Source organism: Benincasa hispida, chromosome 8 (genome assembly GCF_027475165.1).
Source record: "Benincasa hispida cultivar pf3 chromosome 8, pf3_genome.v1.1, whole genome shotgun sequence".
Taxonomy (NCBI): Eukaryota; Viridiplantae; Streptophyta; class Magnoliopsida; order Cucurbitales; family Cucurbitaceae; genus Benincasa; species Benincasa hispida.
In genome coordinates this window covers 26,188,955-26,249,902 of record NC_143485.1, presented here as the reverse complement: position 1 = coordinate 26,249,902, position 60,948 = coordinate 26,188,955, and the positions used below count along the sequence as shown (strand labels likewise).

Here is a 60,948-nt window from a genome sequence, read left to right as displayed (position 1 = left end):
AAATTTTGAGGACAATTTTTAGAAACCTCTCTTCTTCACTTGAAAGATTATAGAACGAAAGGGAGGTTAACATTAGCATTACAGAACATTCTTCCACTTGTTAATTAATTACACGCTCGAAGAAGAACTGCAATTGCACTTGCATCTGGACATGCACTCCTTCCAGGTTGCCAAGCTCCCCCACGCGCCGCCGCAATCGCACCGTTTAACGCACCTCGACCTTGAACCACCACAACGCAGGGGTGTTCCAGCTCCATCTTGTCCCTGATGTAGTCGCCGCACATCTTGCCGTCCGCCGGGCAAGCCTCCATCAACCAGACGGCAGTCATCAGCATCAGCACCGCCGCGATTAGTAGTGATCTAGCCATGAATTTCTTGGTTTACTCAATTCTTTGTAATGTCTTATTGCCATAATTACCTGAACAAGTTTCGAATTTAAAATTTAAACAAATGTAACCAGAGGAGTGCCCCTTTATTTATCTCATTTCACATTTTGTGATCGTCTCCCTATATTAAATTATATTTATAGACACAAGGAAAATTTTTTTTTTTTTTTTGGTAACTGCAAAGTTGTTTTTCTTTTCATTTTTGTAACGTCCATGAAGTGGAGTACAACATTTGTGGGGTGGGTTAATAGTATTCATTGATTGAAAATTTAAATAAATATTTATTTGTGAATTGAATCCTTGTATGGTACCATCATGTGTGAATTCAATGTAGTTTACATTATGGCATCAAAGATAAATTAGTAGTCATTTTCCGTTTCTGAGAGATTTATTTTTATTTTTAATTTAATTTAATACAATTCAATTTTAGTAAGAAATTGAATTATACACAAATGTTTGATATATATTGGATACACAAATGTTTCAAGGTATAATATTTCAATTCAAATTGAAAGTTTTCAAACAAAAAAAAAAAACTATATGAAACTTTTTTAATTGCAAAAACCAAATTGAAACTGAGTTCAAATCTTAAACTTATAAGTTCCACTACATCATAAATGAATCTAAATAATTCTTTTTAAAAAATAAAAAAATGGTTTAATAAAAAATATTAGAAAAATATTATACTTATATTTGTACGATAATGGAGTGGTAAAAACTATGCAGATCATCAACTCAACAAGTTTCGAATTGCCCAGTGGTAAAGTAAAAAAAACCTTCATAATGGTATCAAACAATAAAAAAAAATCAGAATTCATTCAAAACTACTAAGTTGAAGTTATGCCTACACATCACTCACATCTCTGCAAATACAAATACTCTGAACACAGAAAAGTTATCCCATTGCATGGAAAAATTTAGAATGATGAAAATTACAGCCCTAATATTATCATTATGTTACAGAAACTGAAAAGTAGTTTAGGCAACAAAATTTCACCTACTTTTCTGAAAGGAGAGTGTAGCTAAAAACAGTCTAGACCTTTTCAGTTCAAGTTTCCAAGGTATGTTCAATGTGACAATTGATTCTACAATTAAACAAAGAGATTAGTAGTAGGAAGCTTCCATTATATCACGGATTTCAAAGCTTTATCTACTCTCATCTCCTGTTTAAGTACAGGTACATATTTTCTAGAGGGAAATTAACAAAACTAATTCGCTAATTAGATGTAGATATTGAACTTCCTATCTATTGCTGTCGTTCATATATCTGCATATAAGCCTCAGAGAGAGCAACCATTTGAGGAAGTGTTTCTGAGACATGAAGATCCTGCATCTCGTACCTGTAATATCGACGATAGATTGCAATGGATCAGACAAATTATAGATCATAAGGTACCATTTACAACAAAGGGAAAGAAAATTACCATAATTCTTCTGACTTCCTCTGTACAAATACCCTGTAGTACCCTTCATTGGGTTTCCCATCATGAACAATATTTGCAATCAAATCGTACTTTGAACACAATTTTTCATTATCTTTAGGTGTTGGCAAGGGGATATAATCCTTCAATTCTAAATTCTTGACGGGAAAGTTCACTGAGACCAAAATGTTAAAATTATTAAATTACCTGAAGATTGCACATTAAGAAGGTTTTCATTACGCAGTAGTAATATTTCTACAAATGTAACACGAGTAACTACCTAATGTGGGATTCTTTTCCACAAAAAAGTTGTTCTTTGTAAATCGCCGCATATGAAGAATTAAATACTGAGGCAGTCGAGTAACTCGGTAGCGCATCCTTGCTATACGTGGCCGTACAACTTCTGTGATAGTTTCACCGTCAAATTTTTTCAAAATGTTGAAGAGTGGAACCTAGGAAAGAAATAAACGAACATTCAGAAAATTAAGTCATAGATATACTCTGATTGAACACAACTCTTAATTAAGAGAAACCTTCCTACTAACAGAGTTGAAATGTGAGACAAGTTGGGGGCCACAACGCAGAAGGACCAGGGAAATTAGAAAAGCCTGCCTAGTTTTCATTAATGTTTTTATAAAAGTTAGCAAAACTAAAAGGTATGAAGATTAGAAGAAGCTTCAAAATCAATAATATCCAACATTTATAAGGGGGGAAAAGAAGAAAATAACTTCTCATATTTTAAAAAGTTTTCAAGCCTTTCCCTCTTCAATTCTCCCAACTAACAGCAGCTACCGAAACAACCAACAATTTTGGATTCCTCTGACAACGATTACCTCCAACCCATGCCAGCCTCAAATTCTCAACCATTTTTACCAAATAGCAAAAAGTCAAGCACAAGAAACAAACAAATTCCGCTTGAAACAGGAGAGGTGGTTATCATTACAACCTCTTTGGAATAAGAGTGGTAGATAGTAATGAGGTTTACAAAATCATTCCATCCTTTTCTTTGTTCTGCTATTGGAATGAGTACCGTGTTTCCCCTCCATTATAGCAAGGCTTAACCTACAGAGTAACCCTTTTATCTGGAAAGTTTCTCTAACCAAAGATTTTATCTAACTCTTGTTTCTTTGAAGAACTTCTGGTTTAGAGATGCACACAACAACCACTTCAGGCATTTGATGAACCATCATAGATAACTCATGTGAATGGACGTGGAGAAGGACCTATCCCTAGCAGCTTCGGTTATGCAGACTCCATAGCTGTAGATCTAGAGTCAACTTGGATAGAGAAGGTTTCCCCCCTCAATGATGATCACACGGATTGGATGAGAAGCAAACACATGGTGAACAGGACTGGATGGTCAACGGGGAAAATGGATGGATGATTTGGAAGTCTGGTGATAAAGAGGGAAAAAGAGAAGAGAGAAAGTCGTGGCATACGATGTCTTGAGTAATCTCAAAATCAAATAACTATCCAATATTGAATTAAGCACCAAATGAAAACTTTCAAAAGACAATGGAAACTAGTGGTTGAATGGAATCTTCCTGCGCAGGAGACACTAGCAACAAAACTACACCTACCTGTGGTATTATATTTTTCTCCATAACATCTTTGAAAAGAGGTGGCGGTGGTAGATCCAATCCAAGCATTAAGAATGGCATTCTTGAAGTTTCCATAACCACACTGCTATCTTCAGTTCCAGCATCCTGATCGTCACCATTTTCTTTCTTCTCAGCAAGAGCTTTTGAGTGAATCTCTTTGACAACCTCCAATTCCCCCTATTCAAAATATAAATATATAATATAAGTTGCAGTTAACTAGCCCAACAGAACATAATTCAGAATATCACTTTAGGAAACTGAAGAGAACCTGGAAACACTCGTAGATTATACTGCTACTTTTCTTTGTAATTCGCAGTTCTGAATGAAGTGTGTTAAGAAACCATGACATAAATTCAACAGGATCTGACTGTGCACCTATTCGAAAGCGTTTTTTACTAGCCTTCATAACTGCTTGCAGGAATTCATGCGGGCTTACCTATAAATTCTTAAAGACTCAAAATCTTTTAATCTAAAAAACAAAAACTTAACACAGCCGAGAAAGAATGTCAATGAACAATAAAGCCAAACCTGTCCTTTGAAGTTTCTTGCATGCCAAATCTTACGTGTGAGTTCACCAAACCGGTGAACAAGTGGAGATCTGCAGTGCTGATAGTTCTCGGGTATTAGGAAGAAGTTCCTGAGTGGTGTAACCCTCATTAAGGACTGGATTGTCACATTTACAAAATCAGTTTCTTTAATGTTGTTAAGCCCCACCTGGTTCCATGATCAAATTTAGGCCTTTTTGCAAATCTAACAGATAAGACAACCCAAATACAATAAAAAATAAAATTACCATTCCAGGGAGGTAATCAGAACCATCGAGTGCCCTAGACCATTGCTTGTTCTTGTCAAGCTGCTCTACCTGCTCTTTGGCAAACCTGCAAGCAAAGCCAAAACGATCGTTAAAGCACATTTCATTAAAGAAGGTATCATATTTATTCATAGCCAAACACAATAATTTTATTATATTCTCTCATTTATAGTCCTTTATGTTACATATTCTGCTCAAGTTTGACAACATGTTTTAATAATTAGTCTCATTTAAACAAGCCTTCAGTTTTCTGAAAACCTAATTCTAATTTTCAAGTCTAATATCTTAGACGAGTAGGGATTATACTTTTTATTGTTAGGATACCAACTAACAAGAAAATACTCAAGTACACTGAAATATATAATTATATGGAAAGATATTGGAAATGTGTTATAATATCATAAGAACAAGTAACAAGGTAACCACTAGCCTTTCGAGAGGGCTAGATTCTCCCAAATTCCTAATTAAGGAAATCCCACAAAATTTTTCACCCTCTCCTCTCAGCCCACTACCTCTATTTATACTAAAAGCCCTAACAAACTTACTATTTAATTATTAATATACCCACTTCCAATAACTATACTAATATTCTACTAATAATCCTATTCTTTCCCTAATTAGGGGTCTTACATTTATATACACTTAATTTTTCTCTAAAACTGGAATATATATTCAAGGTGGACTATAGACTACTACAGTCCTCTAGATAATTCTACAACATCTCTTTGTTAGAAGTCTCTCCCTAACAATAACCTGCAGAAAACCCAAACATAAAAGCACCAGAAAACAGAGAATGAACAGATAGGCACTATACAATTGATACTTCTGGAAATTACCAAGAGAAACAATTATAAGCCGGATATAACCAAACAACAAAGCAGACCTCACCATCCAATTTGAGGGAGCTAGAAAATCCTTAGCTACACAATTCACAAAAAAATCAAGCATACCCATAACCCAAAATAACGATCCCCCAACTGTAAGGCAATAAATGCACCCTCACTCCCTCAACAGTATGGCCTGGCAATGATGGGTGGATGATCTTCAATCAGCTTAATACAATGACCCACTTCCCTCTTTGGTGGTAACTCTAGTGGCAATTCAAAAGCATACTCAAATTCATTCAGCAACTCTATTAAGTCTAGATAGAGATCATTTCCGAGTTCCTCTCTTCCATTACCCTCACAGTAGATTCCTGCAATTTCACTAAAAAACATTGATCGTTTTCTGTCCAGCTTTGAGTCATCATTTTCAGGGACATCTTCTTGTAGGTCAAGGTCAAGCCACCCTTAAACATCCACATGATTGTCATAAAACCACGTCGTCTTCCCTAAGTGCCCAGTTGACCTCTGTGTGACCGATTTTGTGCAGCAATTACATTCCTAAGATCACATCAAGCCCTCCTAAAAAAACAGGAGGAAACCTTCTACAGTCATCTTGAGTAAACATAGCACCACCCTCTCACATACTCCACGCCCCCTTATTGCTACCACATTACCCATGATGACCCCATAATCTGTTGTCTCTCATTGTGGAAGGTTCAACATGTCAACTAATCTTATTTAGTATCCAATTTGAAATGGTTCTTGTAATTGCCTTTTGGCTTATGGGTTCCCCCTATTTCATTAATCATTGAAATGTTTTTCATTGAAGAAAAAACATTTCAACCAATGAAATGGACATGAAATTATGGGTTGCCCTGCAACTAATCTGTTCTAGAACCTCATGGTCTCCTACTTTTACTTTGAGCTTGATCATGCCAAAACACAAAAATCCCAGGGCCAATCATATCAATCCCTCCTAAATCAAGTGGAAGGAGATCCTCTTCTACCATCATCTCTGGTAATCATGCTTCATGTCCCCTTATTGTTGCCCCATTATCCATGAACCCACAATTTGTTGTTTCTGACAGCATAAGGTTCAAGTTTTCAACCAAGGTGATGAATATAAAATTATGGGTTTTCTTGCAGTCAATTAGTACTAAAACTTTCTGGTCTCCCACTTTTCGTCTGAGTTTGATCATACTCGGACTCACAAATCCCAACATCGATTTCAGCATCAAATCCACCAATTCCCCAACCTCTTGAGACCATCCAATGTAGTATTCCTCTCTATCCAACTCGACTTCTCCCTATCTCTTGTAGCTTACAACGTGTAAAACCCCCAATTGTCTACACCTATAAAAGAAAGGGTAAAAAGGGAAATATGCTGAAGGAATTGGTTACAACCGAATTGGCAGGGAATAATTCTGGTATGGGGGAATTAGTGGAGGATGAAAATGGTTAGAACATTGCGAAGGCCTATAAAAAGACAACTTGAGGTCACCTGAATGCTATAGAGAGAATTCCCAGCTCTCTTGAATTGTGCTGAGTTGTTAGTTCTTTTTGCTCTTTTTGTTCTGTTTTCTTTATGTTGTCATTGAAGTTCATATTTCTCTAAATGTCCAAGTTCTTGTGTTGGTGTTTATGAGCTTTTGATGAATTAATATCAATATAAGCACTCTTTTCCCATCATCTGTATCTGTCTTCTTGTTAGAATCGTTGTGAACAGGACAGGGACTTGACAAATTGGTATCAGAGCCCAAACAACCCTGGAGCAGACAAGAGCCATGACTCAAAAGCTATTGGAAGAAAGAATGGAGAAAAGCGAGGAGATCGCGGGAATGAAGGAAATCGTGATGGGATTATGCAAGAATATCGAGAAGTTGGCTGAAGAAGTTAGGGAAAACAATACCTCGAGGAAGAAGGAAGAATCTGTGGTTGTCGAAGGAAGCAATCTCAAGTCGAAGGGAAAAGTTGAGGAAGCCAAGTCTTCTCAATCCGTGGGAGCGAGCAACAATGACAAAGGTAAGTACAAACGATCCCCTGTTTACTGGAGAAAACCCGGAGTCCTGGGTATATCGTGCAGAGCATTATTTTGAGATTCATGAGTTGTCTGACACGGAGAAGGTGAAAGGTTGCTGTGGTGAGTTTTGCTCCCGTTGAAGTGGATTGGTTCAGATGGAGTAACAACCAAAAGACGATCACCACCTGGGAAGAGCTGAAGAAGCGTCTGTTCGAACACTACAGAGCCCCGAGAAGGAAGTCTGGGCGCCCGTCTACTGAAAATCAAGCAAGATGGCACTTATGCTGATTATGTGAAGAAATTTGTTACCTACTCAACACCCCTACTGGAGTTTCCAGAAAATGTGTTGAAGGATTCGTTTATGAACGGACTCGAACCAGCCCTACAAGCAGAAGTGATCAGTAGAAATCCCCAAACACTAGACGAATGTATGCGTGAAGCACAGTCGGTAAACGATCGCAACTTGGCCCTGAAAATAGCATTGACGGATCTAGGGGTAATTGGGCCCAGCAAGAGAGAGGCCCAAAGCGGAAAAAAAGAGCCTAACACAGCGGAAAAGGGTTTAATGAAAATAAGCGACTCCTCTGTAACGAAGTAGGTGTCCTTACCGGTGAAAAGCATTCCCACAAAGAAAGACCCCCCCTCTAAAGAAGCTATCTGACTCAAGATTTCAAGAAAGGTTGGATAAGGGTCTTTGTTTTCGTTGTAACGAGAAATACTCCCCAAGACATCAATGCAAAATGAAGGAGAATAGGCAATTGATGTTGTTCATAGCCAATGAAGAAGAAGATCCTGATCGAGAGGAGACCAGGGAAGAAGAAAAATCAGAGTTAAATCAGTTGGAAACCATTGCGAATGCGGAGCTTGCTCTGAAATTAGTGCTTGGTTTTTCAGCCAAGGGAACCATGAAGCTGAAGGGTATCATTTTTTATCAAGTGGTCACTGTGCTGATCGACTCAAGAGCCACCCACAACTTCATTCACCAAGACCCGGTAAGAAAGTTTAAACTACCTTTGAAACAGGGGACTCGGTTTGGAGTAGTGATCGGAAATGGGTCGTCTATTCAAGGTAAGGGAGTCTGTAAGAACATTGAGATGAAGTTGCCAGGGCTGGTAGTCAGAGCGGACTTCTTGGCGATCGAGTTGGGTCAGATGGACAAGGTTTATGGGTGCCTTGGCTTTGCACCACGGGGTTTATGGATATTCACTGGCCTTCACTAATCATGTCTTTTTGGTCAGTTTTTGGTCAGGTGATTCTCAGGTGGTGCTTCGGGGAGATCCATCCCTCACTAAAGAAGAGGTCTCTTTCAAAGTACTGTCCAAAATATGGGAGGAGGAAGATGTGGGATTCCTCATCGAGTTCTAGCACCTTGAGATCGAGGAGGAACAACCGAGTAGCAAAGAGGAAGGAAAACAGAGCGAGGAATTACCCGTGATGATTCAAGCATTATTGGAGCAAAGCAGAGAAGTCTCAAACACCCCCTCGACCTTACCTCCAAAACGAGCCATTGATCACCGAATACTAACCATGGAAGGGCAGAAGCCTATCAATGTTCGACCCTATAAATATGGGCACGCACAAAAAGAGGAAATAGAGAAGCTGGTAAGTGAAATGCTACAAGCAGGGATCATCCAACCGAGTAGAAGCCCCTATTCCAGCCCTGTTTTGCTAGTTGAAAAGGACAGGGGGTGCCATTTGTGTCGATCATTGGAAGTTAAACCAAGCCACGATTGCGGACAAATTTCCAATCCCGGTCATAGAAGAAGTACTAAACGAGTTACATGGAGCAACTGTGTTTTCAAAGCTAGACCTAAAATCAGGGTACCATCAAATTCGGATGAGGGAAGAGGATGTAGAAAAGACAGCCTTTCGAACCCACCAGGGACATTATGAATTCTTGGTGATGCCATTCGGATTGACTAACGCTCCAACCACGTTCCAATCTACTGATGAATCAGGTTTTTAGGCCTTTTCTTCGAAGATTTATCCTTGTGTTTTTTTATGATATTCTTGTGTATAGCCCAGACATTTCCTCTCATGAGACCCATCTCAGAGTGGTTTTTAATATCCTCAAGGACAATCAGTTGTATGCCAACCACAAGAAGTGTATTTTCTACCAGCCAAGGATCCAGTACTTGGGCCATTGAATCTCCCAACAAGGAGTAGAAGTCGATGGTGACAAGATAAGAGTTGTGCTGGAATGGCCTAAACCAACAAATGCGACTCACCGGCTACTATCGATGGTTTGTAAGAGGATATAGCAATATTGCAGCCCCTCTAACCAAGCTCTTGCAGAAGAACAGATTCAAATGGAATGATGAGGCCTCCCGAGCTTTTGATGAATTAAGACAAAGGATGATGACTTGCCCAGTGTTAGCATTGTTGGATTTTTCTAAGCCATTTGTTATTGAGACAAATGCCTCAGGCTTTGGGCTGGGAGCGGTGCTTTCTCAAAACAACGAACCAATAGCATACTTCAGCCAAAAATTATCCTCCAGGGTGCAAAGTAAGCCCATTTATGAAAAAGAACGGATGGCAATAGTGTTGGCTGTGCAGAAATGGAGGCATTATCTTTTGGGAGGGAAGTTCACGATCATTTCGGACCAGAAAGCTCTCAAATTCTTGATCGAGCAATGGGAAGTGCAGCCTTAGTTCCAAAGATGTTGACCAAGCTCCTCGAATAAGATTTTGAGATATTATATCAACCAAGATTACAAAATAAAGCAGCTGACCCACTGTCCCGTATTCCTCCATCAGCTGAAGCCTATATGATGAGCACACCAACCATAGTAGACATAGATATCATTCTCAAAGAGGTAGAGGAGGATGAGGAACTCCAACAACTAATAAAGCTATTGAAAGTTGACCCTGAGGCAAAGCCAAAATATCAATGGAAGAATAGTCGGCTATTATATAAAGGTAGGCTGGTCCTTTCACGAAAATCTTCCTTGATACCAGTTTTGCTACACACTTTCCATGATTCAGTACTAGGGGGCATTCCAGATTTTTAAGAACATACAAAAGGATGAACGGGGAATTGTATTGGCCGGAAATGAAGTCAGATATGCATAAATATGTGGAGAAATGTGAAGTTTGCCAGAGGAATAAGACACTCTCTATCTCCAGCTGGTCTACTACACCCTTCCAGATGAATAAGACAGACTCTCTGTCTCCAGCTGGTTTGCTACACCCTTTACCAATTCCTAAACTCATTATTGAAGAATGGACCATGGATTTCATCGAAGGATTACCTAAAGCATGGGGCTATAATACAATTTTGGTGGTGGTTGATCGATTAAGTAAGTATGGGCATTTTATCCACCTCAAACATCCGTTTACTGCCAAGCAAGTGGCTGAAGCATTCTTGCAGGAGGTTGTCAAGCATCATGGCATTCCAAAGTCAATAACTACTGTCGGGATAAGATCTTTTTGAGTAACTTTTGGAGGGAGATGTTCACTACCATGGGAACACAATTGAAAAAAAACACCGCCTTTCACCCCCAAATGCATTGGCAAACCGAGAGAGTCAATAAGTGTTTGGAAACGTATCTAAGGTGTTTCTGCAATGAACAACCCACACGATGGAACAAATGGCTAGCTTGGGCTGAATTGTGGTATAATACGACCTTTCACATCTCAATAAGGACGACTCCTTATCAAGCGGTATATGGAAGACCACCTCCTCCTCTGATATCGTATGGTGACCGAAAAACGATGAATGATTCAGTAGAGCAATAGTTGAAGGATAGAGATTTAGCTTTGAATGCCCTCAAAGAAAACTTGGTGCTAGCACATAATCATATGAAGAAACATGTTGATCTACATCAACGAGAACTACAACTTGAAGTAGGGGAAGAAGTCTACCTAAAACTAAGGTCATACCGCCAACGCTCATTAGCACGAAGGAAAAGTGAAAAGCTATCACCTAAATTCTATGGGCCATATCGAGTGTTGGAGAAGATTGGAGAAGTGGCGTATAAATTGGATCTTCCATTAGATTCATCAATTCACAATGTATTTGATGTATCTCAACTCAAGAAGAAACTTGGACAAGCTCAACAAGTGCAACACATGCCACCAATACTCTCGAAAGAATTCGAACGGCAAGTCCAACCAAAGTTGTTTTTAGGGGTCCGTTGGAATGGGGAGATAGCATCTCAAGAATGGTTGGTTAAATGGAAAGGGCTTCCGGAGAGTGGTTGGTTAAATGGAAAGGGCTTCCGGAGAGTGAAGCTACCTGGGAAGTGGTCTCGTTGATGAAGCAACAATTTCTTAATTTCCACCTTGAGGACAAGGTGCATTTCGAGAGAGATGGTATTGTAAAACCCCCAATTGTCTACACCTATAAAAGAAAGGGTAAAAAGGGAAATATGCTGAAGGAATTAGTTACAACCGAACTGGCAGGGAATAATTCTAATATGGGGGAATTAGTGGAGGATGAAAACGGTTAGGAGAACCTTGCAAAGGCCTATAAAAAGACAATTTGAGGTCACCTGAAGGCATGCCATTTTTTGAAGATAAATAAGAGCTAGAGAGCCCTTAAGGAGAGAATTCCCAGCTCTCTTGAATTGTGCTGGGTTGTTAGTTCTTTTTGCTCTTTTTGTTTTGTTTTCTTTATGTTGTCATTGAAGTTCATATTTCTCTAAATGTCTAAGTTTTTGTGCTGGTGTTTATGAGCTTTTGATGAATTAATATCAATATAAACACTCTTTTCCCATCATCTATATCTATCTTCTTGTTAGAATCATTGTGAACAGGACAGGGGCTTGACACAATGCTCGTCGATCAAATACTCCTCGTTGCAAGTTGCAATGCAAAAAAGCCCCCCGCCCCATTTCTTTTGGTAAAGTCATAATTGCGAGTAGGTATTAGATCAGCCACTTCACGACGAGTAACCTCACACACTAACTCCCCTCCTGCAATAGCTAAAATCTCTCAAAAAATCTAAGTCTTTTAACTTCATCCACCCCGAGAAGGTTCTTCGCTCACAGCCCCCAATACCACTTATCACTTTTCCCTCGAAGCATACGACGACCACCATCAACTTTTCCATATCAAATAATTTATGAATGTCAAAATACCATGCAATGCACAACAACCACGAGTCCAAATCTACTCCTAAAAAACACTAGCATCTCAACCTTCTTAAACCTACAGTGTTTCTTATCAAATCCTTCCTCTGCTAGAGGATTCACCATCATCACAGTCATGGTAGTCACTTCGTCCTCCATTGATTGTTTTCATTTTCTTTTCAAGACTTGCTCCAAATGGAGGAAGTTTTTTTTTTCTTTTCTTTTTCTTTTTTTTTTTTTAATGAAAACAACTTTCATTGGTAAAAAGAAAATGAAAGACAAGGCATTATCCTCGACCGCAAAAGGGGACCTCATTAAAGAAAGAGGATCCAACTATACAAAGTAGTGTCTAAGACAATTTACAAAAGATCTTGAAAATCGAAGCCCAAAAAGAAATATGAAACTTAACGAGGGACCAAACCTCACTCAGGTCCCTCTCCGACCCTTTAAACACGCTGTTATTCTATTCAATCCAAAGATCCCACAAAACAACAGATGCCCTAGCAAGCCACAAGAACTAGCTCTTATCATGAAAAGGCGAATGTAGGAGGAACTCCCCCATCATATCTCTAGTATCCATGTGTCAAGCCAATGAAAAGCCAAACGTTTGGAAGAAAAGATTCCAAATTGATCTCACAAACTTACATCTCCAAAGAATACAACAAACCACATCAACTAGCGAAACCATCTTTCTCGCAAGTTGATCCAAAGCATTGCACTCTATCTATATAAAGGGCTCTTTCAACATCTATTGCTCACAATCTCCTAACATTAGAGATGCTACTGCATTTTGTGTTTCTTCTACCCTTTGTTCAAGACGAAACTATCTAAGACATTCACAGTTAGTCTAGCGATACTACATACTAATTCTTTCAACATTTTCTTTATCTCCTTGATATCATAATCATTTCCACCCAAGCTTTCCTATATCTTCCATTGAGCCATTTTTCCCTAATCTCCCTAGGATGTAATACTCTGATATCAATTTGCCAGGAATTTCTCCCTAGCAATAACCAACAACAAACCAAACACAAAAGCACTAGAAAATAGAGAACGTATTGGGAGAACACTATTCTACTGATACTTCTAGATATTATAAACGATTACAAACAATGATAAGCCAAACATGCCTCACCATCCAATTCGAGAGAGTTGGGAGAACCTCCTACCTAAAAGCCTTAGCTACATGACTAAAAAAAGAGCACATACCCCCCGACACTGTACAACAACAAATACACCCTCACTCCCCCAATCATGTCAATCATTGCACCTTCTCTCATTTTGCTCCTCCTATTTTGATTTTAACTTTAATGTTGCACAAATACACTGAATATGGTTTCAACAGCTTGGAACATCCCTAAATCTCTCATATACTTCCCAAATTTGGGATAGGGGATTTCATGATTTGATGACTCATGATGATGTTTTACATCCTTATTTACCAAAGATGATGAGTGAAAACAAAATTTAAATAGCGCAGCTGTCAATGTTTGTGGTACATCCATCAGTTCAAATCGCATTCAAAATAATGGGTTATAGAATAAAACATCAGCTGATCAATAATAAAATGCATAGGGCAAAAACAAAGGGGAAAGAGTTTTCATTCCACTAGAGGCAAAAATGGTTCGGTTCGGTTCAGTTTGGTGATCAAACCGAATCGAACCGAAATTTTTTTAAAAAATATATGCAAAACCGAACTGATTTATCATATCAAATCAAACCACAAATATACGGTTCGGTTCGGTTCGATTTGAAATTTGGTTTTGCTTGTTAAAAAAAAAAAAAAAGAGTTATTTTCCCTTTAAGAAGAATGACCTTAAAAGTCTATAACCTACACCTATTTTTTCAAAATACCAATTTGTAATCAAAAGACAATCTAAGCCCACTAGGGCTCTCTAAGAGATTGATTTCCTTCTATCAATCTCTTTCACAGAGCCCCCAGAACTGAAGATGTATGGAGATGTGAGTAGAATTGAAGGGATAGAGGGAGATGTGATGTCGAGTCAAAAGTCAAATTTGGTTTTGCTTGTAAAAAAAAAAAAAAAAAGTTATTTTCCCTTTAAGAAGAATGACCTTAAAAGTCTACAACCTAAACCTATTTTTCCAAAAAACCGATTTGTAATCAAAAGACAATCTAAGCCCACTAGGGCTCTGTGAGAGAGATTGATTTCCTTCTATCAATCTCTCACAGAGCCCCTGGAATTGAAGATGTATGGAAATGTGAGTAGAATTAAAGGGATAGAGGGAGATGTGATGTCGAGTCAAAAGGGAGAGATTGAGAGGAGATGCGATGTTGAATCAAGATGGAGATACTAAGAGTTAGGCCGCGGCAAAGGAGAGAAAACTAACACTAAAGGCCTAAACTTTAAACTAATTATACATATATATATATATGTATGTATGTATGTATGCAATGCATGTATGTATATATTAAAAATTGTTTGGTTCGGTTTTAAATTCGTTTTGAAATTGAAACTAAACCAAACTAAATATTTGGTTCCAAAATTTCTTTAAATTGCACCAAACTACATTTTTTGGTTTTATTGAATTTTCGATTACATTCTATTTGATTTTTGAAAACGGTTCAGTTTTTGCAGTTTGAGTGTCCACCCCTACATCCCACGAGATGGACCTTAGAAGAACAAAGAGAAGCACAAGATGCACTTTCTGGTACATCTTCCCTTCAGTAATGGATACTACATTTGGTCTAATATAAGTGAGGAGGCAATACGATCTTATTTGACTGCTTCTTGGTAAGTAGAGAATGGATGGATATGCTCCAAGACTCCAAAGCTATGAAGAAGATGAATGATATCAGACCTCACTCCATTTTTTGTTGGATTCACCGGTATACTACATGGTCAAATACCTTTCAAATTCCAAAACTCTTGCTTCAGGATCACTCCATGGGTAAGGCCTGGGAGAGGGATAGCTTAAAAAGAGAGCCAGTTTTAAGCTTGTGGAGAAATAGAAAAACTTGAAAGAGAAAATCAAGATGGGGAGGTACGAGCAAGGCTTCTTCATGAAGCTCTCTTTCGAAACTTTTTGTCAATTCAACACCTTTGTTTAAATTAGAATGCATTTATATCCTCTTCTTTTATTAGTTAAATTTTGGATTAGTCTTGTATTACTCTTTTTGTACCAACTAAGTTTTAGTTTCTTGTTGCCACTCTATCCAATCAGCCCATTTATTATTCATCCTCTTTCGTGCCTCCACAAAAATCATTGATGGCATTGAGCACTTGTATAGAAGTTTTTTATGGTCTGGCCATTGGGATAGAAACATAACTCACCTTTTGAGATGGGACTGCCTCAAGAAACCTTTGGAAGATGGAGGGTCGGGAATCATAGACATCAATCAGCACAACAAAGCCCTCCTTGCCAAATGGCTTTGGCGTTTTCACCTAGAAAAGGAAGCTCTTTGGCGTAAATTTATTAATGCAAAATATGGTTCACATCAATTTGATCACAAGGCATCAGCTGGAAGAACTTCATCATCTAGAAGCCCTTGGAAATACATTCTGCAGCAAAAGGACCTTATATATGAAAATATTCAATATAGCATGCCTCTTCTACATCATTCTGGCATGACATTTGTTTCCGTGAATCCCTTCTCAAACAGATCTTTCCAAGCTCTTTCATTTGACTGCACTAAAGATGCTTTTGTGAAGGAAGTCGGGAATTTTGATCAATGCATATGGAGGATGAACTTTAGAAGACTCTTAAAAGGATGATGAAATTCTTGAATGGGCTGGATTCACCCATCTCCTCCCTAATCTACCCCTTATGAATGAAGATGCATGGTCATGGAAGCTACAGCCTAAAGGTTTCTCCACCAAATTATTATACACTCATCTCCCCACTAACATGCTATCTCAAACCGACAATTTATTCAAGTCCGTTTGGAGATGCCCCTGTCCGAAAAGAGTGAAATTCCTCCTTTGGGAAGTGACTCACTCCTGTCTTGATACAATGGATAGGCTTCAAAAGTGCAGCCCTTGGATCAACCTCTCTCCATCATGGTGCTGCCTCGGCCAAAAGAACAGTGTACCTGTACATGTTTTTGTTTTTTTTACTGTCCTTTCTCTAGAGAGATATGGTTCGAGATTCTTGAGGCCTTTAACTGGTCAATTGTTCTCCCTCATGATATACAAAGCTGGCTTTGTTTGCTGATATGATACCACCCTTACAAAGCATCAAAGGGGGGTTTATGGTTGAGCATTATCGGTGCTGTTTTGTGGAAGATTTGGTACGAAAGGAATTCAAGAATCTTCCAAGGAAAATATAGAATGACAAAGGACATTATTGACAGCAGTATTCATTCAGCTTTCTATTGGTGTTGATATTCCAGCTTTCATAGTCGTAGCTTTTCCTTTCTCATTGCTAATTGAAAAAAAAAAAAAAAAAAAATTATACCCATTGATTGGGGCCCGGTTGTTCCATTGTTATCTTTGGATATTTCATTCAATCAATGATATCGTATCTTATCCAATATATATATATATAGTTTCTTGTTAGTTTTATGTTTTGTTACCTTTTTTCCTTTGAGCATTAGACTCATTTCATTATTTCAATGAAAGACTTTTTTCCATTAAAAAAACGATATGGAGCAAGGTGGAAATATGTTTTCCGAAACAAAATTTTATTAAGATGCTGAAATATACAAAAGATGGCGAGGAAAGCCTCCACCCAGAAAAAGGGAAATTACACTTGAAACTATGCCCTCCACCAATCAACACAAAAATCAGACAAAGGACAATGACAAAACAAATTGACGGTCCTACACCAGGAGGCAATAACAAAAAATGATATAATCAATGAAGTATGAGTTTAATATAAATTCCTTTCTACGCGAACAAAAATATAATGATTTTTTTTTCTATCCAAATGTACCAAAGAATGCTTTTTATAAGATTTTGTCAAAGAGACTTCGCTTTCTTCTTGAAGGGAAGATTAATTGGAGTAGGGAAAAGGTGTTTCGTACTTGAATCCCTTCTATAATTTGCGATCTTCTAAGGAGTTAGATACTATTATATACTTCTCCTTATGTCAATGGTATGTTTCTGTGTGAAATACAAAAATATAAATGAATAAATAAAATGTACAAAGTCATAGCAAGAAAAATATGGAGCTGATTTAGATGGTTTCTAACTCTTAGACTCTTATAATGACCATAACAGTTACAAAAGAGACCATATTTTTCTTTGGCAGTCGGCAGTGAAATCTATTCTTCAAAGGGTTTTTTTGTAATCCATTGGATAGGATTTCCTTTTTGTAATCCATTGGATAGGATTTCCCTTTTGTAATCCATTGGATAGGGACCTAGGGTTAAGGAATAGAGCTAGAATTCTTAGGCAGTCCACGGTGAAAGCTACTTTTTGGTCAATTTGAAAAGAAAGAAAGAAAAATGCTTGTGTAGCATACAGAATTTGGCTTCTTGGTGGAGTGTAGACCGCTGTTTTTTGTTACTATATCAAAAGCTCTCCATGATTATATGAAATTGGAAGGCTCTTCTTTTAAAAAAAGAAAAACAACATTTTTCATTGATAAAATAGACTAATGCTCGAATTACAAAGAGATAAATAAGCAGGCAAACCAGAAGACTAGAAGAAATTGGTATCAACAAGCGCACCCAGATATCTCAACAAAGTTGACAAACCCACAGCGGCCTCATCACACCCCAATAGAAAAACTACTAATAAAAGGAAATACAAGACGACATAATATATAGGAAATAAAAGTTCTCTTTGGATGTGTTAATGTCCTTGGGAGGGGTTTCCTCTACCCCTACCCTCCTTGAGCAGTTCTTTTTTACATATATAGGGAACAAAAGTTTCATGGATTAAATGAAGTTACGAAAGGGAAATCCTATCCAATGAATTACAAAAGAACCCTTCCAATGAGCCATAGAGAGCTTAAGCCATAATAACAAAAAGGTAAGATAATTTACACCATGAGAGAGCCAATATCCTAGAACTAGGAGTCCCTTTCAAGCCAAAAGAGCCAAAAAAAATGAAAAAAAGCACAGATGAAACTAAGTCAAAGGGTTTCCTTTTCTTTCTTGAATGGATGCCGGAGGAAAATGATGTTGATGAGAGACCAAATAACAGTAGGTAAGACCATTGACCAATCAAAACATCGTTGCATGAAAATCCAAAATGTTCTAGAGCATAACACATGATTTTTTTTTTTTTGAAAGGAAACAAAAACAAATAAAAAAAATCATGACACATGAGCAAGTAGATTAAGTGCAACTCTACTATGAAACTAAGTTATGTTGCAATGAACTAAAATAGATTTTCAAAGGACCGGTGATCCAAGCCAGATAACATTCAGTAATCTTTTCCTTAGACCAGTTGCTCACAAATTCCAACCAGAACTCTATATTAGCATGCAAGATTTTTTAAAAAAAAGAAAAAAAGAAAAAAAGAAAAAAAGGGTCTTAACTTTTTGGAAACCGGCGGTCGACAAAGTTAGGAAAAGGACGGCTTCTTTATAAGAAAAGGCTTTTTCTCTAAAACTAGGAGACTTGTTTTGATTCATTTGGTGTTCAGTGGTGTCCCCATTTATTAATTATCCTTGGAAAAAAAGGTTTTTCTCTAAAACTAGGAGGCTTGTTTTGATTCATTTGGTGTCGAGTGGTGTCCCCATTTATTACTTATCCCTTCTTAGATCTCCTATCAAAGTTTGTAAGAGCATCAAGAAGATGATGAACAATTTTCTCTAGGAAGGGGTGGAAGAGGGAAAGGTAAAGGATCTCACATAACCTAGAGAAGTGAGAGGTCATTGAAAGGTTGGTGCCTTGAAGAGGAGGGGGGTGAATAAACACTTATCGGAAACTTTGGAATGATATTTCTAAAGAGATCCCTTCTTTTTCTGGTTCATTGTGTGGTGGGAGAGGGGAAGGATATTTACTTTTGGTAAAACCAGTGGATGGGGGATAGACCCCTCTGCTTGATGTTTCCGCGTCACTTTCACCTCTCTTCTTCTAAAAATCGTGTTGTGTCGAACTTGTTTGTTTGGCATAGAAGTTCCATCTCTTTTTCATTTGGGTTTCGTCACTTGTTGTCGAGAAGCGATGGATGTGGCCTCGCTCTTGTCCTTACTTGAGGCAGTTGTTTTTAGACAGAGGAAGGACTTTAGGGTGTGGAGTCCCGACCTTTTGGAGGGATTTTCGAGTAGCTCTTTCTTTCATAGGCTTATTAACACTACCCCCATAGTTGAGTTAGTCTTCTCCACGCTTAGGAGGATTAAAATCCCTAGGAAAGGCAAGTTCTTTTCCAGGCAGGTTTTACATGAAACTTGGAAGAGTTACACTTTGGATCGCATTGTGAAGAAGATGTCCTCGTTAGTTGGTTCGTTTCGCTGCATTCTCTGTTGAAAGACGGAAGAAAACCTAGATCACATTTTGAGGAGAGATGAGTTTGTGAGTTCTCTTAGACTTTTGGCTTTTCATTAGCATGGAATAGGGAGTTTTGAAGATATGATTGGGGAGTTCCTCCTCCATCCACCCTTTCATGAGAATGGTTGGTTTTCATGGCTTGTTGGGGTTTTCGCAATATTGAGAGATCTTTGGTGGAAACGAAATAATTGTGTGTTTAAGGGGTTGGAAAGGAATGAAATGTGGTCCCTTGTTCGATTTCATATTTCCCTCTAGACTTCGATTTTGAAGACCTTTTGTAACCATCCTATAGGTTCTATTTTGTATAGTTGGAGTTTCATCTTGTAGTTGGGATACTTTTTTGTGGGCTACTTTTCTGTATGCCCATGTATTCTTTCATTTTTATCTCAATGAAAGTTGTTACTTTTATAAAAAACAAAACAAACAATCAATCAATCAAACAAACAAACAAACAACAACATTAAAGGTCTAAGGTGAAAATTTTCCAAAATCCTTTACAATGAGTATCATAGCTTAAAGGTGTTGAACTTAGAACTCCGGATTTTGTTATTTTCTGTTCATTTTTCTTGTTTTACATTTTTCTCTATGGGGTGCTGTGGTGGCACTAGTATAATTTCCCCTTCAACATCAAGCAGATGTAATGTTATTGTAACATGCTCTAATAACATGCAAACCAAATAATGGATCAAGTATAAGCAAACCTTGGATTCAGGACATATCGAATATCATCTAATGAGGGGTCATTAATCTCATATCCATCGGGAAGGCAGTAAACTTTCTCTGTCCGAAGGTTGATATACACATGGTGTCCAGCTTCAAGACTATGAGTGTAAGCATGAGACTTCTTCCCCCTCCCTTGATAGTATTTACCACATACCAGGCAGGCATAAACATTTAGATTTGACAGAGAGACAGAGCAAAACTTCTCAAAATCAAAATCCAAAACCTACAAAGTATGAACAGATATAAATTAACAAGTAAAGAAAACTTACTAAATAGTTAGCAGAAGGTAACAAACTCATCGCAATAACAAATGGCATAACCTTAAGATGCAAAAATGCAGAACAAAAATACAAATAAGAAACAAGCAATGCACCTGACGGTTTACAGTATCAAGATAAGGACAATCTTTTCGAACTTCAACATCACGACTTCGCTTAACATGATTTGCATCATCGTCATGTTCTTCATCATCTTCCTCATCATCATTGTCATCCCCTTCATCTCCATCATATCTACTTCCATTTTGTTTAAATTTGTATTCTTCTTCTTCTTCATCATCACCATAGTTAAAACCAGGAAGCTGAGGGTTCTCTGAGGCAGGTGGAGAAGAAGGTGACACCTCCCCGAGTAATTTATGCCTCTTTAAGTCTGGGCCCAACTCTTCCTCATCTAGAAGACTATTGTTCCGCCTCTTCGATCCCATTCTATCAACTCTTTTTTCCCTCTGGCAATAGAGCAAATTTATAAATGATGTGAATATATAACTTCAGCCCAATAGCTTAAATTGAAGCATTCTGCTAGGATACCACCTAACAAGAAAACCAAAAGACAAAGAAACACAAAGTAATATATTGAAATATCAAAAGAAGTTACAATATAGGGTATATAGGGCCATCTCAGCAAGAACACAAGCTAAAATTAAAGCCGCTAGAACACATGACATAAGTAAAAGAATAGCTAAAAGGTATAATAGCAAGGTCCTTTTTGCAGCCAAGAAAAGCAGTTAAAAAGCAACAGAACAATTTCAACCTCGTTTAGAAACCTTTTTGTTTTTGGTTTTTGGTTTGATAAGTCTATTTCATCTCAATTCCTTACCATATTCTGCATCTTTCTTAAATGCAAGAATTGAATTTTTAACCAAATTCTAAAAACAAAAATAAGTTTTTAAAAACTATTTGTTTAGTTTTCAAAATATGACTTAGTTTTTTAAAACACTAGTAAAAAGTATGTAACGAAGCAAGAAATTTAGAGGTGGTAAGAATGTTTATAGGCCTAATTTCAAAAACCACATGGTTACCAAACAAGACCAATGTTTATAGGCCTAATTTCAAAAACCAAATGGTTACCAAACAAGACCTTAACAATTCAATTTCAAGTAACAAGTTTTCTCCCAATTTTCTTACCCAAATGTAACAACCCGGCTTGCTAACAACACTATCTGGAGTCATTACCACATGCATGACATTTAAAAATGAAACCACAAGAATACTTTATTTATAAAAATAATAATTAATAAAAAAACAAAACATTAACAATTTTATTCACAAAACAAAATAATTTTATTTTAGGATCCCTTTGAAAATAATAAATCAAGTCATTCAAATGAGAAACAAAACTCTACTTCCTGAAAAAGGACCTCTAAAAGAGTTCTGAAAATAAAAAAAAAAATTAAAAAACATGTGCAGAACATGACATCTCTAGTCTCGTGGCACTATCCATTGATCACCTTGTCGCACTGTGTATGTTCTGGTTATTACCTGAAAACTTCTTTAAAGTAAGGGTTAAGCATTAAAAATACTCAATAAGTAATCCAACTACTGGGGTTGGGGTATGCAGTCATTATGCAACGTGAATTATGACTATACTAGTGGGACCTAAATTGATTATTTGGTAACTGTTCTGTGATGATCATCTAGGTGGACAATTAACCTCATCCTAAAATCACCTCTCCCAGCCACTCAGTATAGCAAACTCCTCCAGAGACTTGCCCCAACTAATGGTTATTTGGTATCCAATCAGTGGAGAAAAGTCTCAATCTACTAGGTATCAAACATGATTTTTTTTATAAGAAACCATTTCATTGATGAATGAAATATTCAAAGATTACGGTAAAAGTCCAAGTACAAGATGAACCAAATAGAGTAACCCCTTCAAAAAAATTTACTATGTAACCCCTTCAAAACTACAAACCAAGGAACATCAAACCAATGCAAATCCCCAGAGCGAAACATCATCCAAACCAAAGCATCATTCAATTCAGTCATTCATAATACAGTGACAATCGAGATGAAGAAAAGCCAATAGGAACCAACGAGCATGATCAAGCCGATAATGAATTATGGGTAGATGGGTTCTTATGAGTAGAAGTAGGGATGAATTATGGTATTAAGCATCCTTCAAAACTTCTTTGAACCACCAATCTGGACTCCAAACATTATGGGAAGAAGGGTTTTCGGCCAAATACTTGGGGTATGTTTGGGAGTGATAATTGGAGTACTGATTTTAGAAAAAGAGATTTAGGTAGAATTGATTTTGTAAAATTGATTTTAAAACAATCAAATTTATGTTGGGTTCCAAACTTTTCAAAGTGATTTTCAAATATTTAAAAGTGATTTTGAATTATTATGTTTGGTTTTAGAAGTGATTTTTAAATTATCAAATTACTAAAAAGGATATTTTATATTTGGAAATTTATTTTTAAAAATAATTATAATAAATATCTATTTTATTAATTTATTTTTCAATTGTTTTATTGTTAAATTATGATTGATATGTGAGGTAAAAGAATGCACATAATAAAAACGAAAGAAAGTTCAAAACATATATCTCATGCAATCTAGAAATGTTTGTAGCATTACAAAATACTTAAACTATATATTATCTATTGAAACACAAACTATATAACAAAAAAATTAACAAGATATAAGAAGTCTTGCAATTTTCTTCTGCTCCTCTTCCATCTCCCTTCCATGACAAGAAATTTCACCTTCTTCAACAACACTCAACTTGTTTCCGTCATCACTTGAGGGGAGCAAATCTTTATCATCGTCGAAAGGCTTGAACTCAAAGTCAGTTGTAGAATGAGTTCTTATAAAATTATGAAGTGCCATTGATGCAACAACAATCTTCACTTGTTTATCAAAAGGAAAACTATCCATATGGCATAACATTCACCATCTATTTTTCCAAACACCAAATGTCCTCTCAATTGTACATCTTAAAGATGAATATCTATGGTTAAATATTTCTTTCTTACCTCTTGGTTGACTCCCACGACGAAAATCAGGAAGATGACATTTTTCACCTTTATAAGGCCTAGATAGCCAGAGCAAGGTACTTGAGTAGACAACATTACACCAATTGCTTTTTCCATCTCATAAAGTGAGAAGTTAAAAAAGTTAAACACCCTCTGATAAACATTGTACAAATATAAGAAATGGCAATCGACCTACAACTCCATTTTTTTCAAACATCAACCCCCTATTATTCTTCACTAAAATTCTTCAGAAACAAAAACTCCCAAAACTTCTTCCATTAATTCTTCACCATAAACCCACTTCCGGAATCACAATCTTTTCAATTTTCTGCCCCATGTTTCAGGTGAAAATCGAAACCCCCTTTTGAATACTCTGTTTCTGTTTAGCATCAATTCATGTTCTGAAATTCTGTTCTGCAAGTGTTTTATCAGATTGGGAATTGAATTTCTGTTTTTTCTTTTCCTTCTTTTGGCCCATTCTGTCTGAAATAATCAGAAAAAGCTTATGTCATTCTTGTTTGTTTATTTCTCACAGGTTGATTTTTGTTCTTCTTCTGTGGGAGATTGACAAAATACAGAGATCTCAGAGAGGAATCCAAATATAAGAAATTGTTGATGAAATAGCACAGAGGAATCCAAATACAGAGATCTCAGAGAAATGGGAAGAACCCAATTACAAAGAATAGCTTTGTAATTTAATGAATTGTGAACTACAACGAAATTATCAGCAAATTTAAAGAGGCATTTTATCGAATAGGTTCTAGGCAGCAATCACAAATGAGTTTCAGCGAACATCCCAACTCCAATTTTTTGCTATTTACGCAGAACACAAGATTCCAAAAACAATATAAAAATAAATCACAAAATAGACTAGAAAAGGAAAACGAAAACACGAAAACGAAAACTCAAAACTCAAAACCAATACACAACATTAATACCAATAAATACCTGCAAGGTAAGAGAGCAATCACGAGAGGGAGAGAGACGACAGAAGCTGCTAAAACGGAGCAATCAACAGCTTTGGTAAAACAAAGCTGCTTCCTCTTTCCTCGTGGCCGTTCTCATCCACCACCGTCGTCGTGGATCCTCTGGTGGCGTAGTAACGGTCTTCCTTCTCCGGCGACGGAAGAAACACAACAGCACGTGTTAGACGATTTCTAACCTAATTAGACGATTTGGTTGGAGGGATGGAGGAGCTCGTTGATGGAAAATTTGTACGAATGACCCTATGTAAGGGTTGATTCGAAATTTTGTCTCACTTTTGTGAATAAATGAAATTTGACTTTTGTTGATGTTGAATTTACCACTTTAATCTTTCGTTCTTCTTCCTCCTTCCTCCTTCCTCCTTCCTCCTCTCTTTTACAACATTTTTCTTTTTCTTTTTCTTTTTCTTTTTTCTTTTTTCTTTTTTCGATTTCCTACTTTTCTTCATTTTTCCCTTTTTTTTATTTTGACAATTTCTTTCGTTTACACTACCGTCTAGGTAATTTCCCTTTTCATTCCCTAACGATTTCTATTTGTGTCACCCTCTTTTTTTCATTTTTCTCTCTTTATTTTTCGTTATGCAGTTTTTTTCGAAGAAAAAAGTTGCAAGTGTGTCTAATGAAGAACAAAACGAAGAAGAGAGGAACAGGAGCGAGGAGCGAGAGTAGAGAACGGGGAGCGGGAGTGATAAAATGAGAGGAAGAAGGCCAAATTTCGAGCATGTTTTAAAGTGAGGCTAAATTTCGAGTCGTCCCCTCAATAAGGATCATCCGTACAAATTTTCCCTCGTTGATTGGAAATTAAAGCTACAGAATCGTCGGAGCTGCTAGAATAGGGAGGATGGAGGAAAATGTTATTTTGGGGTTGAGTTTCCTTATTAAATAAGGGATATTTTTTTGTATTTAAAAAACTATATAAAATAAGAGTGGTGATTCCCGTTTAATCACTCTCCACAATCACTAGCCAGCTCATGCTTCACAAATCAATTTTTAGTGATTTTAGATTTTCTAAAATCACTTTTAGGTTGCCAAACATCATATATTTTATGCAAAACTGATTTTGGCTAGAGAAAAAATGAATTTGGCCATGCTAAAATCAATCCCACACACACTCTTAGTCGAGTAAACAAGAATTCTCAAGAAAACCCATAATCCCTCCAAAAAGCTTACTAAAAAAATTAAAAATCGACTAATGGCAATGTTAGTGGTGGCGGAAACACAATAGAGGTCGACAGGACGATAAAATGGCAACAGTGGTGGTTGGGCAACATTGCAGTTAGAGAAGGATGGATCAAGAGTTAGAGAGAGAAACCCACCCTGCATTGGTAGTAGCAGCGATTTGCGACAATGGGCAACTAGGCAGTGGCTCGACGAAACCCACCCACCGGTTGGTGACTTGATCTATTCCTGGTTAGTGGAGAGAGAGTCTTGAAAGGAATGCGGGATTTGTTGAAGGAGAAGTTGATAGGGAAATTTCCAAAAATAGTATTTTGGGGGAGAAAAGATTTTTGAGATGGTTTTTAAAAATAACGAGTTTTGGGACAGATAAGCATGTGAAAAGTCTAATTTTTCCTTAAAAGAACCATAAAAATGAAAACTTTTTTATTCTTCTCTTCTCCTAACACACATGGACCGCTCCTCTATTAAGGAGGAGAATGGAAAAGCCCACGTCAGCAAAGCCAATGCCACAGTGGCGTCACAGCTGGATACAGTTAGCAAGTGATTAGGCTGGGAACCTTATCTAACCGAATTGGTAAGAAATTGGTCGATTGGTCGAGGACCACTAGTCTAACAAACACTAGGCCAGACATAACATTTATAGTCAACCAGCTCAGTCCGTTTCTAAAATGTCCCACCGATACTCATTGGCATGCTGTAAAATGCCTTCTCCGATATGTCAATGGAACCAAGCATTTTGGCCTATACATTCAATCCAATTCAGATATGTCCATCTCAACGTTCTTTGATGCTGACTGGGTTGCCAATGTTGATGACTGGAAGTCAGTAGCAACTTATTGCATTTTCCTTGGTAGCACTCTTGTGTCTTGGTCTGTCAAAAAGCAGTCAGTAGTGGCCCGATCAAGTACGAATCTGAATATAGAGCCCTTGCTCGTGCCTCAGCTGAGATAATTTGGCTTCAACAACTGCTAAGAGAAATCAGTATTGTACAGCTAAACTAGTCTTATGGTGTGACAATTTAAGTGTTGGTGCCTTGGTCGTCAACCCTGTTTTTCATACTAGGACGAAGCATATTGAGATTGATATCCATTTTGTACGAGATCAAGTACTCAAAGGACTCTTGGATGTTTGATATGTCCCTTCAGTTGATCAAGTAGCTGACTGTCTTACAAAAACTCTCACACATACTCAGTTTTTTGCTCTTCGACACAAACTCGGGGTCGTTGCACTCCCACCTCGTTTGAGGGGGGATATTAAGGAGGAGAATGGAAAAGCCCACGTCAGCAAAGCCAATGCCACAGTGGCATCACAGTTGGACACAATCAGCAGGTGATTCGACTGGGAATCCTATCTAACCGAATTGGTTAAGAAATTGGTTGATTGATCGAAGACCACTAGTCTTCTAGTGACATCTGTAATACAATATATATATATATATATATTTATTATTTTGCCCTCATTATTCTAGGGCTATTGTGTATAAATTGAAACCATAATTGATTGAATAGGGACAACGAATTCCAAGACTGTCTTGCCTTCTCAGCTTATTCTCCTCTGTCTTTTCGTTTTCCTTACTCTACCATTTATTAACTTCCTCAAACATTATTGACCACACCTTCCATTCGGCGACCACGATTGGAGCTTCAAACGACATCGCACGGTGTACGAACAGACGAAGGTGGCGACCATGATTCCTTCTTCTTCTCCTACGCGTACAAACCATCGGACAAAGGTAGAGTCTTCAGTGTCCGACAGTGGTAGAGACTGGGATGACATGCGAACATCAGGCAAAGACCTTCCACAGCCTCTGAGGTGGAGATTTTCATACCGACAACGGTGATTTCGACGACTTAACTCAACAGCTACATCATACTCAAATAGAGTTAGCAATGAGGTGTGGCTGGGGAGGAATTCCCCATCCCCGTCCCCCATGGGGAGCTTCATCCTCATCCCTACCCTGTCCCCGCTAATTAATGTTAGGACGGGGATGGAGATTCCCATTGATCCTCACAGGGACCCATCCCCAACTTTTTTTAAAAAAAAAGTAAAATACTTACTACAATAAATACAAAAATAAAAATAAAAACAGAAAATTAAATAAAAACAATATATAAAGAAATAGTGGAAACATACAGAAAAATAAAAGAAGAGATTTTTGAAAATTTTGTGCTACTGTGAGCACTAAACAAAGATTGTATAGGGTTTTTTAAAAAAATTATATTTAATAGGTAATTTGTTAATATATATATATATATATAAACAAAACGGGGTGGGATACTCTCCCTATCCACACCCCATCCCGAACCAGTAAACCTATTTTATTTTTTGGTTTGACCCTGATCCCCCGTCATACCAAGGATTCTCGGCCCCGACAAGGCGGAGGCCTACGTAAAGGAAATCGGATTTGAGATTTCCATGAGCAGCGAAAACAAGATCATTCCAAATTACAATCATGAATAAACAATGCATTTACAGTCGACTTCAAAATAAACGGTTATGCAATTAACAGAGATTACAGCATGAAAGTCACAAATGCACAAAAGGAACAACCGTACTAATAATGGTAGAAGCGCCTCCAAGCTCCGTTGCGCACAAACGATCGAACAATCAGTAACCTCAAACGCTCAATCTACACGACCACAAACCACAACGAACACTTCGTGCTCGTCTTCAATGATGGCCTCGGTCACGAACTCCTCAGCAACACGAACGACCTCCACAACACCATGAACGGCCTCCAAAAAACCTCGACGGTGTCGAGTTGAGCCTGACACCACCAACAAGACTACCTTAGTATTCTCGGTGTGAGAATCCAGAGGGTGGGCTCTGTTCGGACTTGGTATGAGGCAGACGGAGAAGGAAACACTGATCATGTACACGACTGGACAAGTGGGAGATAGCGGAGATCTATCGTATAGGTCGATGCCCAATCGTTTAGATAAAGCTATGCGATCATCTAGCAAAAGCTATGCGATCATTTAGCTCATTGTTTAGCTCGGTCTGTCGCCTACAGACTCTACACGATCGTTTACCTTGAGCCAACGATCGTTTAGTAAATACTGCACAATCGTTTAGCTCACCACTGCACGATCGTTTAACTCGCCACTGCACAATTGTTTAGCTCGCCCATCCGTCGTTTAGTAAATCCGAATTTACTTGACGACTTCGTGAGTTTCTTTTGCGTGAGAAAGAAAACTCAAAGAAAACCTTTTAGGAATTTTTAAAACTTCTTTTGAAAATAGGAATACCATTTTCCTTTAGACTCACGGTTACCATGATCCAATAATCACCCACTCATTTGGTTATTTAAAGAAAAAGAATTAATTATGATAAGTTGGTTATCATTTATATTTATAATAATATTAATTATCCAATAATTAATATTATTATAAATATAAATGATAACCAACTTATCATACTATATTTATAACCTATAGTTTTAATATTTCATCTCATGAAACATATAAACCATAGTTCTTTTTCTATTCCATGGTACCTAATGTAAATCTCATTTACATCAATCCTCTACTAGATGTATCTTATACATCATACCGATTATATCATATATAATCAAAATACCTCTTGCCAATTTGAACATTTCAAATCAACACCAAGAACTGATCCTCAGTTGAATCCATTGAGCTACCAAGGGGACCTTATGGACCTGTAGCTCGAAGCTCCAACGATACGTGAATAATTGACTAAACTCTTTAGTCACGGGATCCACCATCCGTTAACTGCCAGGCACTCCACTAAAGACCGATAGCTGAACTCTCCTTACTACAGATATATTATGTGTCCATATTAACCAATCAGCAGTGTGACAACCCTTCACAAATCGCTCGTAAGTATAGCTGAGCCAATAACCGTTATGCCCATGTAGTTATATTTGTCTCCTTAAGTACCATTGATTTCTCTAATGAATATAAGTCATAGTCCTACTATGATTGAGTCTTCTCTTCCAAAGAGAAGTTGTGGCCATTATGTTCAAGCCTCGACATCAGCCCTTAAGGGAGCAATCTCTCTACTTATCCTTGATTTGAGAAAGGAGCGAATTCCATCTTGTGGATTGAGTTCCCAGCTCTCAAATCAGACAAGTCCCCAAAACGGTAGGCATGTTGAGTTGGCAATCTGGCCAATCTCACTCATACTAATCAAAGGACCGCCCTCAAAGGCAGGAGTTTCCAAAACACTCAGGATTGAGGTCGTGTCATCTATGGTCGTTTAGATGAGATACAAAACACTTAGGATTGAGGTCGTGTGTCGTTTAGATTAGATGTAAGTCTCCAGTATTAATGACGTTATATACAGAATCTAGTCATCTCGTGGTCTAGGTCTTATACAAACTCTTGTATAGGACACCCCCGCTCCACGTCTCCACATGAATGGTCAGGATCTACCATCTGTAGTAGTTTACAATACTTGCAAACCTCTACAAAGCAGACCGTATCCGTAGTGTCACAAGGATCAGGTATCCCACCTTAATCCTTATACTACAGACCTATTTAGGTTATCACTTAAGGCATGATCCACTTTTATATCACATATACATGCTTAAGTTTACATAAGATAACCAAGGAGCTTTGTTTATTGGATATGAATAAATACCATAATTAAATAACATTTATTTTATTCATTGAACAATGTGTGTCTTTACAAAACAATGAGACTCCGGAAGAATTAGGACACCAATCCCAACACTACGAAAATTTTTGCCATCCCTATACTCAAAGTTCAACCACCTTCATGACTAGAGAAAAACAAATTTCTAATTCTTTTGGTAGTTTACTATTTTTTTTCCCTAGAGCATCTAGTTTTGTTTTGTTTTGTTTTTTTTTTTTTGGTTTATGAGTTTTATAATTTGTAAATTTATATTGGCTTCCAAAATAGAAAAGTTGGGTTTTTTTTTTATTCTTAAGAATATTGTTGTTAGTTTGTTTTGTTTTATTTTGTTTTATTTTTTTTTCCAAAAACAAGAGTTGCTCCACATTTATATGCTTCACATTCACATTGTTTTGTATCTTCTAAGACTCCCGCAAATATCTTCCAGCACACCAACTTACACACACCAATTTGCTCATTCTAACTCATTATGACACATTTATAAACATGTTTTAGGGTAGATATAGAAAATGTTAGAAAGGTTGTAGAGTGCTTTTCACTTACCGTTTTTTTATCTTGCTATTATCTTGCAGCATTTCGCAATTATCTTCCAACTTTAAAACTTAAAATCTCAAATCTCAAATCACTTTTATACCTCTTTTAGGTGATTTAGAGTGGGTTGGAACATGCTTTTTTCATCCATCTCGCAATTATCTCGCAACATCTTGCAACTATCTTCCAACATCAAAACCCGAAGCACCTAACTCCAAATCTTTTTTTATATGTACTTTTAGGTGATTTAGGGTGAGTAGAGACATGTTTTAGGGATTTTTTAACTATTATTTTTATCTCACAAACATCTTGCAATGATCTCGCAACTTCCAAACTTTAAATGGCCAACCTCAAATTAATTCCATCCTTGTTTTAGTTGATTTAGGATGATTTTACACATGTTTTAGGGAGTTTTTAGCTATTGTTTTTATCTAGCAATATCTTACATACATCTTGCAGACATCTCACAACCTTCAAACTTTAAATGTTCAATCCCAATTCAATTTCATACTTGTTTTAAGTGATTTAGAGTTGATTTAGGGTTGTTTAGGGTGGTTTTACACATATTTAGGGAGTTTTTAGCTACTGTTTTTAATCTCACAATATCTCACAAACATCTCACAACTTCAAAACTTTAAATGTTCAATCCCAGTTTAATTTTATGCTTGTTTTAAGTGATTTAAAGGTGACTTATGGTGGTTTTACACATGTTTTAGCAAGTTTGTATTTAATAATTTTTATCTCGCAAACATCTTGCAACTTCCAAACTTGAATGACTCAATGCTAAATCAATTTTATACTTTTTTTAGGTGAATTAGGATAGTTTTATACATATTTTAGAGAGTTTTTTAGCTACTTTTTTTTTATCTCGCACAATCTCGCAGACATCTCGTAACTTCCAAACTTCAAAGACTCAATCACAAATCAATTTGATACTTGTTTTAGGTGATTTAGAGGTGATTTAAAGTTGTTTTAGCTAGATTTTAGTTTCTATTTTTTATCTTGCAAACATCTCGTAAACATCTTGAAATAGTAGTAATTATGCAGTGTTTACCATCAAATATTTTGAACTTTTAGCATCTGGTTAACATATCATATTTTACAAAAAAATTGGCGTTTCAATTATGGACGAGCACCCCAATGTATTGAGACTTGTAATTCATGTATATGTAATATTAAGAATTCAATGATAATGTGTATATGTCTTATTCTTAGTGGTTTGTTATCTTACATTTAGATTTAATTTGGGTAATACATATGCAACAACAAATAATAGGGCAAATAGTACGGATGAGTGTGTTTCATTTTATTGGATTGATGCCCTAAATCTCGTGATCTTGTAGTTTGTAATTGTATTTGTACAAACATTTTATTTATCTAATAAAATAAGAGGTATTTTATTCGATATTTAGTTGCATTAACCCAAAAACCAATAAAATAAGATCTAAGGTTATCCGTTGTAATTAAAAATGTATGTGGAGACATACAGGTGGATAAGGTTGGGTACCTTATCATGGTGATACTACGGATACCCACTTTGTAGTTATTACAATTGTTGTAAATTATACAAGTAGATACTTTGACAAATCTTCTGAGCATTGACCATGATGCAGCGCTGACATTCTCACCTACCATGATAAATGACAATAATAGATCAAAGCGAGAATCCCAATGCAGAACAACATGTGGCTCTATAAATAGAGCCTTGACGCCAGGATGAGGGAGAAGCGAAAAGCACGGGAGTTGGAGAGAATAATCTACTTTCACTTTCCACCCCTTTTTTAACATTGAAAGTTCATCGGAGAAAGAGTAGAAGAGGGCTCATTCCATACTGCCTCACTATACAAAAGCCATCAACCTTCACAATCATATGCTGATAACGAGAGATTGCTATTAGCCGTGCATCCATTTCATCTTATTGCTATTAACGTGTTGTAGTACATGCTTATCTTGTTGGGGTTGATGCCCTAAATCTCATAGGGTCCTATAGTTTGTAAACATTGTTGAACAAACTCTTTATGTTTTTAATAAAATATTTGATATTTTATTCATTGTCTATAAAATATGTGATTTCCTAGTTGCATTAACCATAAACCAATAAACTAACATCTGAGGTTATCTTTGTAACTTAAACATGTATATGGGGACATACGGGTGGATCATGTTTAAGTGATAACCTAAATGGTCTGTAGTATATGAATAAGGCAGGGTACCTTATCCTAGTGACACTATGAGTATGGCTCGCTTTGTAAGTGTTACAATTGTTGTAAAGTGGTACAACTGATTTAATCCTGATCATTCATGTATTAGACATGCTAGCATAGATATTCTATATGGAGAAGTTTGTATAAGACCAAACCATGAAATGTTTAGTCTCATTATATAACATCGTTCATAATAGAGACTTACATTTCACCAAGATGACCATAGGTAACATGACTTGAATCCTGAGTGAGTTGTGAACTTCAGCCTATGAGGGCGGTTTTTTGATTTGTATACGTGAGAGTGGCTAGATCGCTGACTCAACAAGCCTACCATTCTGGGGATTTGTCAGATTGGGGAGCTAGGAACACAACTACACAAAATGGAATTCACTCCTTTCCTGAAGCAGGGGTAAGTAGATAAATTGCTCCCCTAAGAGCTAATTCCGGGTCTTGAACAATATGGCGCCACACTCTCTCCTTGCCCGAGAGGGATTTAGTCATAATAGGACTATGATCTATTATTCATTAGAGGGATCAATGGTAGTTAAGGAGTTAGATGTAACTATAGGGGCAAAATGGTAATTTGGCCCAACTGTATTTACGAATAGTTTGTGAAGAGTCATCGTATTGTTGATTGGTCATATCCAATGGACATAAATATATATATGTAGTACAAAGAGTGCAGTTGCCGGTCTTTAGTGGGGTGGCCGATAGTTAACGGATGGTGAATGATGTAATTAAAGAGTTTAATTAATTATTCATAGACTGTTGGAGCTTCAAGCTACAGGTCATGAGGTCCCCTTGGTAGCTCAATAGGATTTAGTTGAGAATCAGTTTTTGGATTAATTTGAATTGTTCAAATTAATAGAGGGATTTAATTATATATGATATAATTAAGTTATTTCAATTATATGTGATATAATTGTCATAATGTATTTCATACATTAAAGCTAAATGAGAGGAAATAAATATTTGAATGAGATTCAAATATATTTTCTATGAATGGGATTCATAGTCATTAAATTTAATATAAATATGATTTATATTAAATGCCACATAATAGAGAAAATAAACTATAGTTTATATTGTATGTGATACAATATTAAAACTATAGGTTATATGTTATATTTGATATAACATATAAGATAATATATAGGATAATATATATATATATATATATATACACACACACACACACACACAATATGATAAGTTAGTGATAATGGGCAGAAATGCATGTTATTACAGCGCAAAGATATAAAATAATGCAGGATTGCGATGGTAAAAATATACAATATTGCGTCCAAAAGCATTGAGTTCACAACATTGCGATCGCATGCGTCCATCGCATGAAAACAACTAACTTATGTATTTTGTGTAGAAAATGCGTTGGCGCAAGGCAGAAATGCGATCCGAAGAAATTAATGTCCAAGCGAAAATTTGCTCAAGAAGGTGGCCGCATAAAGCCAGCGCATCAAGGTGAAAGCTTAATAAATCACGATGGGACAGAAAGCTAATGATGGTCGATTCCGAATTAAGTTGACAAGCCGTTAATGACACACTGTAGCAAGTACACTCAACTTTTCGGTGACAAATATTCGGCACATCAGACAGAGAATTAATGACATCCCATCAGTGCAATCATTCAAGAGAAAAAGTTCTTCACCTTGAAGCTCTATAAATACCGAAGGCCACCTTCATTAAAGGAGTTCGCTCAGTTTAGAGAGTTCACCATATAGACGATAGTCAACCTTGTTCTTAGTTTTCTTATACTTAGAGGGCGGAAGCGAGAAAAGGGAGAAGACGCTGGAAGATCGTCCTGGTTAGCTCGAGAGAGTGCCAGGGAGCGTGGAAAACAGAGAGAGGGACGATTCTTACAAGAGCAAGAATATCTTTTGAGCAGAGTAAAAAAGAACAATGTAAAAAGCCTTGGGAAGCAAGAAATTGCTACCAGGCTCTTTATCTTTATTTCACATTGTCATTCTGTACTTTGATTTCATATATAGAATGGAACTTGCATTTCTACATCTGTTCACTCTCTTTAAAAAACGCATGAGTAGCTAAAACTATCGAATGAGTTGAGAAGTACTTAGCTAATATGACCTAAGATCTTCATTGCATGCGATCATCTTGTCTTATGTTGCGTCCATCACCCCTTTAGAGCTACTCGAGAGAGAGTTTAAAGAAAGAACCTAAGACTTGAGAGAGCTAGGTTAGAATCTAGACTTGAGAAAGCAAGATTAGATCTGCATAAACAAGAGATAGAGACTTAGAGATAAGCTCTGTTTGCCAACATGCATTGCATGCACCCTAGAGATAGGTTATGGTAGTATGCGGTCGCCTTGTGTATGTGTGTACCATTCATCATTGCATAGACAAGAATAGAGGCTTAGATGTAAGTTCTATAGACATCATCGCATACATCGCATGTGTTCTAAAACTAGAAGCCGTAGCATTTGCATTGAGAGATGACTTGCTGTTGTATATATGTAGCATGATCGCATAACATGAATGCAATCCTAGGAAGTGTTAGCTAAATCCCTTCTCAACCTATTCCCCTGCATATTCATCGCATCATTCGTATTATTAACTCCTTTCTCAACTCCGCTGCATAAACTTTATACTTCAACCAACATACCGACCAACACATTGATTTATTTGTTACCGCAAAGTAATAAAAAATCACCATTGCATATTGTTTTCTTAGTCCCTGTGTTCGACCCTGGGCTTACCAGGCAACTCAGAAGGATTTATACTTGGATCTTGCTGAGAAAACTTGCATGCACAATGCATATTCCACCATCGCATTCTACACCATTATTTCATCGTATTAACGACATGCAGCAAGTTTTTGGCACCATTTCCGGGGACTTCGGCAATACATTGTGCTAACGGTAACTTTTTTATTTTCTTTGCAGACTCTCTGTCTCTGTGCACTACTTTTCTTTAGGTAAGGGAAGAAGCGGGCGTCCTATGAGCGAAGGACAAAATCCTGAGCCCATTTATGACACAGAGATCGAGAGAACGTTTTGATGAAGATTGGGAAACAACCGCCAACAACAAGAAGACAGAACTCCAAGAATGGCAGAACAACCGGAAGAGAGGGCCGCAAACGCAGATAATATAATGGCCAACTCCATCCTCCTGGCGAATGACCGCAATAGACCCATTCGGGACTATGCGTCGCCCAATCTATATGATTTCTCCCCAGGAATCATGAGGCCAGCTCTGGATGGATCGAGGTTTGAAATAAAACCGATTATGTTGCAGATGATTCAAACGACCGGATAGTTTGGTGGAAGGCGTGGCGAAGATCTGCGTGCCCATCTCTGGAGTTTTATTGAAATTTGCAACACTTTTGTGTTCCTAAATATCTCTGCTGAGGAGGTTCGACTACATTGTTTCCATTTTCGTTGTGTGACTAGGCACGAAAATGGGCTTATTCTCTCGAACTAGGGGAGATTACATCATGGGAAGAAGTAGTTGAGAAGTTTATGAAGAAATACTTCCCTCCGATGAAGAATGCCAGAAGGAGGAAGTCAATTACAAATTTTGAACAGGAAATTGACGAATCGCTCAGTGATGCCTGGGCGAGGTTTAAGAGGCTGGTAAGAGATTGTCCGCATAATGGCTTACTAGACTGCTTACAGATGGAAATTTTCTACCACGGACTGAACCCTGCATTACAGATGGCTATCAACACGGCAGCAGCTGGTGGTTTGCTAGATAAAACTTATGATGAGGCCAAGAATATATTTGATTGCATTTCTAAAAACCATGAATATTGGAGAGAAAGTGATCAAAGATTGAGAATCAAAGACAGTTATGTGAATAACGGGGCCATCGCATCCCTTGAGAGCCAAATGACTGCGATGATGAATATGATTCAAGGAATCGCAATCAGTAGCCCAGGAATGCATATTGAGCAAGTTAACGCAATCAACCAGACGACCGCAAGTTGTGCTACTTGTAGTGAAGGCCATCCAATGGAGGAATGCCCGATAAAACCACAGTCAGTCTATTTTGTGAAGAATAATTTGTTTTCCAACACGTACAACCCAGCGCTGTCTATCTGCATTCTAGAAATTTAGATGGGATAGATTGCGAGGGAACTAAAGAATAGACTACAAAGGGCCCTACCGAGTTCAACTGAACTCCCGCCAACCCAAGGGGTACGGGAAAAGAGCAATGTCAAGTTGTGACGTTGCGGAGTGGAAAGACTGTGGCGGGGGAGAAGAGGCCTAGTCGAACTGCTCCAATTGCTTTAAAACCAAAGATTTTGTTGAATCGAGGAGAAATAGAAGAAAAAAGAAGCCATGGAACCAGAGATTGTGTCCACCTCGAAGCCAAAAGAATAGGGGACTGTGAGAATACAGCTGCCACCATTCCCTTAGAGACTCAAAAAGAAGAAAAATGATGAGGTATGGTATCAACGCTTCATGAATATGCTGAAACAGTTGCATATTGACATTCCTTTCACTGAGGTGATTGAACAGATGTCCGCATATGCGAAGTTTCCGAAGGACATGGTGACAAAGAAGAGAAGCATTGGTAAGTTCGCAACGGTGGCATTGACACAAAGTTCAAAATCCATAATTCCACTGAAAATGCGCTACCCTGGAAGGTTCACTGTACCTTGCTCTATCGAAGTGTTATACATCGGTCAAGCACTTTGCAATCTCGGGGCCAACATCAACTTGATGCCCCTGTCAATTTTTAAGCAGCTGAATGTGGGGCAGCTGGCGCCCACGACGGTGACTATCCAATTAGCGGATAGATCTCTTGTGCATCCAGAGGGGAAGGTGAAGGATGTTCTAGTTACCATCGAAATTTTTTTATTACCAGCAGATTTCATCATCCTGAACTATGAAGTAGACAAGGATGTACCCATCATTCTGGGATGATCACTTTTATCCACTGGTCGCGCTCAGATTGATGTGTACAAAGGAGAGATCACACTGAGCGTGAATGGACAAAAGCTCAGGTTCTACATTATCTGAGCCATGAAACATCTTAATGAAGAAGACCTCAATGAATTCAACGATGAACCAAGTTTGAATGAAGAAGAAAAGTTCAAAAATGAAAATGAAGATGAGGATGCGACCGCATCCATAGTAGCATGCAATGCAATCACAGAAAAACAACCAAGAAGATGAGATGATCGCATCCAAAGAAGACCAACTGTCAGTGAATGAAGAAAGAAAAACAACAAAACCATCCTTGGAACAACCACCAATAATAGAGCTGAAGACCCTTCCAAACCACCTAAAGTATGCGTTTCTGGGGCAGAATGAAAAGCTACCTGTAATAATTTCCTCTGCACTTAATGATGATCAAGAGAATGCACTGCTAAGCATCCTGAGAAAGTATATAAAAGCAATTGGTTGGACGCTCGCAGACATTAGAGAAATTAGCCCCACATACTACATGCATAGGATTCATCTCGAAGAGAATCACAAAGGATCGCTCGAACATCAACACAGACTCAACCCTGCGATGAAAGAGGTCATAAAGAAGGAGATAATCAAGTGGTTCGATGCGAGAATTATCTATCCAATAGCCGACAACACGTGGGTCAACCCCGTGCAATGCGTGCCGAAGAAATGAGGGATGACGGTAGTCCCTAATGCAAATAACGAATTGATACCAATGAGAATCGTCACCAGATGGAAGATTTGCATGGACTACCGCAAACTGAATACGACAACAAAGAAGGATCATTTTCCTTTGCCTTTTATCGACCAGATGCTAGACCGCCTAGCTGGAAATGATTCTATTGCTTCTTGGATGGATATGCCGACTATAACCAGATCATGATTGCTCTTGAAGATCAAGAGAAAAACCACATTCACTTGCCCGTATGGAACATTTGCGTTTCGACGCATGCCGTTCGGCCTATGCAATGCGCTGAGCACTTTCCAAAGAGGTATGATGGCCATCTTTTCTGAATATCCTGAAGATTCTGTAGAAATTTTCATGGACGACTTCTCGGTGTATGGTTAAACATATGAATTCTGTCTCAACAATCTGGAGAAGATATTGAAAAGATGTGAAGAGACGAACCTCGTGCTTAATTGAGAGAAATGCCATTTCATGGTAAAGGAAGGTATTGTGCTTGGGCACAAGGTCTCCAAGGATGGGCTGGAGGTGGACAAGACAAAAATTGAGGTGATTGAAAGGCTCCCACCTCTAGTGAATGTGAAGGCTGTTAGAAGCTTCTTAGGACATACTGGCTTTTATTGATGTTTTGTAAAAGACTTTTTAAAGATTGCACGACCACTAAGTGCGTTGCTGGAGGCAAAAAGAAAGTTTGACTTTGATGAACAATGCCTCAACGCATTCAAAATATTGAAGAACGCATTAACAATCGCACATGTGTTGATCGCATCGAATGGGACACAACCCTTTGAACTAATGTGCGATGCAATCGGTTATGCGATGGGAGTAGTGCTGGCACAGAAGAAGAAAACAATGCTACATCCCATCGCATATGCGAGTAAAACCTTGAACCCTGCTCAAACAAATTACACGACCGCAGAAAAAGAATTGCTTGTGGTGATATTTGCGTTGGAAAAATTTAGAGCTTACTTGCTGGGAACTAAAGTAATCATTCACACTGACCACTCGGCGATAAAATATTTGATGACGAAGAAAGATGCGAAGCCGAGATTGATTAGATGGGTTTTCCTCCTCCAGGAATTCAACATGAAAATTATTGATCGTAAAGGGACGAAGAACCAGGTTGTGGACCATTTATCCAGATTAGGAAATCCAGAAGTTGATCGCAATCAGCCAGAGGTGAACACAACTTTCCCAGACGAGTAGCTATTTAAGATTGAAGAATTACCATGGTACACGGATGTGGTTAATTGGTTTGTGAACAATTTCCTGAAGACTATACAGACCACCAAAAGTGGCAGCTCAGACATGAAGGCAGATCATATTATTGGGATGAGCCAAATCTTTATAAGAGGGGGTCAGACCAAAATTTTCGCCTATGTGTACTAGATGCTGTTCACCAATGCATATTATCACAATGCCATGAATCGCTATATGGAGGACACTTTGGAGGCCAACGCACAACAACGAAAGTCTTACAAAGTAGGCATTATTGGCCAACATTATTTAAGGATGCAAAAGACTATGCGATGAAATGTGACCGGTGCCAATGCACGGGAAACATTTCATGGAAACACGTGATGCCCATGAACATCATTTTAGAACTGGAATTATTCGACGTCTGGGGCATAGACTTCATAGGACCATTCCCACCATCGAATGGTTACAAATATATTTTGTTAGCCGTCGACTACGTTTCCAAATGCGTAGAAGCGGTAGCGCGTGCCGCAAGCGATGCGACGGTAGTCTCCAAGTTCTTAAAGAAAAATATCTTCACTAGTTTTGGCACTCCACGTGCCATTATAAGTGATGAAGGCTTCCACTTTGTTAATCACATCGTCAACAACTTGCTGCTCAAATATAATAACCTCCATAAGGTGGCCACCACATACGATCCACAGAAAAATGGTCAAGCTGAAGTGTCAAGCTGAAGTGTCAAGCAGGAGAAGGTGGTAAAGCCTTCACGAAAAGATTGGGCAACAAAGCTGGACGATGTACTGTGGGCATATAGGACCGCCTATAAGACACCTATAGGCATGTTCTCGTATGTGCTGGTGTTCAGTAAGGCATGTCATCTACCGCTTGAGCTGGAGCACAAAGCACTGTGGGCGGTGAAAAAGCTAAACTTTAACTTAAAGGCTGTAGGGGAAGCAAGAAAACTTCAATTGGTCAAGCTGGAGGAATGGAGAACTCACGCATATGAGAATGCGAAGATATACAAAGAGCGCGCAAAGTGCTGGCAAACAATAATGTGAGAAGAATCTCCAAGTCAGACAAAAGGTCTTACTATTTAATTCGCGGCTACGACTCTTCCCTAGGAAATTAAAGTCACGTTGGTCCGGGCCCTTCATAGTCAGAAAGGTATTCCATGGCGCAGTTGAGTTATCCAATGAAGACGGGACCAATGTATTCAAAGTTAACAGGCAAAGAGTCAAAATATATCGTGGAGAAGAATTGCATCGCAAGGTCACCTCCGTGTGCCTGAGGAACTCAGACTGAAAAAGAAGTGGGCGGTCCCTGCACGATCATACGATTCAAGTTCATCAGGGACGCAAGTTTTGTGAAGTACCCATTGAAATCTTCAATTCATGAACTTATCTCTATATGAAGAAGTTTTTATAAGACCAGACCATGAAATGTTTAATCTCATTATATAACATCATTCATAATAGAGACTTACATTTCACCAGGATGACTATAGGTAACATGACCTGAATCTTGAGTGAGTTGTGAACTCAAGCCTATGAGGGCGGTTCTTTGACTTGTATGCATGAGAGTGGCTAGATCGCTGACTCAACAAGCCTACCATTTTAGGGATTCATCTGATTGGGGAGCTAGGAACACAACTACACAAAATGGAATTCACTCCTTCCCCAAAGCAGGGGTAAGTAGATAGATTGCTCCCCTAAGGGCTAATTCCGGGTCTTGAACAATGTGGCACCACACCCTTTCCTTGCCCGAGAGGGGTTTAGTCATAGGAGGACTATGATCTATTGTTCATTAAAGGGATCAGTGGTAGTTAAGGAGTTAGATGTAACTATAGGGGCAAAATGATAATTTGGCCCAACAGTACTTACGAGTAATTTGTGAAGGGTCATCGTATTGTTGATTGGTTATATCCAATGGACACAGAAATATATTTGTAGTATAAAGAGTGCAGTTGCCGGTCTTTAGTGGAGTGCCCGATAGTTAACGGATGGTGAATGATGTAATTAAAGAGTTTAATTAATTATTCATAGACTGTTGGAGCTTCAAGCTACAGGCCATGAGGTCCCCTTGATAGCTCAATAGGATTTAGTTGAGAATCAGTTTTTGGATTAATTTGAATTGTTCAAATTAATAGAGGGATTTAATTATATATGATATAATTAAGTTATTTCAATTATATGTGATATAATTGTCATAATATATTTCATACATTAAAGCTAAATGAGAGGAAATAAATATTTGAATGAGATTCAAATATATTTTCTATGAATGGGATTCATAATCATTAAATTTAATATAAATATGATTTATATTGAATGCCACATAATAGAGAAAAGAAACTATAGTTTATATTGTATGTGATACAATATTAAAACTATAGGTTATATGTTATATTTGATATAACATATAAGATAATATATATATATACACAATATGATAAGTTAGTGATAACGGGCAGAAATTCACGTTATTACAGCGCAAAGATATAAAACAAAGCAGGATTGCGATGATAAAAATATACAATATTGCGTCCAAAAGCATTGAGTTCACAACACTGCGATCTCATGCGTCCATGGCATGAAAACAACTAACTTATGTATTTTGTGCAGAAAATGCGTTGGCGCAAGGCGGAAATGCGATCCGAAGAAATTAATGTCCGAGCACATTAAGAGATTGCGACCGCAAGGCTATGTGATCATATGCGCTCGCGAAAATCTGCTGAGGAAGGTGGCCGCATAAAGCCGACGCATCAAGGTGAAAGCTTAATAAATCACGATGGGACAGAAAGCTGATGACGGTCGATTCTGAATTAAGATGACAAGCCCTTAATGACACACTGTAGCAAGTACACTCAACTTTTCGGTGACAAATATTCGGCGCATCAGACAGAGAATTAATGACATCCCATCAGTGCAATCATTCGAGAGAAAAAATTCTTCACATTGAAGCTCTATAAATATCGAAGGCCACCTTCATTGAAGGAGTTTTCTCAGTTTAGAGAGTTCACCATATAGACGATAGTCAGCATTGTTCTTAGTTTTCTTATACTTAGAGGGCGAAAGCGAGAAAAGGGAGAAGATGCTGGAAGATCGTCCTGGTCAGCTCGAGAGAGTGCTAGGGAGCGTGGAAAACAGAGAGAGGACCGACTCTTGCGAGAGCAAGAAAATCTTTTGAGCAGAGTAGAGAAGAACAGTGTAAAAAGCCTTGGGAAGCAAGAAATTTCTACCAGGCTCTTTATCTTTATTTCACATTGTCATGCTGTACTTAGATTTCATATATAGAATGAAACTTGCATTTCTACATCTGTTCACTCTCTTTAAAATACGCATGAGTAGCTAAAACTGTCGAATGGGTTGAGAAGTACTTTAGCTAACATGATCTAGGATCTTTGTTGCATGCTATCATCTTATCTTATGTTGCGTCCATCACCCTTTTAGAGCTACTCGAGAAAGAGTCTAAAGAAAGAACCTAAGACTTGAGGAGCTAGGTTAGAATCTAGACTTGAGAAAGCAAGATTAGATCTGCATAAGCAAGAGATAGAGACTTAGAGATAAGCTCTGTTTTCCAACATGCATTGCATGCACCCTAGAGATAGGTTATGGTAGTATGCGGTCGCCTTGTGTATGTGTGTACCATTCATCATTGCATAGACAAGAATAGAGGCTTAGATGTAAGTTCTATAGACATCATCGCATACATCGCATGTGTTCTAAAAATAGAAGCCGTAGCATTTGCATTGAGAGATGACTTGCTGTTGTATGTATGTAGCATGATCGCATAACATGAATGCAATCCTAGGAAGTGTTAGCTAAATCTCTGCTCAACCCATTTCCCTACATACTCATCGCATCTTTCGTATTATTAACTCTTTTCTCAACTCTGCCGCATAAACTTTATACTTCAAACAACATACCAACCTACGCATTGATTTATTTGTTATCGCAAAGTAATCAAAAATCACCATCGCATACTGTTTCCTTAGTTCCCGTGTTCGACCCTAGGCCTACCAGGCAACTCAGTAGGATTTATAGTTGGATCTTGCTGAGAAAACTTGCATGCACAACACATATTTCACCATCGCATTCTACACCATTATTTCATTGCATTAACGACACGCATTAGTTAGTTACCATATTTATATTTATATTACTATTATTATTATTTTGATAATAAGGAAGTGTTCCGCAGCTTTTCTCTCGACCCACATTAGTGGGTGGTGGCTAATTTGGGCAAGTAGAAAAAGAAAAATGTTGTCTTCTTCTTCTTGTTGTTGCTATTGAACAATTAAGTAAGAAAGATAGAAAAATTCTGTACTTTGTCTTAAGTTGTAAGAATTCTCAATCTTCTTTCTCCACATAAAGGTTTCCCTCCTAACCAAAATAGTCAGAGCTCACCACTCCTGGGTTCTCACTCTGAGAATACCAAGGTTTCCATTGTGGTTGTGTCTGGGTTTTGGTTCGAGGTTATCTTGAAAAAGGTTTTCAAGAAGTTGGTGATTCCATTCGAAGGAGATCGTGAAGAAAAAGGTCTTCAAAGGTGAAATTCTTTAAATCCTTTTCGTTTATAGCATGCTGTAATTTAATTTTAAATGCATATTGAGTTGTTTGTTTACTGTAAACTTTGTATTCAATAATTTATGGAATTTTGTTGATCCACTTCCATTCAAGGTTCTCTCATACGAGTTCCTTCAAATTGTATCATAGCCAGGTTGTTGGTTTCTGATTCCAAATTCCATTCCTGTATTGAATCATTTACAGTAATGGTGGGTTTTATAATCTGTATTCTATTTATGTGATAAATGTTCGTGGATGAATTTTTTTATGGATGTTTCAGGATAGAATTCTCTATTTAAGACTTTCTTTAATTTATAAAGTTGGTTTATAAAGTCCCTTACGTTTTTGGGCATTAATTGTTGTAATCAGTCTGTAATTTGTTTGTTTTGAGTCACTTGTGATGTTTCAGAGGCTTTAAAGAAGGGTTTCAAAGCGTTGTTTCGATGGAGAAGATGAAACAGTGGTTCTAGATCATATAGTTACAGCTAAATGATCAGGTAGCTTTTGTTATGCGATCGTGTAGAATTTACTACACGATCGTGTAACATTTGCTAAATGATCGCATAGCTAATGTTACGCGATCGTGTAGAGTTTGCTACACCATCGTGTTGCGTTTGCTACAAGGTCGCATAAGCGCTCGTTGAAGATCACGCGGTTAATTGGATGCTCAATGCATGTTTGCGTGCTACATGATCGCGTAGACTTTCATGCTCATCGCATAGTCATTAGCTACGCGATCGCATAGTCAATCATACATGCGATGTATGTTTTACATTATATATCATAATGTATGTCATATCATTGTAAAACCACCATAGGTTATGCATTTATTTTCATGCATCATTTTATATTATAAGTATTATAATATATGAATATGCATGATTTAAATTACACAAATCATGCTCATGCATCATATAGTATAAATGTTATAGTATATGTATGCATGCATTATAACATATGTATGCATCATTTATATTATAAATGTTATAATATAAGGTTGAATGGTTGTATGGAATGTATGCTATAACATGATTCATTACTTAATTATATAAATGTAAATTAGTAACGAATGAATATTGCATGAAACATGACATTACCTTAGGTTACTTTATAAATGTTATAATTAACTAATGTATGTCTATCATGCAATGGTTGTTTTTAATTGTTTCATTTATTTATAATTGTTATAATTAAATGAAATTAGAATTAAAATCAATAATAAAGAGTTGCATGCAAATCTTAGGCTATATTCATTTTTAAAATTTTTTAAAAATATAATTGAGATAGACCTAAGATCACATTTCTAATGAGATTGAAAATCTAAGTTTAATATTTTAAATCAGTTTAATAGAACTAAATTAATTCCTAATAAAATATTAAATATGTAACAAATGTATCTATAAAGGACCATTTGTCTAAGGTGGGTTCTGGCTAGGTTGGCATACTTAAGTTGATGAAAATGTCGCACCCCTACCTGGGAACCTACCTGAAAAGGTGAATTAGATAGATTTGTTACATGCATTCAAGTTTGATGCAAGTCTATTAAAGAGTTTAATGAGACTTAAATCAAAGTACAATCATCAAAGACAAGAGTTGTTTTTGAGCAAATTAAACAAACACTTAGATAAAATCAGTAGCCAGATTTTCCTAAGTTAATTAACCCTAGGTCGAACACTCAGTGGGTGGAAAATGGGGTATATGATACTTCAATTTTGCCTCTACAAGTTTCTCCCTGAAAGTTCATACCGTGAGATCTATGATAACGAGCAGAAATGCACGTTATTAAAGTGAAAAGATATAAAACAATGCAGAATTGCGATGGTAAAAATATATAAAATCGTGTCCAAAAGCATTAAGTTTAGAACATTGCGATCGCATGTGTCCATCGCATTAAAACAACTAATTTATGTATTTTGTGCAGAAAAATGCATTGGCGCAAGGCAGAATTGTGATCCAAGGAATTCAGCATCCGAGTGCATTAAGAGATTGCGACCGCAAGGCTATGCGATCGTTTGCGTTCGCGAAGATTTGCTCAAGAAGTTGGTCGCATAAAGTCGGCGCATCAAGGTGAAAGCTTAATAAATCACGATGGGACAGAAAGCTGATGACAGTCAAATCCAAATTTAGTGGCAAGCCGTTAACGACACACTGTAGCAAGTACACTCAACTTTTCGGTGGCAATTAATCGGTGCATCAGACAGAGAATTAATGACATCTCATAAGTGCAATCATGTGAGAGAAAAAACTCTTCACCCTGAATCTCTATAAATACCGAAGGCCACCTTCGTTAAAGGAGTTCGGTTTTGGTTCCATTCCAGCTGAGCCATATAGAGAGTTCACCATACAGAATATAGTTAGCCTTTGTTCATATTTTTTCTTACATTTAGAAGGCAGAGGCGAGAAAAGAGAGAAGACGCCGAAAGATCATTCCTGGTCAGCTAGAGAGAGTGCCGGGAAGCGTTGAGAACAGAGAGAGGGCCGACTCTTGCGAAAGCAAGAATATTCTTCGAACAGAGTACAGAAAAGTAGTGTAAAATCCTTGGGAAGCAAGAAATTGCTACTAGGCTCCCTATCTTTATTTCCCATTGTCATTTTTTATTTGATTTCATTTATAGAATGGAACCTGCATCTCTACATCTGTTCACTCTCTTTACATTACGCATGAGCAACTAAACTTTTGAATGGGTTGAGAAGTACTTAGCTGGCATGACCTAAGATCTCCATTGCATGCGATCATCTTGTCTTATGTTGCGTCCATCACCTCTTTAGAGCTACTCGAGAGAGAGTTTAAAGAAAGAACCTAAGACTTGAGAGAGCTAGGTTAGAATCTAGACTTAAGAAAGCAAGATTAGATCTGCATAAGCAAGAGATAGATACTTAGAGATAAGCTATGTTTGCCAACATGCATCGCATGCACCCTAGAGATAGGTTATAGTAGTATGCGGTCGCCTTGTGTATGTGTGTGCCATTCATCATTGCATAAACAAGAATAGAGGCTTAGATGTAAGTCCTATAGACATCATCGCATACATCACATGCGTTCTAAAACTAAAGCTATAACATTTGCATTGAGAGATGACTTGCTGTTGTATGTGTGTAGCATGATCGCATAGCATGAACGCAATCTTAGGAAGTGTTATCTAAATCCCTTCTCAACCCATTCCCTCGCATATTCATTGTACTTCCGTTGTTATTGACCCATTTCTCAATTCTGCCGTATAGAATTTATACATTAAACAAACATACCAACCAACGCATTGTTTTATTTGTCATCGCAAAGTTATCAGAAATCACCTTTGCATACTGTTTCCATCATCCCCGTGTTCGACCCTGGGCTTACCAGGCAACTTAGTAGGGTTTATACTTGGATCTTGCTAAGAAAACTTGCATGCACAATGCATGCACCACCATCGTAATTTATACCATTATTCCATCGCATTAACCACGCATCAATCTACTCTCGACCTCGAGGCACCATGGGTGTCCCCCTTTGGGAAGCACATGAGCGCTGGACAGGGGCAAACGAAAAGGCCCGAGCGTATATCTTGGCAAGCCTTAACGAAATCTTAGCCAAGAAGCATGAGCCCATGCTCATAGCTCGTGAGATCATGGAGTCCCTGAGGGGAATGTTCGGATAACCGTCTGCACAACTCAGGCATAATGCTCTCAAGTACATCTTCAATGCCCGTATGCAAGAAGAGGCATCTGTTTGAGAACACGTTCTCAAGATGATGATCCACTTCAACATGGCGGAGATGAACGGGTCAAGCATCAATGAGGACAACCGTTCTCAAGATGATGATCCACTTCAACATGGCGGAGATGAACGGGTCAAGCATCAATGAGGACAACCAGGTTAGCATAATACTAGAATCTTTACCTAAAAGTTTCCTGCACTTCTATAGCAATGCTGTTTTGAACAGGATTGACTGACCACAACCTAACTACCCTGCTCAATGAGCTACGGAACTTCCAATCGTTGTTGAAAAGTAGGGAGAAGAAGGGTGAAGCAAATGTTGCTTCATCTTCCAAAAAGTTCCACAAAGGTTCGACCTCTGGAACTAAGTTTGTACCTTTTTCCTCCAGCTCCAAAAAGTGGAAGAAGAAAAAAGATGGAAAAGGGAAGGCTGCTAACCTAGTAGTTGCTGCATACAGGTAAATAATTTTCTTCAAGGCATGATTCACATACAAGTAAAGAATTTTCTTCTAACACGCTTAGAAGTTCATTCTTCACCGACTTCTCAATTCTATTTAGATTGATATGTCCTAGCCTTAGGTGCCAATTCACGTAGTCGTAATCATGCCTTAGAAAATTGGATTTTCCATGATTGTCTAAATGGTAATAAGGAAGTGGCTCTTCCTTAGGAGAAATTCTGTCTTTTATGTTGAGTTACGACAGTTTTAAACATCTCTATGTTATGGAGGGAATTTGTTACTAACGATCTTAGCACATATAAATTAATTTCCAGTTTAGTAAAACATATATCAACACCATTATTAGTAATAAACACTTTATTATGAGAAAAGTTTAATTGATAATTGTGTTCTAAAAGACACTTTACTGAAACTAAGTTCCATTTTAAATCAAGAACAACAAATACATCATTCAAAATGAGAAATTTGTCCTGTAAAGATAACTGAAGACCTCCTATTGCCACAGCTGAGACGATGTGTCCAGCTCTAACTCGCATCGTCATCTCTCCAGCATCAAGTTGCCACCAGGAACTAATTCCCTGAAATGAAAAACAAACATGGTTAGTGGCTTCGGGGTCAATAATCCAAGTAGAATCATTATTCTCCATTAAACGAGTTTCCAAAACAAACAAATCATATTTACCTTGTTTGATCTTCTTCTTTTCTGCCAAATATTTGGGGCAATTCCTCTTCTAGTGCCCATCTTGGTTGCAATGGAAACATTTTCCCTTGTCAACCCTCACTGGTTGACTATCCCTTGGAGCAGCAACTCCTGGGTTAGCAACATCCTTCCCCTTTCCACCTTCTTCTTCTTCCACTTTTTGGTGCCGGAGGGAGAAGGTGTAGACTTAGTTCCGGAGGTTAAACCTTTATGGAACTTTTTAGATGATGAAGCAACATTTACTTCACCATTCTTCTCCTTACTTTTCAACAAGGATTGAAAATTCTGCAGCTCATTGAGTAGAGTAGTTAGGTTGTAGTCAATCCTGTTTAGAACAACATTGCTATGGAAGTGCAGGAATTGAAGATGTACTTGAGAGCGTCGTGCCTAAGTTGTGCGAATGGTTGTCTGAACATTTCCTTCAGGGGCTCCATGTTCTCATGTGCAGTGACCATGGGCTCATGCTTCTTGGCCAAGACTTCGTTAAGGCTTGCCAAGATATACGCTCGGGCCTTCTCGTTTGCCCTTGTCCAACACTCATATGCTTCCTGAACATTTCAAGGAACAGTCAGAGGTGGAATGGGAGGACACTCCCCCATTAGGACGAAACGTAAGTCATCAATGATTAAAATTGTGTTTATGGTGTTTTTTCAACTAGTGTAATTTTCACCAATTAATTTGTCGGCGACAAGTAAACTTAGTGTAGCGGTAGCCATATGAAATTGCTGAAATAAGAACAAACTTAATTAAGTCTACTTGCATTAAACCACTTTTAGAAAACCAATCAAGTTTAGAAAAATAGTCTAATATACCCTAAGTGACATCTATTTCACAACGATGCTTCAGTGAGGCAGGACAAAAGCCACCGTAGGGTGATTAAGTGCCCCTTCACTGAAATGAGACATTCTCAACCATTAGACAGAAGCAACTCCTTGTAACTGTAACTAATAGTCACCATTGTTTGGTCCAGAATTTGTTAACATCCTTTACAATTCTATGTAAGTATAACCCCTCATTTTAGGTTCTAAAGTCCCGCCCTAATGAGCCAACCTTAGGGAAAAGCTGATTGGAACATGAAACTAAAGTAACCTATCCATTTATGGAGATTAAATAAAGCATCATGCAAAACTACCATCCTTTAGGGGGACATCCACGATGCCTCGAGGCAATGCATAAAACTTTATTCAACCTAATGAGAGAGACCAAGGGATATGTTGTCACACGTCTCGCTCCCACTTACTATAAACACTCTCTCATTCACCTTGGTATTGACCTACCCAAATGCCACCCGTAAAGGGACACCCATGGTGCCTTGAGGTCAAGAGTAGATTTCAACGGTATGAACTTTTAGGGAGAAATGTGAGAAACGTGTAGAGGGTAAACTGAAGTATCATATACTCCATTTTCATCCCACTGAGTGTTCTACCTAGGGTTAATTAACCAAGAAAATGTGGCTACTGATTTTATCTAAGTGATTGTTTAATTTTCTAAAGAACAACACTTGTCTTTGATGATTAAACAACTTTGATTCAAGTTCCATTAAATTCTTTAACAGATTTTCATCAAATTGCATGCATGTAACAAATCTATCTAATTCACCTTTCCAAGTAGGTTCCCAGGTAGAGGTGCGGCGTTTCCATCGACTTAAGTACCCCAGCCTAGCCAGGACCAGCCTTAGACAAAAGGTCCCTTATAGATACATTTGTTACATATTTAATCTTTTATTAGGAATCAATTTAATCCTATTAAATCAATTTAAAATATTAAACGTAGATTTCTAATCTCATTAGCAACGTAATCTTAGGTCTATCTCAATCAAATTTCAAAACACTTTTAAAAAATGATTATAGCCTAAGGTTTGCATGCAACTCTTTATTATTGATTTTAATTCTAATTTCATTTATTATAACACTTATAAGAAATGAAACAATTAAAACTAACCATCACATGAAAGACATACATAAGTTATTTATAACATTTATAAATTAACCTAAGGTAGTGTCATGCTTCATGCAATGTTCATTTATTACTAATATATAACTTTTATATAACTAAGTAATGAACTATTCTATAGCATACATTCCAAACAACCATTCAACCTATATTATAATACTTAAAATATAAATGATGCATGGATATGCTATAATGCATGCATACATATAATATAACTCTTATATTATATGATGCATGAGCGTGCTTTATGTAATTTAAATCATGCATACTAATATATTATAACAATTATAATATAAAATAATCCATGAAAATAAATGCATAACCTATAGTGGGTTTTAAAACTATATGACATACATTATGACATATAAAATAAATATACATCACATGTATATTTAAACTAAAGTTGATGGACCGGGATAAATAATCTAAAAAATTGGAAATTAAAGGCTAACTTATTACAAAATTGAGTCCACCGGTTCGGAACAAGTGAATCGGGTTTTGAACCGCTCGCCTCTAACCGCTCCACCAAGAACCCTTGCAGCTGATCGTGTAGTAAACCCCTGATCATTGAGCAGTGAGGCGTCGAGTATATACGATCATTTATATGCGATCGCGTAGCTTTTGACTATGCGATGAGCATGAAATTCTGCGCGATTGTGTAGCGTACATCGATTATCGTATATTATGCGATCATGTAGCTAATGACTATGCGATGAGCATGATAGTCTACACGACCGTTTAGCATGCAAGCTTATGTCGAGGATCATATATCCGGCGATTGTCTACCCATCGAGCGCCTATGCGATCATGCAGCCAACGCAACACGATTGTGTAGCCAACTCTACACAATTGCGTAGCATTAACTATGCGATCATTTAGCAAATGCTACACGATCGTGTAGTAAACTCTACAAGATCACATAAAAAAATCTAAACGATCGTTTAGCTCTAGCTACATGATGCGGCAACCTTCGTTTCATTTTCTCCATTGAAACACACTATAACCTTTCTTCTGAAGCCTCATGAGCGACTCAAAACTTAAGCAAATACATACTCGATTGCACTTTATTGCCCAAAAACATAGGGGCCCTTACAAATTAACTTTGTAAATTTAAACAGAAAGACACAAAACAGAGACTTTTATCCCGTAAACATCCATCAACAAACCATCCACAAAACATTTATCATATAAACACAATGCAGATTGAAGAACCCACAAGTACTGTAAACAAATTCAATACAAAAATGGAATTTGGAATCATAACTACAACCTGACTCTGATAGCAATTGAAGGAACTTGTTTTGAAGGAGATCCTTGAGCGAAAGCGAATCGTCCAAATTTCATTAATTATTGAAAACTAAATTTACAGTAAACATACAAGATATGCATTCAAATAAATTATAACATGCTTGATACAAGAAAAGGGTTCAAAATACATTACCTTTGAAGACCTTTCTTCGTGTAATTCCCTCGAACAATCACGAGCCTTGAACAGCTTCTTGAAGACCTTCTTCAAGATATCTCGAACAGAACAAAGAGGACAATACCACAACGAGCTTTTAGTATTCTCAGGGTGAGAACCCAGGAGTGGTGAGCTTTGACTATTTTGGTAAGAAGGGTTGGATTGAGTTTGGAGGAAGAAGAAGATTGAAGCACACATAACGATTCTGCAAAAACTCAATGTTCAATCATATAGAAAATTGCATTATCTTAGAGGAAGAAGAGAAAACTATTTTATTTTATTCCTCTTGCCACAAAAACCATAACCACCCACTGAGGTGTTTGGAGAGAAAAGATGGTAGTTATTCAATAATAATAAAAATAATATAAATAAATATGATAACTAACTTATCATATTATATTGATATTAAACTATATGTTATATCAAATATAACATATAACCTATAGTTTTAATATTGTATCATATACAATATAAACCATAGTTTCTTTTCTCTATTTTATGGCATTTAATATAAATCATATTTATATTAAATTTAACAACTATGAATCTTATTCATATTTGAATCTCATTCAAATATTTATTTCCTCCCATAAACTATAATGTATCAAATACATTATGCAATTATATCATATATCATTGAAATAATTTAATTATATCATATATAATTAAATCCCTCTTATTAATTTGAACAATTCAAATTAACCCAAAAACTGATTCTCAACTAAATCCTTTCGAGCTACCAAGAGGACCTTATGAACCTGTAGCTTGAAGCTCCAATGGTACATGATTAATTAATTAAACTCTTTAATTACATTCCACCATCCGTTAACTGGCAAGCACTCTACTAAAGACCGGCAGCTGCACTCTTCGCACTACAAATATATTTTTGTGTCTATTTGATATAACCAATCAATAGTATGATGACCTTTCATAAATTGCTCATAAATACAGTTGGGCCAAATTACCGTTTTTCCCCTATAGTTACATCTAACTCCTTAAGTACCACTAATCCCTCTAATGAACAACAAATCATAGTCCCACTATGACTAAACCCCTCTCGGGCCAGGAGAAGGTGTGGCGTCACATTGTTCAAGACCCAGAATCAGTCTTAAGGGAGAAATTTATCTACTTATCCCTACCTCAAGGAAGAAGTGAATTCCATCTTGTGTAGCTCTGTTCCCAACTCCCTAATAAGACGAATCCTCAAAATGGTAGGCTTGTTGAGTCGGCGATTTGGCCATTCTCACCCATACAAATCAAAGGACTACCCTCATAAGCAGGAGTTCACAACTTATTCAGGATTCAGGTCATGTTACCTATGGTCATTCTAGTGAAATGAAAGTCTCTATTATGAACGATGTTATATAATGAGACTAAACATTTCGTGGTATGGTCTTATACAAACTTTTTTGTATAGAATATCCCCGCTCGCATGTGTAATACATGAATGATCAGGATCAGATCATTTGTAGCATTTTACAACAATTATAACACCTATAAAGCGGGCCATACTCGTAGTGTCACCAGGATAAGGTACCCAACCTTATCTATTTACTACAAACCATTTAGGTTATCACTTAAACGTGGTCCACATATATGTCTCCACATGCATGTTTAAGTTACAATGATAACCTTGGATGTTAGTTTATTGGTTTGTGGTTAATGCAACTAAAATATCATATATTTTATAGACAAAGTGAATAAAATATCATATATTATTAATTATATAAGAGTTTGTTCATAAAAAGTTTACAAACTATAGGACCCTACGCAATTTAGGGTATTAACCCCAACAATGGAGGGTTCTGAACCCACCTATTTGCTATATGGGTTTAACCGAAATCTGGGCTATGGTAATTGATGGAAAGGTTGAGGATCCATTGTCTTACAAGAAGGCAATGGAGGATATTGATAGAGATGAATGGATTAAAGCCATGGATCTCGAAATGGAGTCTATGTACTTCAATTCCATATGGGATCTTGTAGATCAACCTGATGAGGTTAAATCTATATGTTGTAAATGGATCTACAAGAGGAAACGGGGTGCTGATGGGAAGGTGCAAACCTTCAAGGCTAGACTGGTGGTACAAAGGGTTATTGATGCGTAAAATTATGATGTGATGGTGTGAGTATGCGATGATGTGTGTGTTATGCGATGAACATGCAAGTTTTCCTAACAAAGCCCAAGTATAAGCCTTCTTAGGTTTCTTGGTAAGCCCAGGGTCGAACACAGGGACTACTAAGTAGATATGCGACAAACTCTTTGATTCTATTGTGGTGGTGAAAAAGAAGTGGATAGTGTTTTGTTTTAAATTTCCTATGTGATAGAGTTGAGTGCGAAGTAATGAAAGCGTAGAGTTAGAATAAGTATGCAACGAAGGGGTTAAAAAGGGGTTTAACTAACATTTCCCAAGATTGTGCACAAGTTATGCGATCAAGCTATACACAAATAACAGTACTACATTTTGCAATGCAGAATGCCATAATTCTTATTTCTAGGACGCATGCGATGTATATGTGAAAACTGTCGATAGAACTTATGTCTAAGTCTCTATTCTTGCTTATGCGATCTAGTCTGACTCTCTCAAGCCTATATTCTATCTTTAGACTACTCTCTCAAGTATGTCCAAATGATGAATGACGCACACATAAGACAAGGTGACCACATACCATCATACCTATTTCTAGGGCGCATGCGATGTGTGAATAGCAATAGAACTTATCTCTAAGTAACTCTTGCTTATGCGATTCTAATTTGACTCACTCAAGCCTAGATTCTAATCTGACTCTCTCAAGCCTAGATTCTATCTTTAGACTACTCTCTCAAGTATGTCCAAAGGGTGAATGATGCATACATAAGACAAGATGATCGCATAAGATGTAAATCTTAAGTCATGCTAGCTAAGTACTTCTCAACCCATTCATAAATTTAGCTACTCATGCATGGTGTGAGAAATTTAGCTAGCTATGTATATGTATGTGCGTAGATCGATCTCCCTCTTTCTCTCTAGTGGCATTTGGTATTTATAGATTTCAAGGTGAAACAACTTTTCTTGCTAATGATTGCAATGATGGGCGGCATTAATTTTCCTACTCTGTTGCGCCGTTTAAAAGTCACCGAAAGTTCATTGTACTTGCTAAAGTGTGGCTTTTAAAAGCTTGTCAACTGAATGCGGAATCGACCGTTATCAGTTTTACGTCTCATCATGATTTATTATGCTGTCGCCTTGATGTGAGGTCTTTATGCGATCACCTTTTTAAGAAACTTCTCATGATCGCATGACTTGCGATCGCAACTTTAAGCGTGTTGTCACATTGTGCCTTTGGACTGCAATTTTATATGTGCCATCGCATTGTACCTACACAAAATAGGTAAATTAACTGCTTTTATGCGATGAGCACTCGCGATCGCAATTCCTTTTAGTTTGGCACTTTCAGACATGATATTGCCTATTTTACCATCGCATTCTCTCATTGTTTTACTTATTTGAGCTATAATAACTTGTATTTCTACCAGTTATCAGTTATACCCAGGTAGAGGGAGTTGACTATGAGGAGATTTTCTAGCCTGTTGCCATGCTTAAATCTATCCAGATCCTCTTATCCATTGCCTCATATTATGACTATGAGATTTGGTAAATGGATGTCAAGACTGCTTTTCTAAATGGCAATCTTGAGGAGACCATTTACATGATGCAGCCGAGGGATTCATAATCCAAGGTCAAGAGAAAAAGGTTTATAAGCTTAATCGGTCCATTTGTGGATTGAAACTAGCATCTCGATCTTGGAACATAAGGTTTGATACTGCGATCAAATCTTATGGCTTTGATCAAAACGTTGATGAGCCTTGTATCTATAAGAAGATCATCAACAGTTCAGTAGTTTTCCTAGTGTTGTATGTAGATGATATCCTACTCATTGGGATTGATGTAGGTTTACTGACTACAGTGAAGAACTGCCTAGTGACCAAATTCCAAATGAAAGATTTGGGAGAGGCTCGGTTTGTTCTGGGTATTCAGATCTTTCGAGGTGATTTAAAGTTCAAATACTTAATCCCAAATCAATTTGATACTTGATAATTTGATCTTTTGAGGTGATACTTGATACTTCCAAACTTCGAATACTCAATCCCAAATCAGTTTGATACTTGTTTTAGGTGATTTAGAGGTGATTTAAAGTTGTTTTACACATGTTTTAGCTAGATTTTAGTTACTATTTTTTATCTTGCAAACATCTCGAAATAGTAGTGATTATGCGGTGTTATCATCATATATTTTGAATTTTTAGCATATGGTTCTAATTTTGGAACATTGTGTTGAGAAAACATGTCATATTTTAGAAAACAATTGGCATTTCAATTATGGACGAGCACCCCAATGTATTGAGACTTGTAATTCATGTATATGTTATTTTAAGAATTCAATGATAATGTGCATATGTCTTATTCTAAGTGGTTTGTTATCTTACATTTAGATTAATTTGTGTAATATATATTCAACAACAAATAATAGGGTAAATAGTATGGATGAGTTTGTTTCATTCTATTGGATTGATGCCCTAAATCCCGTGATCTTGTAGTTTGTAATTGTATTTGTACAAACATTTTACTTATCTAATAAAATAAGAGGTATTTTATTTGATATTTAGTTGCATTAACCCAAAAATCAATAAATTAAGATCCAAGATTATCTGTTGTAACTTAAACATGTATGTGGAGACAGACAAGTGGGTCATGTCTAAGTGATAACATGAACAGTCTATGGTAAATGGATAAGATTGGGTACCTTATCATGGTGACACTACGGATACGACCCACTTTGTAGTTATTACAATTGTTGTAAAGTGCTACAAATTATTTGATTCTTATCATTCATATTAAGATATGTGAACGGGGGTGACAACTTGTAGAAATACAAGTCATTCGTGCTGTCTTTTTTAGAATATGCGATGAAAAGTAGGAAGAAAATATGTCAATCAGAAGTAAATTTATGAAATCAACCAAGCTTACGCCAGGGTATTCAAAAGACACCCGCTGATTGCATTTCATGTGCGAAGTGCGCCAAAGTCTGTATTTTGTAGGTAACTATAGATGACCTCACATGCAATCCTTCAAAGAATATGTGGCAGACGCATGGCTCGGGATCTCTGAAATTGTACCAGCAGATACTCTGACAAATCTTATGAGCATTGACCATGATGCAACGCTGACATTCTCACCTACCATGATAAATGACAATAACAGATCAAAGTGAGAATCCGTGGATCTATAAATAGAGCCTTGATGCCAGGATGAGGGAGAAGTGAGAAGCACGAGAGTTGGAGAGAACAATCTACTTTCACTTTCCACCCTTTTTCGACATCGAAAGTTCACTAGAGAAGGAGTCAGAGAGGGCTCACGCTATACTGCCTCACTATACAAAAGCCAACAACCTTCACAATCATATGTTGATAACGAGAGATTGCTATCAACCGTGCATCCATTTCATCTCATTGCTATTAACGTGTTGTAGTGCATGCGTATCTTGTTGAGGTTGATGCCTTAAATCTCATAGGGTCCTATAGTTTGTAAACATTGTCGAATAAACTCTTTAGTACTTAATAAAATATTTAATATTTTATTCATTGTCATAAAATATGTGATCTTATAGTTGCATTAACCACAAACCAATAAACTAACATTCGAGGTTATCTTTGTAACTTAAACATGTATGTGGAGACATACGAGTGGATCATGTTTAAGTGATAACCTAAATGGTCTGTAGTATATGGATAAGGCTAGGTACCGTATCCTGTTGACACTACAAGTATGGCTCACTTTGTAGGTGTTACAATTATTGTAAAGTGCTATAAATGATATGATCTTGATTATTCATGTATTAGACATGCGAGCGGGGATATTCAATACAAAGGAGTTTGTATAAGACTAGATCATGAAATGTTTAGTCTCATTATATAACACCGTTCATAATAGAGACTTACATTTCACGAGGATGACCATAGGTAACATGACCTAAATTCTAAGAGAGTTGTGAACTCCTGCTTATAAGGGTGGTTCTTTGATTTGTATGGGTGAGAGTGGCCAGATCTTTGACTCAACAAGCCTACCATTTTGGGGATTTGTCTGATTGGGAAGCTGGGAACGCAACTATGCAAGATGGAATTCACTCCTTCCCCGAAGCAAGGTAAGTAGATAAATTGCTCCCTTAAGGGCTGATTCTGGGTTTTGAACAATGTGGCGCCATACCCACTCCTGGCCCGAGAGGTGTTTAGTCATAGTAGGACTATGATTTATTGTTCATTAGAGGGATCAGTGGTACTTAATGAGTTAGATGTAACTATAGGAGCAAAACGGTAATTTAGCCTAGCTGTACTTACGAGCAATTTGTAAAGGGTCATCGTACTATTGATTGGTTATATCCAATGGACACAGAAATATATTTGTAGTGCGAAGAGTGTAGTTGTCGGTCTTTAGTGGAGTGCCTGATAGTTAACGAATGGTGAATAATGTAATTAAAGAGTTTAATTAATTATTCATGTACCATTGGAGCTTCAAGCTACAGGTCAATGAGGTCCCCTTGGTAGCTCAATAGGATTTAGTTGAGAATTAGTTTTTGGATTAATTTGAATTGTTCAAATTAATAGAGGGATTTAATTATATATGATATTGTCATAATGTATTTGATACATTAAAGCTAAATGGGAGGAAATAAATATTTCAATGAGATTAAAATATATTTTCTATGAATGGGATTCATAGAGGTTAAATTTAATATAAATATGATTTATATTAAATGACATATAATAGAGAAAAGAAACAATAGTTTATATTGTATATGATATAATATTAAAACTATAGGTTATATGTTATATTTGATATAACATATAATATAATATATATGTATAATATGATAAGTTATTTACCATATATATGTTTATATTATTATTATTATTATTATTATTTTGATAATAAGGAAGGGAGCTTTCCCATATTTTCTCTGGGTGGTGGTTAATTTGGGCAAGTAAAAAAAGAAAAATGTTTTCTTCTTCTTGTTGCTTTTGCTATTGAACGATTGAGTAAGAAAGACAGAAAAGTTCTATACTTTGTCTTGAGTTGTAAGAATTTTCAATCTTTTTCCACCACATAAAAGTTTCCCTCCTAACCAAAATAGTCAGAGCCCCCATTCCTGGGTTCTTACCTTGGGAATATCAAGGTTTCCATTGTGGTTGTGTCTGGGTTTTGGTTTGAGGTTATCTTGAAGAAGGTCTTTAAGAAGTTGGTGATTCCGTTTGAAGGAGATCGTGAAGAAAAGGTCTTTAAAGGTGAAATTCTTGAAACCCTTTTCGTTTATAACATGTTGTAATTTAATTTTAAATGCATATTTAGTTGTTTGTTTACTATAAACTTTGTATTCAATAATTTATGGAATTTGGTCGATCCGCTTCCGCTCAAGGTTCTCTCATATGAGTTCCTTCATATCTAAGACATTAGGCAACTTGTATTCATCATTGCCTACTTTCATAGTATTATTAACATGTTCATCTCTATCTCATTTCACATATATTCTTTCGCTATTACTTCCTCCATGAATCACTAAATTTCATAGGGTGAGGGGGAAGGTTACTCTCATGAATTAAATCAAACCTTGGGACTCCATCATGCTTAACGTGTTATTGAGGAAACACTTGCCTGTGAAAATAGAGACAAGTATTATAACTAACATCTTGAGAGAGAAATGGTTGTCGATTTCGTTAAGTGAAGCAAGAAGTATTTTTTTAAGGAAATCGAATCCGAGATTTCCATGAGCAGTGGAATAGATCATTCCAAATTACAATCATGAATGAACATTACAAATTACAGTCATAAACAAAACATATAGTTATGCAATCAATACAAAAATTACATAATGAACAACAAGAAATCAAGGAGAAAATCTACGCACATTTGTTGACTCGTCTCCACACTCCTTGCTCACGAACGCTCGAACACAGCAACCTCGAACACTCGAACAACACGATCACAACACTGCATAAACACTTCGCATTCGAACTCAGCGATCGCCTCAGTCACGAACACTCTAACAAGAACACAAACGACCTCCACAGAACCTTGATGGCGTCGAGTTGAGTATGACACCACCAAGAAGGGTACCTTGGTATTCTTGGTGTGAGAATCTAGAGGGTGGGATCTGTGTGGACTCGGAATGAGGTAGATGAAGGAGGAATGAACAATCGTGTACACGATTGGGCAAGTGGGAGAAGAC

General features: G+C 37.2%; 2 protein-coding genes and 1 non-coding gene across 5 annotated transcripts; 1 reads left to right on the top strand and 2 right to left on the bottom strand.

The window, feature by feature from the left end:
• Positions 1–1,262: 1,262 nt before the first annotated feature.
• On the bottom strand, positions 1,263–24,936 carry LOC120082914 (uncharacterized). 3 transcript variants are annotated; one of them, XM_039038328.2, is made up of 10 exons: positions 24,465–24,936; positions 20,634–20,984; positions 20,239–20,483; positions 4,202–4,286; positions 3,937–4,122; positions 3,677–3,844; positions 3,388–3,585; positions 2,088–2,259; positions 1,811–1,982; positions 1,263–1,726 (listed from the first exon to the last, which is right to left on the bottom strand). In XM_039038328.2, exons 2-10 carry the CDS (start codon positions 20,961–20,963, stop codon positions 1,633–1,635), a joined length of 1,650 nt encoding a protein of 549 aa, XP_038894256.1. In that variant the 5' UTR covers positions 20,964–20,984; positions 24,465–24,936; the 3' UTR covers positions 1,263–1,632. The 3 variants fall into 3 exon arrangements, with proteins under 3 accessions (XP_038894256.1, XP_038894257.1, XP_090172495.1); XM_039038329.2 differs by having other exon boundaries at positions 20,634–21,069; positions 24,465–24,800; XM_090316369.1 differs by having other exon boundaries at positions 20,634–23,999; positions 24,465–24,748.
• An 11,627-nt stretch (positions 24,937–36,563) lies between these two features.
• Positions 36,564–36,670, bottom strand: LOC120084346 (small nucleolar RNA R71). Its single transcript, XR_005483705.1, has one exon. It is a non-coding gene; the product is annotated as a small nucleolar RNA R71 (small nucleolar RNA).
• Positions 36,671–37,481: 811 nt separating this feature from the next.
• On the top strand, positions 37,482–37,940 carry LOC150034461 (uncharacterized). The gene has a single exon (XM_090316747.1). The coding sequence runs from the start codon at positions 37,482–37,484 to the stop codon at positions 37,938–37,940; it is 459 nt and encodes a 152-aa protein (XP_090172873.1).
• The last annotated feature ends 23,008 nt before the right edge of the window (positions 37,941–60,948 follow it).

Coding starts and splice junctions, on each gene's coding strand:
- LOC120082914 (XM_039038328.2), bottom strand. CDS start 20,963: ATGGGATCGAAGAGGCGGAACAATAGTCTTCTAGATGAGGAAGAGTTG. Junction 3,845..3,936: donor CAAGAAACTTCAAAGGACAG/GTTTGGCTTTAT, acceptor AAGAATTTATAG/GTAAGCCCGCATGAATTCCT. Junction 1,727..1,810: donor AGGAAGTCAGAAGAATTATG/GTAATTTTCTTT, acceptor TCGATATTACAG/GTACGAGATGCAGGATCTTC.
- LOC150034461 (XM_090316747.1), top strand. CDS start 37,482: ATGCTGAAACAGTTGCATATTGACATTCCTTTCACTGAGGTGATTGAA.